Source organism: Dasypus novemcinctus, chromosome 16 (assembly GCF_030445035.2).
Source record: "Dasypus novemcinctus isolate mDasNov1 chromosome 16, mDasNov1.1.hap2, whole genome shotgun sequence".
In the NCBI taxonomy this organism is placed as follows: domain Eukaryota; kingdom Metazoa; phylum Chordata; class Mammalia; order Cingulata; family Dasypodidae; genus Dasypus; species Dasypus novemcinctus.
In genome coordinates, this window is record NC_080688.1 from 84,102,753 (window position 1) to 84,174,841 (window position 72,089).

General features: G+C 36.6%; 1 protein-coding gene and 1 pseudogene across 1 annotated transcript; both read left to right on the top strand.

Annotated features, from left to right (window-relative positions):
* The first annotated feature begins 1,552 nt into the window (after window positions 1–1,552).
* On the top strand, window positions 1,553–26,047 carry LOC101434599 (T-complex protein 1 subunit zeta-like; annotated as a pseudogene).
* A 26,912-nt stretch (window positions 26,048–52,959) lies between these two features.
* Window positions 52,960–54,539, top strand: LOC131273602 (putative COBW domain-containing protein 7). Its single transcript, XM_058277102.2, has one exon. The coding sequence runs from the start codon at window positions 53,089–53,091 to the stop codon at window positions 53,905–53,907; it is 819 nt and encodes a 272-aa protein (XP_058133085.2). The 5' UTR covers window positions 52,960–53,088; the 3' UTR covers window positions 53,908–54,539.
* Window positions 54,540–72,089: the final 17,550 nt, after the last annotated feature.

The window sequence follows — 72,089 nt, forward strand, 5'->3', positions numbered from 1 at the left end:
GAGCTGAAGGATGATTGTGTATAATTTCTTTTGTGTATGTATTATTTACATGTTAACACACAGAATCAAGGATTTTTTTTTTGTCTTAACACTCTTAAACATTGTGTGTCTTTGCCACAACTCTATTTTTCAAGCTTCTGAAACGAAACAAAACAAATATAATATATAAAAGGTACATAACAATTACCCTAGGAAATTGCTTAGTTTATTGCACTGGGAATGTTTCATTCTTGTTCACATCCTTATTTAGGGCATCTTGGGCAGAGACCCAGTTCTCAATCATGGTACTGTATAAGGTACCAAACATATAAATCCTGAAAGGGAAAGAAATCTTGGAAGTTAAGTGCATCGACATATAAGAACAAAAAGAAAAATTTGAGAAAATGACTTGCAACATACCAAACTAAAAGAAAAAAATATTTTGTTTGTGTTGAAGAAAAGTTTGAAGGACAAAGAAAGTGGCAAATTATTTCAGGAGCTAATTGACTGAAAAACAAGGGGCCATGAACTGAAGCTAATGCTAAGAAAAGATAGTTTACCAAGGGAGTTCATGAAAAATGTCTTCAGGCAGCAGGTGATTAGTGTGTGGAACAACAAGCAATTAGAGGCAAAGAACATCATTATACAATCTGAACACTGTCCCTCACATGGATGAGCAGCAGAGCCTTTAATCCTCAAATTTTTGTGTGCAAGCAAAAAGACAAAGGAAAATTTATGCGAAGTTTAAAAAAAAGGTGCACCCTTTAAGATGAGTTGTAGTGATTGAATTAATCATAAATTGAGAGGACATATGAGCATATTGGGTCAATAACTGGAGAATAATAATTGTGGAATATTAAAGTATGCTTGTGATCAATAACAATGTTGGGATAAAAGCAGTAAAACATATCAAGTGTGTCTAGCAATAGAGGTAGAATAACTATGATGTATGGGCTGAAGAGATCTTGCCATCTGGGCCAACTCAACCATTTCCCTAGGGGACTCATAATTTCACCATTAATTTTCAATTAAATTAAGACATTCTCTACCAAAGACTATAGTCAAAAATTAATTCATACTTATTTTAAAGGAACAACATGTTAGCTTTAAATAATGTAAAAATATTCAGAAAAGAGTAAAGTCATGGCTTATATTTAAAGAGAAGAGAGCTTCAAATGGTTGGAATGTAAAGCATTAACTATGTGTTGGATAAAGGACTTTTGGTGGGAATCTGGAGAAGACAGGGAGAGTAGAATAAATATTCTAAATGTGAATGAAAAATGAAATACCTACAAAAACCTGGGTATTTCAGGTGGCACCAATTTCACACTTCTACATAAGTTTGTCTCTAAAAAGAACTTTCGAGGTTATAAATTTCTAAGGTTCTTACAAAGATACTAAAACATCTCTGTGAGGTAACTCTTTTTCCTCTGAACCTTATGATCCACAGGAATACTCTGATGATCAAAAATGTTAAATCAGAAAAGGAAACTGCTTCCTCTATGTCCTCAGATGTTGTAGATGATGGAAAACAATGGAAAGCATAAGGAGATGCATTCAGAAGACTTTAGATATGACAACTGTATCAGTCAAACTCATCATTCCAGATGACAAGAGTTCAGGCATGACTAGGTGCAACTGTCAAGCGGCCTCAGGTAAGTGGAGGTTTTGGGTAAGAATCACTACAAACTTTAGTATATTTATCCAGTATGAACTGAAAGGTTGTTTTCAAAAGGTAACAAAAAAATTAAGTTAAAAGAACAATGAAAATCCTGTATGAGACAATTGGGCGGGGATCTTATATAACATACATGAGAAAGCACATTTGAGATGGAAGGAGGGAAATGCCCGAGTCAACAAAGGATATCATCAGGCCACTCAATAAAGGGTGCTACTGCAATTCTAGACAACAACCCCAGACCAGATACAACTGACAAAAAGATTCCAAAACAATGGGAAATAAAATTCTATTAGTTACAGCCCTTCTAATAAATGATTTCTTCAAAATAAATTTTGCTTACTGTTACTCATTCACAGCACACTGATTATTGCATATCTACTAAGGGCCAGTATCTCAGCTGGGCACAGGGGACACTGAGAGGAAAAGCTTTGTTGATCATCGCAACTGAGGAATGGCATAGATTTTCACAAGCAGGTTCATTCAGATTGAAAGAATGGACAGTCGCTGACCTGAAGGACAACTAGTGAATGTGATATTACTGCTGTTGTTCTTTGTTCCAAATTTAATTGCTCATCTTTTGGGAGAGCTGGTTACTTTGAGAAGAGGAATACTGGCAAGCTAGAGTTTTGAAGTTAATGACTATAGGGGGCTAGTCATATGAAAAAAGAGTGTCTAGAGAAAATGAGAAGGATGATGCATAAAAGAAACCAGAGGGGAGCATGATAGCAGAATGTACTCATGTGGGCAAGGCAGAGGGTTAGCTCAGTATTGTTTCAGAGTGTAGGACCCAGAAATGTGTGAAGTTGCAGGAAGGCATACTTTATGTGGAAGTGTTTTCCAACAGTTGCAGTGATCGAAAGAGGACATACTGAAAGTATTTGAGTAAAGTCAAAGGAACTATAAACTGGTGTTAAGGTTGGAATATATATTTAGGAAGGCTTTATTTTGAAAAATTTAAGAGCATAGGTTTTAGAGTCAACAGACCTTGGTTCAAATGCCAAACTTAGTGCATATTAGCAATCTCCACTGGCAATTTACTCCTATCTCTAAGCCTCAGTTCAATCATCTGTAGAGCAGTGATAACGTCTGCTTGAGGAGTTGTGTAGACGGGTAAATAAGACAGCGTATTCAGAGAGCTTAGGGCAGTGTCTGGCAGGCAAGGAGTTTTTCATTCTTTGTCCCCATTTATTGTTAGGATTGCAAAATAATGAATAGACCTAAATTTGGGAATTATCTGGATTTAAATAACTATAGTTCCTATTTTTTATAATTCATAGCTATCTATTTATTATTTAATAAGGATAATATTAGAGAAAAAACTTCAAATGATTTCCTGGAAAATATTAGAAAAGTTTGTTCCCAAAGAAAAAAATTATTAAGGAACCTAAAATATTAATATAAAGTTTTACATATTTCTAATAATACTTGTCCCAAGATCTGATTGTTGTATAATAATAAAATAATTAATCCATTATAGCTCACAAATATCACTTGAAAATACTATGACATGTCTGGTATAATTAAAGTATAAAACCATAAGACTTAGACAACTGGTTGATTTGATATATGAATGTAATTACGTGATGTGGAAAATATTCATATTGCCATCTGCAAGTCATAAGACTCATGCAGTTTAAGATTATAAATTCATAAAGAATGAGTGACTATTATGGATTGCTCAAACATGTCCTGTGGTATCAGCAGACCTTGAAAATACTGAAAACCATGTTAATCTGAAGTCACTTAATGAATACGAATCCTTCCCTGTTCGAAAACTATGGCTATATCAGCAAGCATTTGATCACAGAAGCAGAACCACTAAGGGTGATATATAAAAAGGGATATATGATATTATTTGAGCTTATACAAGTATAAGAGCCAGTTAAACAATCTGTTAGACTGTTGCTTCCCTATCCGGTCCTGCGGCTTGAAGACAGCAGGGCAGAAGGTGAGAGGGAGGGAGGGAGGATTAAAGTGGGAAAGTCAAGTAGAGACCTACAGTGATAGTTCCAATCCATGAGGATGGATTGGGACCCACATCTGTCCATTTGCATGCCTAGAAATTAGACTGACACAGTTTTGTGGATGCAGGTTGAACACACAAGACCTCTTGGTCGAAGATGGGCAGTTTATTACTCTTAGGAAAGTGGACACAATGTCCACGTTTTTACACTGGTTTCCCTAGCCATAATTCCCACGGGGTGAAGCAAAGATGCTAGGTGGAACTGCACATTCAGTGGGCTCTGTAACAGAACCCTGAAAAAATATTGTATAGTGTACAATGCATAACCTGCCCTTTTCTCTGTAGAGTGCTACTCTAATTTCCAAGGCTATATGCTACATGAATATCGTTGAAAAAAATATTCTGTATAGTCTGTAGAATTATCTCCAGGTCTTTCAACAAGTATATTAAGATGTCCTTTTCCTTTATTTTTTTGGAAAATGTTCATTGATCATATTTATAAATATTAATAGAACTCAATTGTTCTATTTTTCTTTGATTAGTCCAATTAATGTCATTGTATCATTTTTACCTGTCTTCTATTTGGATCACATTGTTCTCAAACTTTTTAATTCTTTATTTTCCTCATTTTCATTTCTTACTTTTTGTTTTCTCTTCCTGGCTTCATTTCCCCATGTTAAATTGCCTTGTAATTTTTCTTCATTATTGAAATTAATTTTTGTCCTTTTTGTTCTTTTTTTTCCTTAATTCATTTAATTTTCATTTTATTTTTCCCTTTTATTTTTCATTTCTTTTCTCAATTCATGGATTTCTGACTCAAAGTTTCTTTCCCATCACCAAGGGCTTCTTTAATCTTAATTAAGGATTTTGTGTTGTTTTGCAGCGCTCTTCTCCCCAGATGACTTGGGGGTGGGAGGGTGGACTGGAAGGAAAGCATATTTCACTACCTGAAATGTTTTGATTCTCATTTTCTGTTTTCTTTTCATAGTAGCTTTGTATAGAGAAAGGCTATTTTTGTTCATTTTGAAGGCAGTGTTGGGCTTACAAGAGCTTTGTTTAAGTGTGCCTTTTTATTTTTTTCTTTTTAAAGTTTAAAGTCATAGGTAGTTCTTTATGTGTATATACACTTCTTAATTTTTTAAAGATATTAGATTACATATATGTTACACAAAACATATAGGGGATTCCCGTATACCTTGTTCCCTACCCCTCCCACATTTATCCACATTAACAACATCCTTCATTAGTGTGGTACGTTACAATTGATGAACACATTTTAGCGCATTGCCACTAAATGTGGATATAGTTTATATTGTAGTTTACATGCTCTTCCTCACATTTTGTAAGTTATGACAAGATATACAACGGCCTGTATCTGTCATTGCAATATCATTCAGGACAATACTGAAGTCCCCAAAATTCCCCCAAATTACACCTATTTTCCCTCTCCCTCCCCACAAAACTCCTGTGGCCACTGCCTCCACATTGATGATAAAAGTTCTTCCATTGCTAGAGTCACAATAAGTATATAGTCAAATAACAGTAAATCTGCTCTAGTCTATCATTCATTCTCCAATCCTGAGAATTCTGGAATGGTGATGCCCGTACCACCTCAAATTGAGAGGGGGGTTAGATCCTATGGGACAGATGGATGGGACTATCTTGTTTGCAGTTACAGACTCTCTCTGTTCCTTGAGATGGTTGCTGTCCTTCATCATCTCCTTGGTAGTTGTCCTGGGTGAGTCTAATGAACTGGAGAATAGGTATTGCATCTCTGTTGAGATTCAGGGCCTGGTTGGCACATGAAGAGCCCAAAGATTTAAGTCTCTTGGACATACAGCTATCAGCTTTAGTACTAACTGTAGGTTCAAATGGAAGGGGCAGAAGAGCCATGTGTAGGAAAACCACAACTGAGTCGAACTCTGCCACACTGGGGAGTATAAATTCCAAAGTAGGACCCACTTAATTCATGGTTTTTCATGGAAGTGTTGTGTCCTCCTTATAGCTCCCATTTTATTTATTCCTATGTATCTATGTATCTACTTCCTAATAACTGATGCCTCTCCAAGACTGTCCCCTTAAGTCCCAGGTACTCCTAAATGATTTTCCTATAGTTAGTGATCTGATCTACCATGATTCTTTCCAGTATTTTCACACTTAGCATGGACTTTCTCTTTCTGGTGATTACTGTTGTTAATCTTAGGACTTCCATTTTCTTATTCTCCTATTCAGGTTTCTGGACTTGCCCTCACACTCTGTAAGAACTTACAGTGGGATCTCATGAGAGAGCTCTACTGGAAATTGATGTTTACATTTTTCTACTTACAGGTAGTTTGAGTTATTGGTTTTTCTGCCTTCTGAATTCATTGATAGTGTCGTGTTATTTTATTTATTTTTGCACAATTTATGAAGTGGTTAGGATTTAGACTGCTGCTTCAGGCTTGGATACACAGAATTACCCCTACTTTTATGTTAATGGCCTTGTCAGGTATAGTATTAGTGGAAAAGCACAATAATTGTATTTTATGCATAAAAATAGCAATAAAATATAACAGAAGAATTTGATGATTCTTTTTATTCTATTTCAAAGCCATCACTTATTTATGTACTAATAAATCTGGAAGAAAGTCATGACTCACTTTACCAAAAAAGGAAAAAGGATAACTACTTCTAGACAAGGCACAATGAAATAACTATTTTTCATTAACACTACTATGTAAGGGACCAAAATAATGCATTTTTAAGGCCTCCTGTTTTTTTCCAAGTTAGAGGCCTTAACTCTACATTCTATTCCCCTTACAGGTTTTCCATACTAATAAAGTTGACACTAAGGGATATACAATGTTTTTAACCAAGACCTATAATTTCCTGACAATGTAGTTTCTTTGCTTATAATATCCAGAGACACTTTTGTCTCTGAGGTAGCCATTAATTGTATGTGAAATCATTATTTTCCATCTAAACCAGTATCTATGTCCACTTATATTTTTAAGATATGACTTCTTGTAAAAGAATTTCTGACATTATCTTTAGATTCAGAATGTTCATAAACAAATGTTCTTATTTTATTTCTTAATTATCTTAATTTATTTTTTGAAAAGACTCAATCCTAAAAGCCTTCCTTCCAAAATGTCTTTTGAATATAATATTTTACTAGTAAGGAACAATTAATACTTTTCAAATTTCAGAAACAAATCCCAAATCCCAAATTTTCACTCCCGCTGGCAGTATTTTCTACTAAAAACATGTCAAGCGATTCTCAGTACACCCAAATACCTCAGTTGCTAAGCAACTGTTAATGAATTTTCCACCAAAAAGGTTTCAGACCAGGCCTCAGATATCAAATTCTCACACAGCCCTTGATTCCTCTGCAAAACGTCCCTGTACTGTGGCATTAAAAAGTTACTTCACATAATAAAAAGTAACTTCTGGTTATAGCATAATGTTGAAAGCCAAGCAAACAAAAGTCATTTTAGTTTGCTGATCTTAAATCACAACCTTTTTATTACTTTTTATGCTGAGAAAATGCAGATTAACATCCATCCATGAAGATTTTCATTCAGTTTTTAATTAATTTAAATCAATTAAGTAGGTGGTAGTTTAAATATAAAGCAATTATGGGTCAACTTTTTAATAAGCAGGGCTTTTTTTTTCAAGAAAAAGAAATGAAAAGTTATTTCTGTATTGTTTAATTACATAGATATGAATTTTACATAGACACCAATTTATTAAATTTTATATTACATAATTGTTATTAGCTACTCTTTCATCAGCTATATAAATTTAAGTTTAACAGTATTTTTTAATATATTAATTTCTTATCATGTTTTCAAGAATTTTGAACTCCAAGAATAAGGCAAATCAATATTCTCACTGAGTTACAAGAAGTATCTCAATACTTTCAGAAATCATCTCATACATTTAAACCAATGCAGTCTTGTGTACTGGGAAGAGAAAAAAAAAATAGTTTTAAATCTATCACAGAATAGCTGGTTGATTTTTGGACAAGTAATGTTGCCTACCCTCAATACTCTTACTTATAATATCTCAATAATAGGAGTAAGGATATTATCACCAGAGGAGATGAGGTGAGGGTCATGAGCGCACTTTACAGACTGCGTGCTAATATATACATTATATTTATTTCTAGTAAGGTGAGGTTTATTTTCTTTTAATTAATGATTGCATTATAACGGTGATGGAAATTGAGTGAAATATATTGTTTCCACATATTTTTAGAAAAAAATGTCATTTTTTCAACTATATGCGAAGAAAAACAAACTCATATTCTCTCTTTCTCTCACATACTTTCCTACCAGGACCAATGTGGATTTCCTTGGAAAACTGTAAATTCTTGTTTCTTTACAAAGTCCTGTAGAGTGTATCTACCAAACATTTCTCCAGGCACACCTGTGTCAACTTCCTATACTCAGTGCCAGTGCCTTCTCAGTCCTGCGCATCATGCCTGTAAGGAACTCAGAGTCATCACAGAAACTGATGTGGAATCAAGTAATTACGAGACAGCCTGGTAAGAAGCACAGAAAAGGTTAGCTCAAAGTGGTACGATTCCAGGGGAATCTGACTTGGATAAATGGAGCTGGAAGCTTTTGAGTTGAGCCTAGGAGATTAAGTATGCGAGCACAAGTGGTGGAAGGGGTAAATGTAATTTGCAGGAAAGAAAATAACATAAATAAATGTCAGAGGCATATGTAAGTATGGGTACATGGAAGAATGAATAATTTAGGGTAGTATATATAGAAATTCTGAAGAGATTTACAAAAATTTATAGAATTTAAAAACGACTTTAGCAAGTTAATAGAGTAAATGGTTAATAAAGGGAATCAATTGTATTTATTTTTTAAAAAATCAGATTTCAACAAGAACTTTCAGGAGAGTATGTTTTTTTCAAAAAACATTTAGGGGCATGTAAGTAAAGAATTTTAAAGATGCTAGTACCCACTATATCAATATAATGGTACACTCTGCTGCGATTAGACATAATGCCATAAAATAAGATTTTTAATATTTTTATAATATTTAGCTATTAAATATTTTTAAGTGAGTGGGAAATACCTGGAAAAATATTAAAAATGGAAAATATTGGAATACTAAATTATTTTAAAATATGTCAATTTATATACATGGATGTGAAATGGAGTATAACTATTATTCCCTCCTTTACCCTTCTAGAATGGGGTAGAAGAGTGAAAAAAAAAAAAACATGAAAGAACATCACTGTTGAAGAGCCCAAGGATTTTAAGCCAAAAATATCCATTTGAAAGTATTTTTCATTGTTCTTTCCAAGTTGATTTGAAATTGCCAATTGCCAAAACTAATTACCCTCATATATGCTGATGGATTCAACTTGTTAATATTAAGGAGCACTGTCTCTATCCTTTGGGGGATATACATCTATAACTTTCTGTTATTGTAATAGCTGTATCTTTAGTTTTTATATTAGGGTAATGTAGCCTCAAATGAGGGGAGAGGATGTTTCCTTTTCCTCTATATCTTTAATGCACTGTGTAAGCTTCCTTAAATATTTTATAACATTCATTAGTGAAACCACAAGGACTTATACTTTTCTTTGTGGGTAGGTTTTTGTTAGAAATTCAACCTAACAGATATATGGATATACATATTTTCTATCTCTTCCTATGTCAGTTTTTAAGTTTTGACTATTTCAATAGATTTAATTTCCTCGAAGTTGTCGAACTTATTGCCATAAAATTATTCATAGCTGGCCCTTATTATGCCTTTAATATTTGTAAAATGTTTAGTGACATCCTCTTTTCTTCCCTGGTATTGATATTTCCCTTCTTTTCCCTTTTAATTCCTTAGTCTAGCTAGAGATTTATAAAATGTATTGATCTTTCCATAAAAACAAACTTTAAATCCACTAATTCTACTTTTTCTCTTTTCTCTTTTATTAATTTCTGCTCCTATATTATTTTCTACTTCACTCTTTGTTTCTTCTTTGCTTAATTTCTTAAGGTTAAAATTTAGATAAAAGATTTTTCAGATTTCTTTTCTTCAAATTTAAGATTTGAATTGATCAATTTCCCTCTTTTCTCCAGTTAGCTGCATTCTATGATTTTTAATGTATTGTATTTCAAATATTTAATTCAAATTTAATTCTACTATTTCTACTTTGATTTCTTCTTACACTCATGAGTTATTTAAAGTTGTATTATTTTCTTTCTCAGTATTTGCTTATTTTTTTACCTGTTTTTTCCTAATTTAATTATGTTTGGTCAAAGACCTTACTCTGAGTGATTTTAATACTTTCATAGTTATTGAGGATTATTTTACAGCATCTATTCTATATTGGTTAATCTTCTATGTTTATTTGAAAATTCATAATCATAAAACTCATTTGGGCTCTCACACTACCTTCTGATTCTCTGATCTTTTTCTGGTTATTTCCTTCACCGAGCTTTTACACAGACCATTTCAAGCTTTCATCATTCTCCTGAAATTTCTAAATGTTCTTGTCTATCCTTCACAAAAAATGACCTCACCTCTTACTGCACAGAAATATATATGGTCTCACACAGGACTGTGCCTGCTTTTCTGAAACCAAATATAGAAACCTATTTTCCTTTCCACCTGATACAATAGTGAAATTTTTCTACGTAGCAAAGGCTAATCCCTTCGCTCTGGAGTTTGTCTCTCTCTCTCATAAATTTTACCCAAAAGTGTATCTTTTATCTCTTCTATATATATTAAACCTCTGCCTTTTAACTAGTTCTTTCACACGTTATTGAACTTGTTGCAACTAGAGAGAAACTAATGGGACAACTAAATCCCTTTTAAAACACTCATTTTTCCTGTTACTTCCAGATCTCTCTCATTCTTTTTAAAGCAAAATTTCTCAAATGTGTTTGTTGTCTATAGTCTCATATTTCTTCACCACCTGTTCAATATCTGCATAAAGCAACTTTTATTTCATTCAGAAATTTGTTAGTTACTCTGAAAAAGTAGAGCCAATCCATTCCTTCATCAATACAATACTTACTTTCTCCCATTTGGAAAGGATGGTCTTTTCACCCTAGTGTAAATGACCATATCAAGTACTTCTAATTATAATGTTTCGAGAGAATTTCTATACAGTTATTGTGGGAATACAAATTCAGACACAACAGAGACTCCTATAAAATGACCTGACCACTGTATTACTTACAGCACAAAGGATCCAAAGGAGCAGGGGAAATGACCCATGCTGGTCGTCCCCAGGGAAGGTCAACTGCTTGGCTACTTGGCAGCTTGGCATCTCCACAGGTGTCTCTTCAGAAATGAGGGATACCTGCCCTGCCTGAGTGCTGAGCTTGTATACATTCCAAGGGGAGGGAGCTCTACCAGTGAGCAACTGTTGTGCCCTAGCAAGCAGCTGGGGCTAGTTAAGATTTAACATCTACCCTGACTGCCTGCAGTGTCTTATAGAAATAGAAATATACTGAACACCTGCACACAAACAAGCATGAGGGGAAAAGGAGGGAGTAGGAAAGGGCTAGGAGATAACCACTGAGTCTGTCTGTGATTTCCCCAGCATAATGTAACGAAGAACAGACTCATGAGTAGAGACTTTTTAGAATGAAATGGCATCACCTTTTCAGTAGACAAGACTCTTTATATCACTCTTTAGATATGGTTGCATTTGGACTGGATTAGAAGGCAGAAAGCAGGTTAGTCTTGGATCTATTGCAGTAGTTCACATGTGAGGTGTGGAGTGGATAAAGCTAGACAATGAGATCTTAGATCCATTTGGGAAGTGCCCATGCAGGAAAAATGTAGTGGCAGATTAGGGATAAATTTGGAGTTAAATTACCAAACTTGCTGATGAACTGGGGTAGGGAGGGAGACATGGTGGGTTGTTTGGGAGGAATATTAGAGTTCAAGTTGAGTTCTAGGGTTTTTAATTTACTAGCTAAATTGGATGGTGGTGATATAAGTATCACAAAATCATGATGACGAGCAAAATAAAATTCAGATTTATTATTATTTGTTTGTGTGCCTGTGTGTTTCCAAGAATACAGCCATTCAAGACATTTTGTCATAGGAGATGGGGTGGGTACTCTCAGGTGAGAAGGACACTTATGCTTTGATGAATGGAGTGGACAAGAGAATATGGGAGTGGGGTTGTACTTCCCAATTCTCTTTTTTTTTTAATTTTGGTTGGGTAAAAATTATGAAGGCATATTTAAATATTTAAGCAAAATTATACCACTGTATATCTGAAGGGGGACTACTTTTTTAAACTTGCTGGTCATTGTTGATCCTGACCCTCATACATGGAAAAATATACTACATCCACTCAATAAGAAGAAAAGTAGGGACTGCAATTTTGAAGAGGCTAACTTAATAGTTCTGTATTTCTGCAGAAGTAGAGAAAAGTATTAAGTAAAACGATGGCAGAGGTGAATGGTGTTTGAAAAAGTAAATCGATGTACATAAATGGAATGCCATCCTCATTTAGGAGACTCTGAAATGGACTTACTAATAGGATATTGTTATAAATGAGTTTCATTTCTGATTAAAACAAGAAAAATTTCTTAGTTTTATAAACGGATATTTTCCCAACTTGCTGAGAATTATCTACCAGAAATTGCTATAAACAAAATAATGATGAAATATTACAAGTAATTCCATTAAAGTCAATAATAATTATACCAACTATTACTACAATTATCTAGCACAGGCAGAAGAAATAAACCACCTTTCCCATCAACAAAACTCATGCAGACAACAAAATAAGCAGACATCATCATGCAGACTCATCTTCTCAACATTCTTATGAAATTAGTACGATTGTCCTTGTTTTATAGATGCATAAACTGAGGCACGGTGATATACTTAAGTTGCCAATGATCAGCTTAAAAGAAAAGATTCAAACCCAGGTAGTCTGGCCCAAAAGCCTGTAAGCTTTAATTTCTAAGCTGTCTCATTGTTATGAAAATAGAATTTTTTCCATTATTAAAAATATGAATGCCCTTTAACATTTGTTACAATTGATGATAGCACATTCTTATAATTGTACTGTTATTCATGACTTAACTTAGGGTTCACTGTTTCTGTAGTGTACTTCCTGGACTTTTAAACAAAATTTTATGTTGTAAAATTTACAACCTAATATATCTCTTTTGAATCACATTCAGATATTTATTTCACTGCTGCTAATAACATTCACAGTGTTGTGCTACCATCACCACCATCCATTATCAAAACATTCCATCGTTCCAAATAGGACCCTGTCCATTTTAAGCCTTGACTTCCCATTCCCTATCCTCACCTTATCCCTGGTTGCCTATATCCTAGATTCTGACTCTATGAGTGTGTTTGTTCTTATTATTTCAAATCAGTGAGATCATAAATAGCTGTCCTTTACTGTTATTTCATGGGACGGGATGTCTTCAACTTTCATCCATGTTGTCACATGTATCGGGACTCAATTCCTTTTTTATGTATGCATATTTGAAAGGAAATGTTTCCCCACTTTCCTTCCTGCCACCTTCTACTTCATTCCCTAAGTAGCTGCAAAAGATTTCTTAAATCCATATCAGAACTATTACTCTCTTGTGTAAAATTTTTCAGTGACTACCAATTGCTTACATAATTAAATCCAAACTACTTAGAATGCCTACATGACCCTACATGATTTTTCCCAATCTTTCCAATCTTTTAAGAGGCATTTGCCTTTTTCAATATAGTCGAGTCACTTTGGTTTCCTTTCAGTTCTTGATTATGCTCAGTTTTGTGCCAATTCAAGGCCCTTGAAGCTGCTGTTTATTCTGCCTCAAACCCTATTACCCACGTTGTTTACAAGGCTAGGTCCTTTTCATTAGTTATAGCTCAGCCTAAATACAAGCCACAAAGAAGCCTTCTCTAAAATCCCCATTAAAGAATTCCTGTTGCCGTATTATTTATGTCAGTCCCTTGGTTTTTTATTCACGTTATTTTTTTAATAAATAAAATTTTATTGAAGTATATCATTCATACATGGGCATGCATAAACAATAAGTGTATAATAAAAGTTTTAAACTTAAAAAACAAGCATGCATATCAACATACAGGACTCCCATACATCACCCCACCACCAAGACCTCACATTGCTGTGAAACATTTGTAACAGGCTATGAAATAGTTTTTGCCCACCCCACCTGATTATTAGTACCTGGTATTAATATTATACATTCGTTATAGTTCTTGAAAGCATGTTTTACTATCTATCCTGTTGACCACACTTTTTCTTTGGAATAATGAAAACATTCTAAATTGGGGTGATGACAGCAAAACTCTGTGATGAAAATGAGAGCAACTGAGTGTACACTTTGAATGAATTGTACAAAACAAAGGGCTGTAGAACATAAGTAATCCAGAAGTAGAAGAGGGCCTGTGGTTAACAGGACAAAGACTCTTGTTGTTTTAGCTATTTGTGTTTATCTGTTTTTGTCTGAATCCCCTACTAAAATATAAACTCCCTGAAGGTAGGAACCATGGCTGGCTTGTTCAGTGTCCTTAGACCCTAACTGAGTAAGTGAATTAGCAATATGAGCTGAATGAGTAATGGGAAGGTAGCCTTTTTCATGTAATATTCAAGTAATATTAATAAGACTGATAATGTATGAAAGTGGGGTAGTATCACATTGTATAAATAACAAGCTGGGATGACAATAGCCATGAGTACAAAAGCGAAACCCCACCATCCCGCCCCCTTATTCCTTCCCCCTCAGAAAGTTCAGAATGCCTGTGGACGGCCCTGAGCTACTTTGTCACACCATGTGAGGTCACAAGCTGTGCTGAGGGGCAGGCCAAGGCCAGGCCACTTCTGAGTGAAAGAAGCATCAGGGCTGAGGCAGAGGAGAAGTCGGGCTAGGTGCTGCAGCTTCCCACAACAGAGGATTTTGTATCTGACTTTATCTCACCCTGAATGGCTCTCTCCCACTGTGTCTGCTGCCCGAAATTTCCCAAGACAGTCCCTTGCTTAAATCCTGAGAAACCCACACAATGGCAGCCTCATTAATGCAGATGGTCATGCTGAAGTGTGGACAGATTGGGAGGCTATGTCCAAGCTTCTCCAGTATGGATGGAGACGCACCACTGAGGAGAATGGCTACTCCAACCATACTTTGATAGGCAGCCAGAACCAGAAAAGATATGACTTAAGGAATATTGTGCAACCAAAACCCTTGCCTTCCCAGTTTGGACACTACTTTGAAACAACATATGATGCAAACTACCACAACAAAATGGTACTTTGAAACTATAGGTTTAAGCAAGAGCCTCACTGGTTCCCAGGACATCAACTGGAACTGGATCCTCCTCCATACAAATGCACAGAGAAGCCAACTTCTATGGAAGCCAACTTATATTCAGAGCCTCAAATTGGGCATCATTCTGGGTGTGTGTGGGATCCTAATAGTGGCCAATTTCAGGATCCAGGATTCTAAAAGAATAAGAAGCTTCATTTCCCCAGAATAGAATAGAATAGGAAGACCATTCTAAACACAGTTAGTAAGAATTCACTCTCTGAATAAATAAAACACAAAATACAAATATTTTCTACCCTTTTTTGTTTTAGCCAAGATTAAATGTCAAATTTAAGCTAATTGTATCCACCCTTAGTTCTCTATTAGGGGTATTGCAGGAGGGTCTTCAAGAGAACTCTTTCTCTCAGAACTACACCTGCTCTGTTCTTGCCTGCCTTCCATCAGGGAAAGACCTGCAAAAGCCAGGCGACTTTATGTCCTTTTGGCCTAGATGCTTTCTGAAGAGAAGCCTGATAGTCATGGTCATATAGTGCACTTTGGTGTTACCTTAATGAATATCCCTTCTTGAGTACTAGGCCAGAAAAAAATATATATATATATATTTTTATTAAATAGAGTTTAACACATGTACAATAGTAGACAAAATATTATAATGAACTCCCATGGACCATTACCCAGCTTCAATAATTTATGATTATCCTTATTTACCCTTATGTACTTTCCCTCTTTCTTAAATTTGAAGCCGATCTCAAAAATTATTTAATCTATAAAGGTTTCAGTATTTATCTCTAAAAAAGGGTTTTCAGTTTTCCCACAAAGATCACTGGGGAAACCTCTCTTAGTAATGATGCAAAAGTGGGGTGCTAGAGTAAGGCATTTACAGGATTTGGGAGTAAGTTTTCAGTTGGCCGAAGGTGGGTCTTTCAAAGTGGGGAACTGGTAGGGGTTGGAAAAGGATTGTAAATAGTTTTGGTGAACAGAGAGCCAGGTGTCTTAATTTTAATATGGTCAAACTTACCAATATCACCCTATATCTCTTCCAAATCTTCATTATTTTATGTTTTATATATAGATCTGGAGTTTGTGTTGTATGTGAAGTGAGGTAGATACCAAGTTTCACTTTTTTCTATATGGCTATCTAATTGTCCCAGCATTAGTTATTGAAAAGACCATATTTTCTCCACTGCTTTTCAATGCTATTTTTTAATCTATTTTATTTTAAAAACTTATTCATAAACTATACAATCCATCTAAAGTGTACAATCAATGACATTTGGTATAATCACAGAGTTGTGCTTCAATGATATTTTTATTATTAATCTGTGAATATGTAACAGATCTGTTTCAGGGCTTTCTATTAGATTTCATTAGTCTAGTTTTAATTCCTTGTACCAAAACCTTACTATCTTAATTACAACAATTTTTAAAATGTCTTAATATCTAATAAATCAAATCCTTTAAAAATAATAAGCTGTATAATTTTGGATCTAATATCTATTATTTAGGAATGAGGATTTGTTTGATAATACAGCAATCCTCCACTCTAATGAATTTTAGTTAGGCTAAATTCTAAAACACATTCATTTATGTTTGTAAATCTTTATTCTACACATCTTCTCTCACTTAGCTCTATGTTAGGCATGTCAACTTTATGCTTTACGTAAAACTCATGTTTCCAACCCCTCATTTAAATGTTTTTTATTTCCCCAACTTGGCCATTCTTTTAAGTATATATTTGTTGTATATTTCTCACCTCTAAGAACTAACTTCACTGTGAATGACTAAGCTGCCACTTCAGTCAAATCTCAGCAGGGCCTCCCTGCTTCTTCCATAGTTCACTTTTACTTAGTCTTCTTTCCATAAAGTTAATCAAAAAATTATTTTTCATCAAATTAAAAACCTGTCATTTATAATACTTTGATGGTTACTAAATTACAGTGTCAGCACACAGATGTGAAACTGAACTGTATTTAGAGAAAGAAACCACTCTGAAATAAATGAGTTTAGCTGAATAATTACTTTCTCTCTCTAAGACTGGGAATTTCTCATATATCATCTGCCTGTTCCAACAGTGCAGGAAAGAATTAGGGCTTTGTGGATTGTTAATTATAATATTTAATAAATGATTGCAAATTCTCACTGGAGTATATATTATCTCATTTTAAAATGAACTCTGAAATGTGGCTCTCTTAAAGAAATTTTGTAGGAGCTCTTTGAAAAAGATAGCCTACATAGATATATATCTATAATTAAATAATTCCTTATTAGCAGGGATTGTCCACAATCATTAAGCCATTAATGAGGATTTCAGGGATTTGACTTCAAAACACCTTAGATTCCCATTTAGTTTGGCAAGTATTTATGTGTAATTCCTGTGATATTCTCCATGAAGTTCATTATGAAGGGTTATACTTCCAGACATTAGTTATTGTCGATCACAGCATCAACAGTTCTTTTGACTATTCAAAGAAGCCTCCAGTAGTTCTGAGAAAATACATGGGGTAGTCGGAAATAGTGTCAAAAGCTGATAAGCGACTGGCGTGGCAATATCTTCCTCCTAGTGTTCAAGAGAAACTAAAATCTGCCTCAACTTTATCTATCGAACTTAACTCTGTCATATTTTGACACAATGGCATTTGGGAGATACAGATGGCCTTGCTTCAGTGTTTAAATAAGCAGCTTAGTTCTGATCTACATTACTCCTGGAAGGCAACTTTCACTTTAGAACTCATTCAAAGACAAGAGTCTATTTTTCCCAGGACATTTCTCAGATAATATTTATTGAGTAGTCACTGTGACGGCTGGCACTATGATAAATAATTGAAATCCACTATTTCATTTAATCTTCTCAGTTGTTGTTTGAGGAAAGTAGTGAGACCATCCTCATTTGCAAAGGGAAACCTGAGGTTCAAGGAGGTTTTATAACTTGACCTTGGACACACAGTGTGTGACGGTCACTAAATGACACCGTCCTCTAGGGGGGATCTGATTTGCTCACAGATTTGCATCCTTTGTTCACGGCTACATTTCACCTAAATTCAATTATATGTGCTTTCAAGTGTTGTAATTTCAGCATTCAATGGTAATAATTTATTGTTTTAAATCTGAAATGTTCAGCAGTAGTGAGCTAAGCCGTCTATGTTTGAGACTATCAAAGCTTTAATCAGAGTGAGGCTTCATCTTATCATTGCAGCAATTAAGTAGGTTGAAATTGAAATACAAAAAGATGTATTAGCCTTTCATTATACGTTAGAAACATTATCCTTGTTGTACTAGTTTGACTAAAATGCAGGCAAGTTGTTTAAACAAGAAGTGTTTTAGCTGATAAAATATCAGTAAAACCACAAATGAAGAATGCCATGTAAAAGCCAGGCTAATTAAGCAATGACACCCAGTGCCATCTGACAGATAGTAGGATTAGTGAATTTAACACTTGCACCTTGCCGCGAAGCCAAGGGGCCTTGAGGAGAGAGCGTTTATTCTGATAATCAGAGAATCACAATGTTCTAAGGGACTGGGAAGGCTCTGCTGGCAGGCTCTCTTTTGAGATTTGAATCCTCTCCAAAATACCACTTCCTAATCATGTGCAGTCATTATTAAAGACTTTATTTCTACAAAGTGTTAATACAACGGGGCTTTTATTAGCCTATAAACTTACAGTTCTGAGGCTAGGAAATGCGTCCAAATCAAGTTATCAGGAGAAGCTCTCTCCCTGAGGACACGGCTACCAGCGATCCTGGACTCCTGACAGGGCAGGGCACGATGGAGTCATCTATCTGTCTTACTGTCTCCTCCCGGCCCTGCTGCTTTCAGCTGCTGCTGCTCCTTCTGTGGCTTCCTCTCTCTTCTGGGTTCCACTGGTTGCAGCTTCTTGTTCTTGGGGTTGTCTCCCTCAGCTCGTGGGTTCCTCTCTGAGCTCCTGGGTCTTTTCCTCTGCGTCTAGAGCTATTCATCCCATATATAAAGGACTCCGGTAAGAAGATTAAGACCCACCCTGCATATGCCTTATGGAAGTAATCTAACCAAATGGCCCCTAACTGAGTCTAATCAAAAGGTTCACAGCACAGGAATGAATTAATTTAAGAACCTAATTTTCTGGGGCCCACAAAATCCACAAACTACCACAATGGGAGAAACACTTTATCAAGGTGAAGTTTAACTTATGAAAATCTCAGCAGACAGTTCATCCTACTGAGTCAGTCTTTGCAGCAGATAAACTGTATTTTTGTGTGAAATCTCTGAAACTTAACATGTGATATAGGTGTTATTAGTCAGCCAAAGGGGTGCTGATTCAAAGCACCAGAAATCTCTTGGCTTTTATAAAGGGTATTTATTTGGGGTAGAAGCTGACAGTCACAAGGCCCTAAAGAGGCCAACTCAAGGTTACTTAAGAGGTACTTTCCTACCCAAAGTCTGTCGCCACGTATTGACACAAGATGGTGGGCAATGTCTGTGAGGGTTCAGCCTTCCTTTTCCTCTTAAGGCTCCATGGTGTCTGCTTCCTCCAGTCTCAGCTATAGGCTGGCATAAGGCTCTCTATCCAGGGCTTGTTTCTTCTGGGCTCAGCTGCTCTGGTCTCTTTACAATGTCGATTCTAAACTATCAGAATCATCTTTCTTCCTGGTGCTGCCAGATCCTGTCTAAAGAGCTGTCTCTCTTCCTCTGTGTTCTTCTTCAATCCTAAGTTGCACTCTAATAATGTGGTTGAATCAAAGCCCCAATCTTAACATCATTTAATCAGGCATCTCAACTGAATTTAATACAAACAAAGGGTTATCATGCCCAGGGGAACAGACCAGTTTACAAACAAAACCAGGATCTCGTTTTGGAATTCACAAGTAATATCAAACTGCCACAGCAGGTAATTGATTTGGGATTATTAAGGAAAATCCCAAAATTCATAAGGTATTTGTTCATGAACAAAGAAACTTTCAAAGAAATATTTTTCAGAACACATTTATATCCATTTTCATCATAGTTCTTATTATTCTGTGCCATATGTGCAAATACTGTTGCTTAATTCAATTTAGCTGAATAGTAGTTTACTTAATTGCTCTTTTTAAATACTTTATATCTAAACTCTCTCTCTCCTTCTCCCTTCTTCTCTCCCACCCTCCCTGTCTTTCCATAGGATTGTCTTGAGCATAAGCAACTGGCAGCATATTATTTGAATAGTAAATATAGCATTAATAATAAAAATTAGCCAAGCTTGAGTTTAGGTGGTTCATAAAGTTGATTACAACATTCATCAATATTTTATTATTCAGTGCAGAAGACATTAACAGTGATAATATTCTTGAAAGTTGCTTCCTAAAGTGAAATTCCAATAATTGTGACCATCTTTCCAGTCTCCTTAGGCTTGAGATATAAAAACTTATGCCTAATAATAAAATAATAAGTATAGATAAAAATCCTCAGATTTTCCTCTAATAGTCCTATTTTCCTACCCTGGGTCCTCCTTGTTGTGTGTAGTAGTAAAGAGGGACATAGACACTAGCTCAATCCCCTTTTCCTGACATTGACATCTGTGCTCTGCATGTTTGGGCCCTCTCTCCATTGAGCATTAGGGACCAGCAGTAACAGTACTGAGGCATCTGCACTTGCTCTCATCGCCTTTATGTGGTCTATTATCTTTCATCAGTAATAACAATCTAATTCAATTGATTTATATGGTAGTTGGGATGTTTCCTGATAAATTGCTCATACTTTCTCCATTTGGGGTGCTGAGTTATATAGAACTAAATCTGTTGACCTAAATAGAGTGATGGAAACTGGGCTTGCAAGATTGCATGACTTCCAAATGCAGAAAAAAGGCCTGAGGTTTAGAAAGGAACAGTGGTTCCCAGGACAACAAGTACGTAGTTTCTTAAACCAGTCCTCAAAATGGAGGGACTCTACACTACCTTAAATGTGATTCCCAAACATTCCTTCTGAGGGGATCAGGGAAAAAGGGACACCACTTGTCTTTCTATGTCATGGAAAGAAGTCAGGCATAAGCAATCTCAACAGAAGGTGGCAACAATTTCTCCCATGAGAAAAAGGGCTATGTCTATTTTGCTCAGCATTTTATTTCCCATTTACTGTAACAGTTCTTGACACTTGGGAGATGCTCCACATATATGTAAAATTGAACATTGTGTAGCAATCTGGAGACAAATAATGTTTTTAGCAGAAAAATTGGAAAAAGTATTAATATTTAGTATATTTAAAGCTTCAAGACTTCAAATGTGTAAGGTTAAACAAAAATAATCCTTGTGAGATTGACATGATTTTCATTTTAAAAACTAAAGATGTTTGAATGGTTTTGTAATACTTAACCCCATAAATACAGTCAAAAAATATCTCTGAGTCCTTATCTCTTTTTGTCTAGAAATAAGATCTTAACCATCCAACTTAAACTCAGTGGTCTTCTATTCTGAAATACACAGAATTTAACACTTCTCAGGGGGTAATTTGGAATAAATGTTAAAGACTATGGATTATTTATATCAAAATCCTAATTAAAGGACTTAATAGAACTTATACAGAATACTCATGTGCATATATAGTGGATTATCATGTCATTATCACAAAGATCAGTTTCCTCTTTTTGCTCCAGAAGAATATTGCTAAATTAAGATTTTACAATACTTGGGGGCATAAATAAAATACATATATTATCCACAATATTGCATGTATAAGTTATGCAAAAATCATTAAAATTTTATTCCAAAATAACAGATTCTGTTTATAACTTATTTCCTTATGAGGAACATTTTGCATTCTAATATTTCCTTTATTCCAAAAAAGAAAATTAAAATTATTAAAACTAACCAATAACAAAACACATTGGAAATATCCATTCCATGTAATACATAGTATTGGAGAACAACGTGTACATTCAATATGTAGACATTAAATTATAAATAACTTTTTTCTAACTTCATAAAGAAAACTGAGACTATCAGACCTATTTCTAAGTTTCTCACCCCCATTACGCCAGTGCATTTGTTTCTACTATAACTTTTATCTCCTATCCTGCATTTCAGAGGGAGATTAGTCCCTCCTTCACGTGTTCTCAGCTGAAAAACCTCCATACCTGCATTCCTAATGCCACTCCCTCCCATTTCCTGAATGCTATTGCTCCATTATTCATCACTTCCATAAGTTAATCTTGATCCTCTCCTATTGTACAGGTTTTACCCTCTTGACCTACATAGTTCCTTCAGGTTTTCTCATCTTTTTATGAAACAAACCATCCACCTATATCTATCATATAATCCCTCTCTGTTTACAACCTACATTTCTTGGGAAAAAATTTCAGTACTCATGTCTTTTATCCCTAATTATGCCCTTTAACTCTATACCCCATTCAGTTCTTTTCCAGCATAATCTAACTCCTATCCCCACAGACTATCCAAACATCAAACTTCTTCCCCCATCGTATACACCTTAGGTATCCTTAAGAACCAATGATTTCAAATTCTGTTTTAAATACTGTGGTTGATTAGATAATATGAAGGACCCCTGGTAATATAAAGAAATGTATTCTACATATTAGATATTGTATCAGTTTGATATAATTGATGAATTCCAAAAAGAAATATTGGATTATGCTTGTAATCTGATCTGTACCTGGGTAAGATTGAGTTATGACTAGGGTGTTGGCATGGCAAAGAACAGAGTTGAGGGCTTTTAAAGTTGGAGTTTTGATGCTGGAGTTTGATGCTGAAGATTTAAGCTGGAGCCCTGGGAAGTCAATATGCAGAGGAAAGAGAAGCCAGCCCCAAGAAGGAAGGAAACTTGATTCCAGAGAGAAGCAAGCCCCAGGAACATAGGAACCCAGGAAGCCTGAACCCTTGCAGACGTCGGCAGCCATCTTACTCCAAATAGACTTTGATGAGGGAAGTAACTTATGTTTTATGGCCTGGTATCTGTAAACTCCTACCCCAAATAAATACCCTTTATAAAACCCAAACAATTTCTAGTATTTCGCATCAGCACCCCTTTGGTTGACTAATACAGATATATTGCATTAAACTTAAATCTAATGGCATTTTTGGGATCCCTAGAAAATATGGGAAATCTCAAAAAAAAAAAATAAAGGTGAGTAGGTGGGGAACAGGAATGCAGGATGAGTGCTGGAGTAGAGAGCTGGAAGCATTTAGGAAGCAGTAAAGCAAGATTTCTTGAGGGCAAATGTTTATATCAGCACTGAGATCGGAGAGCACACACGTCACAGCCTTAGCAAGATGTAAGAATGACCAGAAGAAAATAAGAACTACCTCAATATGAAAATATGCAGTACCCTAGATAGGTCTTTAACATTCTCTCTGATTATGTTCTACAAAGTATAAACTCTTAAGTTTAAAAGGAAAAAATCAGAAAGGAAACACTCTACTGTGGAAACTAGTAAAAATAAACTAACCAAAACTAAATGATTTACTTTAAATAAATTTTTAATGGATCAAAATGTTCAGGAAGACTGAATTTAAAAAACACAGATCCCAGAAATAAAGTTTTAATTATTGACATGAATGGACTAATTGTAAAATAACACAAAGCTAATTGAAAAAGAAGCCAGTTCTAAGTAAAGTACAAGGAAAACACGGATGAAAAAGGAATTTAAAAATATTGAAAATAAAAGTCAGGATGCATGGAGGACATAATGGAAAGTTTAATAAAATTGAATTGCAGTTTCTGATTAAGAATTTAGAGTGCATGAGAGAGAAAATTATGAGAAATGCCTGATAATTTTCCCCCTTAAAGGGAGATGTAAATCTCAAATGCAGAAAGGTCAATGTATATCAAGCTAGATAAGAAAAAAAAAGAACACATAGAGAAATTGCAATAAAGATACAGAATACCACTGAAGAGAAAGATTTTAAAAGGATCAAGAAAGGAAAATAATCACACCATCAGCAGAGAATCAAAACTAAAAATGGAAGCTTAAAAAGAGTAGAATATTTCCGAAATGCTAATCTAGGATTATATACTCAGAAAAACTACATTTAAAAAACTTTTTAGAAGAAAATGAAATGAAAATTTCTGACCTTGGGGAGGGAAATAATTTATGTTCCTCAAATATAGCACAAGATACCCTCAGGAACCATAAATGAAGAGATTGATAAATTTGACTTCATTAAGATAATAACATCCGCTCAACCAAAGACTCCATAAAATATTTTAAAAAGACAAGTCAAAAATATTTGCAACAAAGTCTTTTTCTGATTATGAAAAAATCTAATAAATATATTGAAATGAGATTAACAATAAAAATCTGCCAAGAATATTAACAGGAGTGTCACACAAGAGGAAAAAGAAATGAATGGCAAATAAGTATATAAGATGATGAAAATGAGGAAATTGCAAATTAAAACTGCATTGAAATATCATTTTACTCTCAATAGATTAAAACAAAATTAAAAAGTCAGATAATACCTGTTCTTGCAAGGATTTAGAGCAAAAAGATTTCCTATATCCTGCAACTGGGAATGCAAATTCATAAAATCTCCTTGCATAAAAAAGGACATTAGCTTGTAAATTTAGCATGTTCACACATTATAATGTAGCAATTGCACTCTTAGAAATTAGCTATGTATCCCTCCAGAAACTTTTATAACATATGTGCTGGAAGACACACAGGAGAATGATCCTAATAAGAAAAAAAAAGTAACAACTGAAAATTAAATTTAGGAAAAGTTTTTTGTTACTTAGATGCTATTTAAAATAGCAGAAAACCTAAAACATGTTCAACAATAGGGAACTGTTGTGTTGGATAAACTAAATACATCAATAAAATTTATTAAATCATTAAAATTTGTTTAGGAAGGATATTTAATAACAAGTTAGAAAACATAAGCTTATTTAACATGTAACTTTATGCCAAGTAGCTAAAGTAAATATCATCTTGTTCACTGGGTAAAAAGAACCTGCTTTATGAGTATACAATTCAGTGCAATTAAATAAAAAATCTCTCCATACTGAAGTTAATGCTGAATTTGCTGATGTCTTAACAAAGGCTATAGTAGACACCATTTTGGCCATTAAAAAATAAGGTGAACCTATCCACCTCTTCATGGTTGAGATCATGGAGATGAGCCATAAATCTGAAACTGAAACAAGGTTAATCAGAGGGCTTGTTTTGATCCACAGGGCATGGCAACCTGGTAAGAACAAATGAGTAGATGTATCCATCCTCACATGCAATGTGTTTTTAGAATATGAAAAAACAGAAGTGAACTCTGGCTTTTTTTATGACAGTGCAGAAGAGAGAGAGAAACTAGTAAAAGCCAAAAGAAAATTTACTGAAGATAGAGTTAAAGAAAATAATAAGGGAGTGGATGAGACTAGAGTAGTCGAGCACCTGCTTCCCACATGGGAAGGTCCTGGGTTTGGTTCCCAACGCCTCCTAAAACAAAACAAACAAACAAACAAACATAAAGCAAACAAATAAAACTAACTCAGGGGAGCTGATTTAGCTCAGTAGTTAAGCACTGGTTTCCCACATAAGAGGTCTTGGGTTCAATCTCAGCCCGGGTATCTAAAAATAATAATAATAATAATAACAATAATAATAATAAAACTGAGAAAGAAAGTCTATGGTGATGATTCAGATAAAAGATTGCTGCCATAAATCAAAAGGGAATTGACCCCTTTTCCTTAGGTGCTTTTGCTAAACAAGGCATAGTAGCTCTGCGTAGAGATAAGAGGAGAACTATAGAGAGGCTGACTCTTGCTTGAGGTAGGGTAGCTCTAAATTCTTTGGATGGCATAAATGCTGACTGTTTGGATCATGCTGGCCTTGCCTATGAGTATGCATTAGAAGAGAAGTTCACCTTTATTGAGAAATGCAACAATCCTTGTTTTATTCATGTAATTGATAAAAGCACCAAACGAGCACACACTCATATCAAAGATGCAATAAGAGATGACCTGAGGGCTTTCAAAATGGCCCTGATGATGACTGTGTGGCTCCAGGTCCTGGGGCAGTGCAAGTGGCAATGTCAGGAGCTCTAGTGAAATATAATCCCAGGGTCAAGGGCAGGGCCCTGCTTAGGTCCAAGCATTTGCTGATGCAGTGCTCTTTATTCCCAAAGTTCTTACTCACAACTCTAGTTTGACCTTCAGGAAACACTAGTAAAATTTAGTAAATTCAGCATGTTAAAACTGCAGTAACTTCTTATACCAACTACAACTGACCCTATGGACCAAGAGTGAGGTCAGGTTCCACAGGTTAAAATCCAAAAAAATATAAGAACCTTGGGATCACTTTATCCTCTCAGGAAAAAGGAGAAACATTTTACTTGTGATTATGCTCATATTTAAAAGTAGGATTTTTTCTTTATGTGGTTTAAACACATACTAGGTTTGTTAAGTACTTCAGGAATACACAGCAAGAACTTAAGAAGGTATATTTCTGCAATTGTGGAGCACATTTCCTCTGGATTTCTTGCAGGCAAAATTCCCATCTTGCTTTGCATTTCAGTTTCTGGAAAGAAAAATTCATTGTTTATTTCTGATATTCTTGTGAGATTAAATGAATCTGGTTTATATAATTGGATATGATATTCTCTATGCACTACTTATTCAGAGAAAGATAAAATAAGAGGTATGAAATTTTTTTTCTAGTTTTTTTGGTTTTGGTTATCAAATGTTTTAATGTCATTCTTTGTGTTCGTGCATGCCTCTTTTGTACAATAAAGGGCTTTGGATACCTGTTTTTTAGCTTGGGAGTTCAAAAGTGTACTCTTTGTCAGTAGAATACCATCAAGAATCAAGAATCCAAGGCTTAATGGAGGTAGGAACATATGCCCAAAGGGACACCCCATAAAAATCTGGAAACAGCAGTAGATATTTCTTTTGCTACATACTGATATGTGTACCATATGAGTGTTGTAAAATACTGTCAGTTTATTGAATGTCTACTGTTCTGTGGTTTAAGTGTAGTTTTTCCATCAAGTAGTAGAGTTAGAATGAAAATAGTGGCTCTGATTCCTAGTATACAGTTTGCTTGTTCAAGTTCATATTCCCACAATCGAACACACTGATGCAAAAGAGCCTACTGGTGCTCTCGGAAGCTAGAAAGCAAAATATTTCATGTGAACTGAGTGATATTTCTTAAAACAGTTGTTTTAGAAAAATGACACAGGAACTGATGAAAGTACGTCAGGGTTTTTTTAATGTCAGAAAAATCCCTTTGAGACACCTCCATGAACACCCGACTGCAAATCTTCCACTCCTGACCTCACCGCTCTCCCAGGCAGGCTCCTCCTATCATCACACCCTTTCTTGTCAATATTAAGTTAATGAACTATCCTCAAATTGTCTACCCTACTGCCCATAGCTGTCATCCTTGGATGAATCCATCTATTCAACATTTCCAAATCTGATGAAAACATAAAAAACCAGGCAGGTCAGTGCTTCTACAACTACGTGGACAGCAAATTCAACTGAGTCCTCAGTGGTGCTCAGTTGCGAATCAGTTTTCAAGTCGGTCTTTCTTTAGAGTCTGTCTTTAAAGGCTATTTTTTAATGCATTAATTTTTTCCTTCTTTCAGAATAGCCTTGAAGTTTAGAAAGGTTAGGTATTATAACCACTAACTTATAGAGGAAAGAACAGACACTCAAGTAGGTTATGTCATGTTTTAGGTGATATCAACTTCTATATTTGACAGAATCAAATTGGAACTCAGCTCTTGGACTTTGAATACAGCTTTCCTTTGACCTCATCAAACACTGATGATGATATTTTAGATGTAATTTGTGAGAAAAGGAGTAGAAATTTTAATAAATAAATATATGGGAAACATTGTTCAAACAAGAAGATACTATAAAGTAAAAAAATGGCAATGGAAAAAATAGTATCTAACAATTTGTAGATCTTACTGAACATAACTTTTAATCAGATTTCAACTAAGTTATTTGTTACAAAATTATTATATTAGCGCAAATGAGTAAATTACTAACTTTCCATAATCTCCATGACCTTCTGGTTATTTTAACTGATGAAAATTTCAAAAATTCTACATATTAAGTGTGTTCTTTCAAATTTGATGTTCTTTTAGAGACTTTCTTCATATCTGAACTGGAAACAAGTGTCTCTTCCATCCTAAGTTATATAAATTTAAAACCTCATCCCCAAAATCAAATCTCATCCTCAATATGAAATAGACATATGATACACAAGGGCAGAAAACAGATTTTATATGCATTTCTAGTTTTCTATTTATACCAGAAGCATGTGTTTTCAATGGCCTGATTTCCATATTTCCTGACTCTGATCTATGCTGTACAAAGACTACTGAAAATATGTTTAAAAAGAAGCAATAGTTATAAGTTACAGTCCTTATCATTATAGACCTGCAAAGATAGCCCACATCATTTAGTGTGGCAGTCAAGTACAGATTTTACTTCAGAAAGCATACCTGCTGCCATTAAATGAAACATCAGTTAATTGATCCAGTTACCCTTAACAATCTCATTCTTTTACATTTGAAAGAAAAATGGCAATCTTAAACTTAACTCTATTTAAGTAGTATATCCAAGAAGAAAAACGGTAAGCAAAGATAGAAAGCTTTTGTTATTTAAACAGCAACATCCCATTGCTGTATGGTGCGCTATACAACATATCTTACTTTATTTGGTACGTTTAATATACAAGGATCTAGCATCCTTCCTCACTTTACATACACAGGGAACAAGTCCTTCACTACCCAGAAGCATTAATTACACAACAACGTTAATACTCAACCTTCCCGTCTACTGCTTTGCCATCAAGTGACATGGTCTTAAAGATTCAAAACCTAAGACATAATCTATGCAGAAATAAAGAAATAAATTAAACAATTTTTTATTTGTTTGGGTTTTATAAAAAGGGCTATGAATGTATTCTAATATATACAGATGTAAGAGATTAGTATATCAAATTTGTATGTTCTTATCACATTGTTTCAATAATTACTACCCCATGACCATTTCTTCTATCCTTGTTATCACAAAATTGGTTTAAGAAATTTCAGATATCATATCATTTAATTTACACATACACTAAAGATAAAGATTTTTAAAAAATAATCATAATGCCTTTATTACCCAAACATACAAACACAAAAACTAACAAGAATTTCTAACATCAGCATTTAACTTTCCTTGATTGTATATATACATAAATTTCCATATATAGACTTTCACATATGCATAATATTGCTTTGTCTGTGGACATATACATAAACTTTATATATAATATTTACATAAAATATGTCTAAATGGGTACTTTTATAAGTTGGAATGTAAATAAATTATACATATTGTGCTTGTTTGATTTGTCTAAAATGACTTTTAAGTCTCTTTTAATCTATAAATTTCTCCTCTATTTTTAATTTCCTTGACCATGTCGAAGAAGTAACTGAGTCATTTCTCCCAGATAATTTTTCAAATTTGTGGTGTTTATAAGTGCATCCTGTGATACCATTTAACATATTTTGCTAATCTTGTTATTACCTAAAAAGCAGTAGTTAGATCTCTTTTGGAAATCTGATTAAATTTTGTGTCTATATTTAGCAAGTGCACTTCACAAGTAGTGTACATCCTATTGCATCACAATGGGAGGTACACTTCATCAGCTTTTTTATTTCTATGATATTAACATCAATCATCAGGTTTGGATCTTGTTAATCTTATACATCCAATGTAGAATTCTCCATAAAACTTATACCTCATGGTTTTAGCTAGATCCATTATTTCATTAGGGACTTCAAAATGGTAATAATTCTATTTCTCTCATTCCTTCTGTATTTATTACCTGCAATTCTTCTATAAAGGAGAACTTTCCTATACCGGCTCCTTGGTTATAATAATGTTCATACATGAAAGGCAGAATAAATAATTGACTCATTTTATTTCCAGTTTTTAGAGTAACACATCCTTTAAGTTACAAATTGACTATATGCTAGACAGAACGTTTAAAGAATGGAATGTGTTCACACAGTACACATTGATTTTAGGATCACATGATAAAGCATAATAAAGAAAATACACTCTAATATCGTACTATAATATGCATGTTTATAGGTTCACCTATATTTATACTGACACAGTAGATATTGCTCAGTAAAATTAGTTTGAACATTTAAGAATTGAATCTGAAACATGAAAGAAATTTTGGTAAAGTGTGAATAAATCTCATCTTTAAAGGAAAATCAGGCTTTTCCTGGCAACATACTACTAAAACAATTTAAAATTTATTCAAAATTTTTTCTTCCCTCGTGTAAGTTCCCTAATAATTACTAAGCATTTTGGTCCCAATCACCATGTGACATATATTATCAGGAGGGTCCATTACTTTTTAGCCAACTTTGAGCATATATAAACTAAGATTTCCCCATAAGACAATCTCACTCCAATACCATGATGTATGATTACTACTATGCACTAAGAAAAACTGTGCTTATTTTTTCTCACATTCACTCAGACTGGACACAATTCCAAGAGAATAAACTACCTACTTTTGTTCAATTACCTGAACTAAAACTATCCTGAGAATATCTCTCATTTAGCACTCAGAATCATAGACCTCCATTAAAGTAAGCACTATTTTTCTAAATTATCAACTTTAAATAAAGTTACACGATCTCCTCCAAGAAGAGTACTGAATCATTGTTCTGCTATGTATCATTAACATAGTATAATCAATAATAGTGTCTGACAGAGTAGGAATCAATATGGCTGGTTAAAAAAATGAAATCAGAGATCTTGACAAATTTTGAGAAAATAATGCTGTGGAACAAAACAAGGCAAATTGGAGTACTCTTAAATACTTTTTAAAAAACCCTATACTTAAAAATCACTTTCAATTAAAATGCAATTTCTTTAAAGAAACATTTATGGAAGACTGTTTTGGTTGAAAACAAGTTTCTAAATTTTTTATTCAGCAGTACAGGCCATAATGACTCATTTGGAACTCTTATATCCTATTGCTTCAATGATTCATAAATTAAAATTCTATATGTAGGTGTTCTCATAATAGCATTAACAAATTGGATGAGTATTTACCAGTTTTTAAGGAGCAATGCCATCCTAACAACAGACCTTTGTTTTGGACATTCTTAATAAAGACTATTTAACACACCTATTGTAGTTGCATTTTTGCACCAAATCTAAATATAAACAAGTGGTATAACGAATTATTATCCTATAGTATACAATTTTGTAAGTCTTTCTTACCATTTTTAAATAAGAGAATCATAATGGTCTTTATCTGTTTTTTCTTAGGGATGGATTCATCTTAGGGTCCTTGGAATAACAGGACAGATCATCAGTGGTTCTATTTGCATGAAAGTGATTAGGTGCTCTCAGAAAATCTGTGGAAATTAATTGTTATCATACCCATGACTGAACTATTTTAAAAGAGGAAATGATTATTTTTATTTTGCTAAATCTTTTATTAGAGAAGTTGTGAACTTCTCTAATAAAACTCTCAATCGTCTAGTTTACCAGAGAGAACCTGGGTAAGAGACAGCTAAAAATACCTTTCCTGGGTCAGAGCACACCTCTATGACTAGCCTTAAATCTACTCCCTTGAAAAGACCAAAATTAAATTGGGTCAGACTATGGATCAATTTATAACCAGGTCATTGTCAAAAAACGAAAGCTCAATGAACTCCTATTAGTGTAGGGCAAGGACTGGTATGATTCTAAAAGAAGCAAACAGCTCACCAGAGATAACAGGGGAAAAGTCATCAAAATAAGCCCTCCTAATTTTTGTGTGTGTGTGTGAACCATTCCATATATTTTTATTAGTAATATTTTTTAAATATACTTTTTATTTATTTTTAAAAGATACACACATTACATAAAAATATATAGGGGATCCCCATATGCCGTACTCCCCACACCTCCCACTTTTCCCCCCATTTGCAACTTCTTTCATTAGTGTGGTACATTCATTGCAATTGATGAACACATTTTGAAACATTGTCACACAGCATGGATTATAGTTTACATTCTCTCCCACTCCAATTTGTAGGTTATGGCAGGATATATAATATCCTGTACCTGTCTTTGCAAAGTCATTCAGGACAATTCCAAGTAAGCCCTGCTAAATTTACTCTTATTGCAGGGAGTTGCAGTTTGAAATTATTTTAGGAATCCCCAAAATAGAAATATTATGTTTTTAAACTAATCTATTCCTTTGGGTGTGATACCTTAATTGCATTAAATTCAACTGTGAGCCTTTAACTAAATTACTTGATAAGATTGCTTTAATGTTTTGCTTGGACTATGAGAACAAGGAGTAACTCAGGATGAGTCTCCACTGCCTTTATGTGTCTGATACAAGCAGAAACACAGAGAGAAGCTCACTTAAACAGAAACAGGAAAAGGAAACCTCCGTGTTAGATCCTGCTATGTAAGAGAGAGGATGTCTTAAGCACAGAGTCCCAAGAGGCTGGGCCCACAGAGCAGCTTGGGGGAAAGGGTGAGCCCAGAGGGGAAGACTGAAACCTCAGCAGAGCCTGGTGGCTATCTTGCTTTACCACATGACAGTATGCCAGGATCAACAGTAGCTGATTTCCGTGAGAAAGCTTCTCTGATGGTGCCTTGGTTTAGACTTTTCACAGCCTTGAAACTGTAAGCTTTTACCCCAAATAAATACCCTGCATAAAAGCCAGCGTACCTCTGGTACTTTGCATCAGCATCCCTTTGGCAAACTAAAACACAGGTGATTGTGCACATGCAAATGGCTATGCCTTCTGAGGTCCAACACTGGAAGTTTTACACTTCAATGGAAATACATTTCACCAAAATAGTCTATCCAAGTCACTAAACAAATAGACAGTCAAACAACAACAGAAGCAAGACCCAGATAGGAGAAGAGGAGAGGGGAAACAGTATCCAGAGAAATTACAATATGCTTTCCTATAATGTCTAATTTTCAACAAAAAATTATAAGACATGCAAATAAACATTAAAACATAAGTTATAAGTAGGGAAAACTTCAAAAGAAATTGCTTATGAGAGGTCCCAGATATCAGCCTTCACAAAGACTTGAAAGTAGCCATTGTAATTATGTTAAAAGGACTCAAGGACACCATGCTTAAAGTAGTAAATGAATATCAATGTCTCATCAAGTACAGAATACCAATAAAGTGATAAAAACTATCTTAAGAAGTAACTGGAATTTATTTAATAAATAGAAGAACTCAAATGATGAAACATTCACTAGAGGGAGATCAACTGTAGATTTTAACTAGCAGAATAAAGAATCAGTGAACTTGAAGGTAGATTGTTAGAAAGTATGCAATCTGAAAAACAGAAAAATGAAGAAAAATAAGCATAACTTCACAGAAATGTGGGACACCACTAAACTCATAATGGAGTATGAGAAGAAAAGATAGAAAAATATTGTCTGAAAACTTCCCAAAGTTAATTTAAAAAATTAATCCACACATTCTAGAAGCTCAGAAAATCAACTAGAATAAATGCAAGGAGAACTACACCAAAGATAAGGAGAAAATCTGGAAAGCAGTGAGAGAAAAAAATGACTCTTCATATACAAGAGGATCCCAGTAACAGCTGACTTCCCATCAGAAACACTGGAGGCCAAAATGCAGTGGAATGACATTTTCAAACTGTTTAAAGGGGGAAAAATGCCAACCAAGAATCATATTCAGCAAAACTATCTTTCAAAAATGAAGGTGTTTGTCCCAAACATAAACTGGGATCATTTTCAGTATAAACACCTTGTAAGAAATACAAAGGAAAGATCTACAGTCTGAAAATTTCTTAAACAAGAACACTGATAAGGGCAATTATGCAAATACAAGAGGTAGTATGAATACATATTCCTTCTCCTTTTTTTCTTAATGGGTTTTAAAAAGCAATTTCATAAAATATTTATATATAATTGTATTGCTTGGCCTATGACATATATAAATGTAATGTTTGACAATAACAGCAGAAATCAAATGGGCCGGAGCAAAGTTGCACTGAAATAAATAAATAGCACTTGTTCTTAACTCAAATTACAGAAACAATTTAAGAGAACAGTAAATGGGAAATAAGAATGTAAATATTATCAAACTGTAAAATACATACCTGCTCTTCTTTCTTCTCTAACCTTCTTTAAATGACATGGAATAAAATTAAGTCACAGTCATAACAAAGTATTGTTAGGTTTGTAACATATAAAGAAGTACTTTGTAAAACAATAATTGTGCAAAAAAGAACAGAGCTTTATAGGAATACTGTCTCTCTATTTCACTGGTTTAAGTTAGTATAAATCTGAAGTATATTATGATAAATTAAGATATATATGGCAGGCCCTAGAGCAGGAGTTCTTAAGAAGGGGTCCATGAGCTTAACTTGTAATTCAAAAAAACATTATTGGGGAGCGAATGTGGCTCAAGCAGTTGGGCGCCCACCTTCTACATGGAAGGTCCCGGGTTCTGTTCCAGGTGCCTCCTAAAGAGGATGAGCAAGAAAATGAGCTGACACGATGAGCTGATGCAACTAGATGATGCAAAAAAAAATGATGCAATGAGGAGAGGTAACAAAAAGACACAACGAGAACAAAACAAGCAGGGAGCAGATGTGGTTCAAGTGATTGGGTGCCTCCCTCCCACATGTAAGGTCCTGAGTTTTGGTTCCCGGTGCCTCCTAAAAAGAAGACAAGAAGACACAGAGAGCACACAGCAAAGAGATATAGAGAGCAAACAGTGAGCACAAACAATGGAGGGTGGGAGGTGGATAAATAAATAAGTAAAACTTAAAAAATTGTTCTTGTGGGGATGTGTTGTGGGGTATGATATATTTATTAAATAATACACAGTACAGTGTGGACTTAGTAAGAGGTCCATGGTTTTCACCTGACTGGCAAAAGGTTCATGGAACAAAAAAAAGTTAAGAACATCTGCCCTAGAGCAATCATGAAGTAAATAACTCATAAAATTTATGTGAGGTGACATAGAATTTTGTTCCAAAAAAATAGCTCTATAAGAAAAAAAAAGAAACAAATTAATATATATAGGCATAAAAGAAAAACATCCTTTTATCTACTTCATACATAGCAAACTTAGCTGACAGGTTTAATGAATCACGTGCATGTTTCACCTCTCCACAGTTCACACTTGTCGCTCAAATACACATTTCCACACATACAGATAAGATAAGGATTACCCCAAAACCCGAAAGTCCTGCACCTAAAATTGCATGAAGCAATTTTAAGTATACATATTTCCGTGCTTTTCCATTGCTGTGCAAAAGTGTGAAGCTGAGTTTTCCACAGACCCTGGAGTTGCCCAAACTGGGGAATTCTGGAGTGTTAAACCCACACTGATTTCTCAGGAAATGAAAAGAAATGCTTCAAGTGACGTTACCACTGGATAATGGGAAGAATCATAAGCAAGAGACAGAACCTACATAGAAATTTAAAAATCAGGAACAGATTGGAATACAATCAGTCAAGGTCCAGATCTATTACCTCGATAAGAGCACATGATTTAAAGTTACAGATCAAGATGAGTATTACCCGGCAGTTTCCTGCAGGTTGAGCTGAACCACTTAACACTTTTGTTTAAAACAAATTATATTACATGGTTATTCATCCTGTTTCATTTACGGCAGATTTTTCTTGTCAAAAGACTTGGAACATTTTGGAGTGTCTACAATAAGGGACCTATCATGTAATACTTTGAAAAGATAAATTAAATATTATACTTACTTGTCCATTAAATCATCTAACATATCGGTAGATGCTAATTAAGTTGAATGAAGTATTGTTGTCAGATTAGGGAGGGAATTCTTGTTAAGTGAGATTCTAGAGACAACCTGTCCATTTTTTTAGAGGGAAGAATGAAATTCAATTTATCTAAAAGATGTTTTTAAAAATTATAAATATACGTGTTATTTGAAGTAAAGGAAGCACCCATGAAATAGAAAACTGTTTTTTGTGGATTATGTTTGCTTTATGTACAGATAATGTTAAGGGATCTCTTCTGTTCTTCAGAGTAATTTGTGATTCTTTAATGTCTCAGTGATTCAAATGTGTTATGTTCAAAGTTTTAACTTTCTTCCAGATAATTTCCACATGAAAAGAAAATAAAAAGTTAATTATTGCTACTTTAAAATAACAGAGCATCAAAACAATTTAAGAAATATTCTAGTGTTAAGCCATGATGGATCATTGATTTCATCATTTTGATGCATAAATTAAAAACTGATCCATGTCTACATTTATTTTATAGTTTAAACTTAGATTACTGGTCATTTTAATAACACAGCTAAAAATACAGCTCTTTCTTCTAAGCTTTCTCAGTGACTTACTATACGGGGTTGGTTGTGCTGTTTGACCTTTGCTGTACTCCTAATTCACTTATTATAAACACTTACTTCATGTGATAGATTTTGAATTTTGGTGAGATCATTGTTATATTGTCTGAGCTGCTGTAGCTTAAATTAATGTTAAGGATTGTATCTGCTGCCAAGGGTTCTACATGGGAATTTCACTTTGTCAATCCTGTTTTGGTCACCAGAATTTAAGCAGATTTCATTAAAGAACTGGTTGGAATCAGGGTACTGTCCCCCCTCAGCCTCTTGAAGCTCTAGCTCTAGCTCATGCACCATTCTATCAAGTGTTCGCTGTTTCAGTAACAAACTATAGCAACTAAAGTTTTCCTTCTTGCCTATCCAGAACCAGTGATTTATGGATCTGACCTAAGGTAGCATATGTAGTGAGTTCCAGTTCAAGGATTTTGGAGTTGCCAAAAAAAAAAAAAAAAAAGATCTGAGCCATAGGTGGCAGTAACACACCAGCTCTTTGTTGAGGGTGAGGCTTTGACAGGTTTGCCTGAGAGAGGAAATCCCTCACAGCAGGAAACCTTCCAGAGGCTGGCAGCTTGAGAGGGGTACCAGAGGGAAAGAAGGGCAAGGTAAGAAACTGTGTCATTTATGTGGAGACAGTGGCCACGGGAGTTGCCAAGGGCAGGGAGAGGGAAGAAGAGATGTGATGTGGGGGCATTTTCAGGACTTGGAGTTGTCCTCAATGATATTGCAGAGCCTAACTTGCTCAACTGCCCCAATGCCCTGGGAGCCACCCTTTCTTTCGAGGGATACAGTTCCCTCTATTGGATGGCATTAGTCCTCCCCAGGATGTGGGTCCACCCCCACTCTCACTACTTGGGTTTCTACACTATTCCATCTATCTCTGGAAGTGGCTCCTCAGGAAACGGAGGTTGGCTATCACTGAGGGCACCAAGGTGGAAGGGAAAATGGACGTTAAATGTGTGGAACCAAAGTAAATGGGGGGTAAGAGAGGAGTTTCTTGAGAGTACACAAGGATGGATATAAAACATGTAATATTACACCATAACATATAGGAGATGACAGACTGATAATGTAAACCATAATGTAAAACATAGGATAACTAAAAATGTAAAGAACTGTGTATCCTAAAGTATGCACCATAATGTAAACACAGATGTCACCTTGTTAGAAAGCTAATGTCTCAGACTCTGTACATCACTTTAAGTAAATATGATATGAATAGTGCGTAAGAGTATCACTGTGGAAGGGAAAAGGTTTTCTGGTGGATGTGTGGGAGTGCTGTATATTATATATATACATTGCTGTGGTCTAGGACTCCTGTGAAGAAAAGCTGAATAATTAGGGGGGGGGGGCGAAAAAAAAAAAAAAAAAGAAAAAAATAGGATGTGGAATTTTTTCAAGTCAACATTCTTTATCTAAGTTCTTTATCTAACTTTATCCAAGTTCTTTATCTATCCTTTAAACTCATCGCTATATGCCATTCCCTAGTAAGGGACCATGACATTATATTGGGCTTCAAATTTCGGGGAGTTCTGGATCACAGAGTGTTTCAACAATGGCAATGGAGGGATACTGGTATGGGATACCAATGACAGATGATATATGACTGACAGGGAGCTGTACAGAACATATGTCCAGGGTGCATGGTAATGTTTGGATATACTCATAGTGGCAACAATTAAAAACCACAGTAGGGGGGGTACTGGGTTCCTGGCCAGTGGTGCTCTGTCGTGGTCCCTAGGGGAGCAGCGACAGTCTCCCAGGTACAGTGGTGGGGACCGGGAGGGAGTGAGGGTTCAACAGTGAGCCCCTGATACTAATGACTATGCTTGTGAGCTGATAAACCCAAAATAATAACAAGGCCTAGAGCAACTTTGTGCCTGGGAATTTCCTTCTGTCAGCCTTCATGTTACTCAAATGTGGCCAGTCTCGAAGCCAAACTCAGCATGTAAAAGCAATGCCTTCCCCCCAGCGTGGGACATGACACCCGGGGATGAGCCTCCCTGGCAACGAGGGACCACTATCAACTACCAACTGATGATGCAACTGGAAAATGACCTTATACGGAAGGTTCAATGCGGATCAGCAGAATATCCATGTCTACATAAAATACCATGACTTTAAAATGCTGTTTGACCTAAAGTAAGGGGGAAATGGAAAGGAGAAATGAGTTTATATGGCTACGAGTTTCTAAAAAAGAGTCTGGAGGCTGGCAGAAGGTTTGCCCTCATGCACAACTGAGCAGAGTCAGAGAGACAGATAAAGCAGATACAACCCCCAGATATTGGTTCCTTTGAGGGCTAAAGAGACCCATGGGAGTTATGGTCATGGCCGATGGGGTTAACTACCAGGGCAGATGGCCCCTCTTTGGAAATGGTGTTTATGTGTGATGAATCTGGACTCAGATGGGATCTCCCTTCATAAGACTTTCATGCTAATGTGCTGGAGGTGCAGTTAATGTTGGGGTTTAAGATATATTTAGGGGATTTGAATCTCTGGACTGACAATGTGATAGCCAGATCCTGAGCCTCAACAGACTCCAGCACCTACAATCTGATTTATTGGACTTACCACACTCAGCTAAGATGGAGGTGAAGAAGGACAACCACCACACCATGGAGCCTAGAGTGATTACAACTGAAAATGGGAGGATTGCATCCAGCATCCAGGTGGAATCTGAGCCTCCTCTTGACATAAAGGTGCAATGGACACAACCAATCCAGTGTCCACATAGAAGAGGTGGCATTGGATTGGGAAAAGTGGACATAATGGACAAAGGGTATGGGGAAAGGCAGGAAGAGATGAGAGGTGGAGGTGTCTTCGGGACATGGAGCTGCCCTGGATGGTGCTTCAGAGGTAATCACCGGACATTGTAAATCCTCACAGGGCCTACATGATGGAATAGAGGAGAGTATAGGCCATGATGTGAACCAATGTATATGAGGTGCAGAGGTGCCCAAAGATGTACTTACCAAATCCAATGGATGTGTCATGATGATGGGAACGAGTGTTGTTGGGGGGGGGGAGAGGGGGGGTGGGGGGGTGGGGTTGAATGGGACCTCACATATATATTTTTAATGTAATATTATTACAAAGTCAATAAAAAATAAAAAAATTAAAAAAAAAAATAAAAAAAAAAAAAAAAAAAAAAAAAAAAATGATATTGCAGAGACAGATGCTGGACATCGTATGTCCTACCAAAACCCACTGAATGTTCTGAGGGAGAGTGTGAACTACAATATAAACTATAATCCATGCAGAGCAGTGGTGCTCCAAAGTGTACTCACCAAGTGCAATGAATGTGCCACAATGATGAAAGAGGATGTTGATGTGGGAGGAGCGAGGGGAGTGGGGGGTGGAGTATGTGGGAACCTCTTGTATTTTTTAATGTAACATTTTGTGTGATCTATGTATCTTCAAAAAAATACAATAAAAAATGCTAAAAAAAAGAGAAAGAAAGAATACAACCTAACTCCTGAGGGAGAGGAGAAAAGAAGGGAATTGCTGACCTGTCTTGGTGAAGGTGCAGAGTCATGGGTGGGGAGCCTCTGGGCTGGAGGGCCCCAAAGGGCCTTCTGAGCGCAGGGTCTGATCTTATCAATTGGGAGCAGACACTGGGCCTTGAACTTTAATGGAACAGGAAAATCAATTTAACTCTAAATGGCAAAAAAAGCTTCTTTGGACTATGGTAACAAAACAGTTTGGTGGGTGAGAATTTGAGTTTGGTGCCAGAAGGCTATTCCAATGAACCCAGACTGCCATGAAGAAATAAACGCAACCACTACGGAAAAACCATCCTTGCCCCATGAAGGTAACTATATCCCACTTATTAAAATAAAAAAATAGTTCCTGACTTTTCTCAGAACAACACAAAAATTAAATTCTCCAAACTAGCATAGAATTCTGTGGCAGAGATCTTTGAAAAGTCCCTACTGAGACACTTGACCCTGAAAAGCCAATTAAGCCCTAGTGAAGCACATCTCATCCAAGAGACAATAAAGCCCTGCTTACCTTTCACCCACCCCTGTAATACTCACAGGTCCAAGTGCTGACCAACAGAAATGAGCCAATTTCCTTCTTTCTGGTTATTAAACTGCCCACAAACACCCTGGTCTAGAATCTGCCTCCACTTTCACAAGGAACAGTTTTCCTGCCGCAACAAATGTGGTATCCTGAAGAAAATGTTGTAAACTGCATCTCAAAACTGATTTGTCTTTCTTCCCCCCTGCCCTGGTTGTCTGTTCTCTGTGTCTATTTGCTGTATCTTCTTCTTTGTCCGCTTCTGTTGTCAGCGGCATGGGAATATGTGTTTCTTTTTTTTTTTTTTTTTTAAAGATTTTTTATTTATTTATTTAATTTCCCCCCCCCCCCTCCCCTGGTTGTCTGTTCTTGGTGTCTATTTGCTGCGTCTTATGCTGCGTCTTGTTTCTTTGTCCGCTTCTGTTGTCGTCAGCGGCACGGGAAGTGTGGGCGGCGCCATTCCTGGGCAGGCTGCTCTTTTCACGCTGGGCGGCTTTCCTCACGGGCGCACTCCTTGCGCGTGGGGCTCCCCCACGCGGGGGACACCCTTGCGTGGCACGGCACTCCCTGCGCACATCAGCACTGCGCATGGCCAGCTCCACACGGGTCAAGGAGGCCCGGGGTTTGAATCGCGGACCTCCCATATGGTAGACGGACGCCCTAACCACTGGGCCAAAGTCCGTTTCCCTGTGTTTCTTTTTGTTGCATCATATTGTGTGTCAGCTTTCTGTGTATGCAGCGCCATTCCTGGGCAGGCTGCACTTTCTTTCACGCTGGGCAGCTCTCCTTACGGGGCGCACTCCTTGCGCGTGGGGCTCCCCTACACGGGGGACACCCCTGCATGGCAGGGCACTCTTTGCGCGCATCAGCACTGTGCATGGGCCAGCTGCACACGGGTCAAGGAGGCCCGGGGTTTAAACTGCAGACCTCCCATGTGGTAAGCAGACGCCCTAACCACTGGGCCAAGTCTGCTTCCCTGATTTGTCTTTCTAAATAGGTTGTATTCAAGTCCTGAAATAGTTCACAACCTATATGCAAATGAGGTATATGTGTTTAATGATTAATATGTGGATAGACCACATATTTATCAGAATGGTCAAAAATAGTGGAACTCTATGCCCATTTATTTTCCTCCTTTTACCTTGGAAACAAGTTTCTATTGCCACTTGGTGAATTGATTTTGAAAGCACGGACCAGTCACATTGTTATTACCATTTTTGACTGATCTTATAATACACCTTCATTTTCTTAGGATTCTTTTTTCAGTTATTATTTTGGTGAACCAAATAACATCTTGGGCATGTCTTCCAAGGATTTGCATTTTATTTCTAAAACCTTAGTAAAGTCAAGTCACTCTAGGACTTTTTCTGAAATTAAATGTTTTTAAAAATTTAATTACAGAAGACTTCCAATAGTTTACGTGAAACAGTCCAGCCAATTTGCCAAGTTTACCTATTAATCTCCTATCATTTTAATTAGAAAGAACAAATTTTCTTTACAATAAATTATGATCAACTGAGAGCTTATTTTAAACTTCTATATTTTGTTCCCAATGGATTCCATATTTTGTTCGTCATGGATTTTATTCTTTAAAATACTGTATTAAAATAATGTTTACCTTGATTACTGAGTTTCTGGTACCCCCTCTAATTTTGTACTCACTTGTTTTACCCTAGTCCTGGCCTTGAGTAGGATGCAGCTATTTCCAGGAGAGAAACAATTGGTTTCAATTTAAAAAGATAGAAACTTGATTACTGCAGAAAATTGCTTTGATTTATGTTTCCTCAGTATTGATGAAACCTGGGTTTAAATAGGAATAAGCATAGGAATTGGCAGTTAGTTAACACTGGTGATAAGATGAAGTAGCAAGTCTATCTTTAAGGGCGTAGAATCCCACGTTTTTATGTATCCCTTGGTTTGTTTGTCTTTTTTATTTTAATCCAAGCACCGTGAATAAGCTTTATGATGATTTAATTTCCATCGACATATTGGTTTATTAGTCATATTCTAATAACTAAATCTATTATATTGTTTAGATTCTAACTGATTAATTATAGCCATCTTAAATTATCTTGTTTACAGTAAATATTTTCATTATGTCCATTTTATTACTTATAATGCTATAATAGCTTCTATATCTCAAATTTCACTGATGGAAGATATTTATTAGGATTCAAAGTAATGATGGAGTTTTCCTTTTGATAGTCTTGCTTTTGCCGGACTCTCATGATTCTGCATTTTTTCCCCGAAACATCTACCAAACAGCATCCTGAAGTCATGAATATTGCTTCTTAGTTAATGTCAGCTCTTCCTTGAGTACCTCAAACTTTTCTTCCCTCAACCTCTTAGCTTTTCAATTTATAAGCCACATGTAATTTACTTTTTAATAAAAATTTCATATTTGCTTAATACAAAGGCAACACATACTTAATTTAAAGAAATAAAAGAAGGTACAGAAAAGGAAGAGGAAGGGGAAGAACCACTATGCATAATCTCCAAGGCTGAAGAGAACCTTTACTATTTTAAGATATCTTGTTTTTTGAAAGAGATAGTAATTTACATATTGCCAGGAAACTAATTATTTTTCTGAACCCTCATAAGAATAAAACATAATAAAATCATATCTAATTAATGAATAGCATTCCATTTATCAAAGCACTAATGTATAAATGCTTATTTCACCTATAAATGGTAACTGTATTTCACTGGCATTTATACTGTTAGGAACAAAACTGGAAAAATAAGCCTTTGTAAGTTTCTTTAATAACTCACCTAGGATAAGATCTTAGAAGCTTGAGAGTTGAGTCAAAGCATACTATAAGAAATTTCAAAGTATAAGTAATACTTTAAGAGTTTACATGAACTTACACTCCACGAGAGAGTACCAGTTTTCTCAAACTTTATTATAAACTAAAAATTATATTTTAGCTCTATTTTTGCCAATTTGTTAACGGAGCTACTGTAGTTACTGATTGCTCTGTGTGCACTTGATTCCTTAGTGTACTCCCTAGTGTTGCTTCATAAATGACCACAACAAGTGGCATAAAGCAACAGAAATGTATTGTCTCACAGGTCTAGGTGCTTGCGGTGTGAAATCCAGCTGTCGGCAGCAGAGCCGTGCTCCCGCTGAAGCCTGCAGGGAGACTTTTCCCTTCCCCTTCTAGCTCAGGGCGGTGGTCCAAAGAGCCATCCTGGGCCCCTTGGCTTGCAGCTGCATCATTCTACTCAATGTCTCCATCTTCCAAGGCTTTCTCCCTTTGTCTGTCTATCCCTTTTCTTCTTAAAAGGACGCAGTTATTTGGGTTAAGGGTTCACCCCTACTCCACTGTGACCTCATCATAATTAATTTCATGCCACATTCTGAGGCCTTGAGAGTTAGGACTTGAATCTATCTTTAGGGGGTGCACAATTCAACCCCTGAATTGATCATCCTTTCATTTACTGTAAACATTTCTCTGACATCATTGGTAAATGCCTTTTTGTCTAGTTTCTTGTTAGCACTAACATATTTTCTTATCAGCGCAGAAAGTATTATGTACTATCAATCATTTTCTATCTTGCAGCTGCAATAATTTCTCAACTTTTCATACATTAGTACTTCCGTTAATTTAGTTTCTGCTTTCAGGTCTTAGGATTTTTTTAAAAGCCTTACAAATTCCAGTAGTGTGTGAATATATGTTTAAACCACATTCACTTCTTGTTTTATATTGAATTTATTTGCTGTTTTGTTTTGTTTTTTATGTTTTGAGCTATATTTTTAACCTTTGTAAAATCACAAATGGTACTTCAGTTATTCCAAAATATTTATTTATCACTTAAACTTTGTCAACATATTCTAAATCCTTGTTCAAATCTTGAAGGCAATATTGCATAGTAGATAAGAGCACAGGCGTCGGAGTGTGCCTACTTACACATTTTGTACCTTTGTAACTTTGGACACTTAGCTTCCCTAAGCCTCAATTTCCACAATGTATATTTATGGAGTTGAAAATATCTGTTGAAATAATATACCTAAAATGCTCACCACAGTTTTGGCTGTCTTGTAAATCATTGAGTTAGAATAATTAACAGGGTCATAAATATTAATAGTAATTCCATGTATTTCATTAATAGCATGTACGTTAATAATGCAGGGACCTGGGGTCCAGGCTTCCCCTAATCTCTCAGGACATAGCCACCCGAGTGACCTGGACATAAGTTAAAGGTTAACAACCCTCTCCAGAGGGGAGAGGATGTATAGACGGTATCGTAAACCATAATCTCCTCAGAGCAGTAAAACTTCTTTCCTGGGATTACATCACCAGACCCCATATGTGCCGTAACAGCGCCGTAGCAGGGACTCCATCCTCATACTATATGGCCTGTTTGTTTCTGAAACTCCCTATATCACCCCCCATTTCCCACCTCTTTGCAGAGAGCTAACTTCCTTCTTCCAACCACTGCCACCACTGAAGACTCTCTCCTGTCTTTAAGTCCAAATAAAGTTTGTGTCTGGCTCAGTGTCAGGTACATTCTTTGGTCTTACAAAAGCCCCACCTCATGCCCTTTGGGAGTTGGGTTGGAACAAATAATGAACATAAATTTACTTTCTTGGATGAAACACAATTTTTTTTTATTTGAAAGTTCTTTTCATATTTTGCTCGGAATTGCACTAGTTTTACATTGCATTTTGAAGAATCTACATATTTACTACATTAAATTTCATTATCTAATATAATTTTTCTCTTTATTCAAGCCTGTCAGGTTTATTTTAGGTATTCTTATTTTTGTTTCTAATATGAAAGAATTTTTTAAAAATTTTCCTACTGAATTTTAAATAACTTAGGAAAAGATTTGTGAATTTATTCAGTGATCACTGACTATTAACTCACTCTAGTTCTAATAGTTTTGCTTTATTTCTCACTAATCTTCAAATAAACAATTACAACATATGGTAATAATGATAATTTATCTCCTTTCCTTCAATATTAATTACTGCTATTCTTATCCTGATTTAATTTCATTCTCTAAACCTTCAGAACAATGCTGACATAGTGGGGATAATGCTTTTATTATTTTACTGTGAGGTAAAGTATGGTAGTTTTCTTAGTAATTGTACTTAATTGCTTCTATTAATTCTTTGAACTAATCTTCTAAATAAATGCTATAGCAAAGGGACACCCCGGTTTATTTTTTTCTTATTTATTTCAGTCCCTATGGAGACTTCATCTTTCCCACTATTTTAACATTCAATATATTTTCCCAATATCTTAGTATCAGTAAATCCATTGCTTTGCTGTTATGCTGTTTCATATATGTATATTGTCCCTTCTCCTTTCCTGCCATCAAAAGTAATGCCCTCTAGCAAACTTTTCCTGTGCCCCTCATGTCACTCCCATCCCAGGTCTCGCCACAACCATTTGAGTTTCTTGTGGGGTAGAAATGCCCATGCTTCTTGAATAATATATTTTGATATTTCAGGAATTCAATGCATATTGTTGAATTTAGCAAATACTACATAATATTTTTAGCATTTAGTTGCATTGAAAAATAAATTGTATTTCATAAGGTATTGGTCCTCAGAGTTATCTTCTACAATTGGAGTCAGGAACCCTGATTCTAATACTGTTTGTCAATAGCTAATATATGACTTTGGGCCCATTACTTAAATTTAAACTGTCTCAGTTTCCTCACCTTTGAAATAGATGACTGAACCAAATGATAGTTAAGATACTTTTTGTCAATAGCTAATATATGATTTTGGGCCCATTTAAATTTAAACTGTCTCCATTTCCTCACCTTTAAAATAGATGATTGAACCAAATGATAGTTAAGTTTTGTTGAAAGAAACAAAGTCACCAATAATTATCAATAATCAATACAATGGGTTTAGTGAAAGAGAAACTACTTAAGCAGGGAGATCTCAAATCAAATAAGAGTCTCAAATGATTAGTAAGTTACATTGGCTTATAAAAAAAATTAAAAGGATTTTTGCTGGTCCGGAGGTGTCTGGACATCGATTTGGAGGGAAGGTAACAGAGAGGATTCGTCTGTGAAATATACACGGAGATCCCAGCTACCTGTAGAGGATTCCCTCCTTGGGTAGGCGGAGACGAGGCATCTAGCCCCGCTCGGTGGGGCTGAGCCAGGCCGGGCCGCAGCGGCGGACGCCGGAGCCGGGCCGGGCTGCGCCGGCGGCGAGCGGGGCCGGGCGGGGCCGAGCCAGGCCGAGCCGGGCCGCGGTAGCGTTTGGAGCCGGGCGGGGCCGGTTCAGGCCCCGGCTGCGGGCCGCGGTAGCGTTTGGAGCCGGGCGGGGCCGGTTCAGACCCCGGCTGCGGGCCGCGGTAGCGTTTGGAGCCGGGCGGGGCCGGTTCAGGCCCCGGCTGCGGGCCGCGGTAGCGTTTGGAGCCGGGTGGGGCCGGTTCAGGCCCCGGCTGCGGGCCGCGGTAGCGTTTGGAGCCGGGCGGGGCCGGGTCAGGCCGCGGCTGGTACGGAGCCGGGCAGGGCCGGTCCAGGCCGCGGTGGCGGGAGGTGGACGCCGGAGCCGGCTGGGCCCCTGTAGCGAGCGGAGCTGGGCGGCGCCAGGCCAGGCCAAGGCGGCGTGAGGAGCCGGGCAGAGCCGGTCCAAGCCTCCGCGGCGGGCAGAGCCGGGCCTGCGGAGGGGTTTCTGTTTTTTTTTTTGTTTTGTTTTTGTTTTTGTTTTTGTTTTTGTTTTTTTTTTTGCATCTGCAGTACTGGGGAGTTCGTGGGCCCTGGGCGGCCTATTGGGGGTTTGTGGGAAGGGAGGTGCTTGCAGACCCATTTGGGCAGACAGACGGGGTTTTTAGGGCAAAGCGGGGGGAAGTTGTTGTTTTAGATAGTGTTGCAATTGTGACACGTGTGTACCTGTATCTCTCTTCTCCCTATCCGTTCCCCACCGTTTGCCCATCCTCTTTTTCTTTCTTCCTTTCTTCTTGCCTTTCTTTTTTCTTTATTATAATTAGTTTTTTTTTTTTTTTCGGTTTTCTCTTTCCCTCTTGTCCCTCATCTTCCACTTATTTTTACTTTAATTCAAGTATACAATAGGTGCTACAGGGAACACCTCACATTTGCTGGGTTTTCCCATCCTCCACTGCCTCATTTCTGTGTGAACTGATTTAGGCTACCTACACTATCCCCTTTCCCCTGCATCTTGATATCCACTATCATCTACTGTCTCTCCTTTATTCCACCCCCCACCTCCCGTTCTTTGATCCACAAAGTGTCTAACTCTTAATTTCTAATACCTTTGTTCTGTTTTCTGTCTATTATCCACTCTTGAAACTATTACCTTTCTTTTCTTTTTCCCTCTCTCATGAAAACAATAGCTGTGTAGTTCATACCATATTCCTCCCAAATTCAGTCATCTACTTCATAAAAGGTACTCTACCTACAGCTATAACTCTATACAATCTACATGAATCTAACCTCCATCCTTCCAGATCTCATATTCTTGCTTTATTAACATACATCACCAATACAACTTTACACTTTTCCCTTGCTTACACAATTGCCTTTCCCCAACACTAATACTTTCCTCTAAAGTGAACTTAACCAACAACAAGTAACTAGAATAAGAAGAAAAAAGTGACAAAGAGAAGATATAACACCTGTGCAAAAATAACAACTAATTAACCTCCAAGAGCAGACAAAGAAGCTAAGGAACTGATTAAATTCGTCAAAATAAAGAGATGACCAGAAAGCAACAAAAATCTACGAACCAAACCAATAATCAGGAAAACATGGCTGAATCCAATCAACAAACCAATAATCACGAAGGGGAGCAAAACTTGGCACAAGCAATGAAAGATCTCAGAACATTTATCACTGACAAATTTGATGCAGTAATGAAAGAGGTTAACAACATGAAGACATCACTTGGAGGGGAAATTGCAGACATACGCAAAAACATAACAGATATGATGGGAATGAACACCACAGTTCAAGAAATCAAAAATACACTTGCAGCAAATATCAGCAGACTAGAAGAGACAGAGCAGAGAATTAGTGATGTGGAAGACAGTACATCAGAAATCAAACAGATAGTAGAAGGGGTCAATAAGAAGATAGAAAAAATCCAATTAGGATTTAGGGACCTGAATGACAATGCAAAACGCTCAAACATACGTATTATAGGCATTCCAGAAGGTGAAGAGAAGGGAAAGGGGTCAGAAAGAGTGTTGCAGGAAATAATGGCTGAAAACTTCCCAAATCTACTGAAAGAGACAGATGTACATATCCAAGAAGCACAGCGCACTCCACAAGTCATAAACCCCAACAGGCCCACCCCAAGACATATACTTGTCAAATTATCCAATGCTCAAGACAAAGAGAAAATCCTAAAAGCAGCAAGGGAAAAGAAAACCATCACATACAAGGGAAGCTCAATTAGATTAAGTGCTGATTTCTCTTCTGAAACCATGGAGGCAAGAAAACAGTGGTATGATATAGTCAAGGTACTAAGGGAAAGAAATTTCCAACCAAGAATACTTTATCCAGCTAAACTAGCATTCAAATATGATGGAGAGTTCAAAATATTTGCAGATAAACAGAAACTGAAAGAGTATACCAACAAGAAACCTCCCCTTCAAGAAATTCTAAAGGGAGTGCTGCAGGAAGAAAGGAAAAAACAGGAAAGGCAAAGTTGGAGGAGAGTATAAGACCAACAACAACAACAAAAAAGACAAAAAAAAATATACAAACAAAATATGACAAACACAAATCCAATCAAAGTATGGCTAACACAAATAATTCCTTGATAGTAATAACACTGAATGTCAATGGATTAAACTCACCTATCAAAAGATTCAGACTGGGACATTGGATAAGGAAATATGACCCATCCATATGCTGTCTACAAGAGACACATCTTAGACCCAGAGACGCATGGAGATTGAAAGTGAAAGGCTGGAAAACAATCATACAAGCTAACAATAACCAAAAAAAGGCAGGAGTAGCTATATTAATATCAGACAAAATAGACTTTAAATGTGAAACAATTGTGAGAGACAAAGAAGGATACTACATTTTAGTCCAAGGGAAAATCTGTCAAGAAGATCGAACAATCATAAATATCTATGCCCCTAACAAGGGTGCCTCTAAATACGTCAGGCAAACGCTGGAAAAACTAAGTGAAAGAATAGATACATCTACAATTATAGTGGGGGATTTTAATACACCACTATCAACTCTGGACAGAACATCTCAAAAGAGAATCACCAAAGAAACAAAACATCTGAATAGTATATTAGAGGAGCTCGATCTAATAGACATATATAGATCGCTACACCCAAACACAGCAGGATATACATTTTTCTCAAGCGCACATGGATCATTCTCCAAGATAGATCATATGCTAGGCCACAAAGAAAGGCTGAACGAATTCAGAAAGATTGAAATCATACAAAACATTATCTCTGACCACAGTGGAGTCAAGCTGGAGATTTGCAAGGGAAAGAAGCCCAGATTTCACACCACGATTTGGAAATTAAACAACACACTCTTAGAAAAACAGTGGGTCAAAGAGGAAATCTCAAAAGAAATCAATGACTACCTTGAAACAAATGATAATGATAACACAACATACCAAAATTTATGGGATGCAGCAAAAGCAGTACTGAGAGGGAAGTTTATAGCCATAAATTCATATATCAAAAAAGAAGAAAGAGCAAAAATTGAAGAACTAACTGCACATTTGAAGGAATTAGAAAAACAACAACAAAGTAACCCAACAGGAAGAAGAAGGAAGGAAATAACAAAGATAAGAGCAGAATTAAACGAAATAGAAAATAAGAAAGCACTTGAACAGATAAACAAGACCAAGAGCTGGTTTTTTGAGATTAACAAAATTGACAAACCTTTAGCAACACTAACAAAGAAAAAAAGAGAGAAGATGCAAATACACAAAATAAGAAATGAGAAAGGAGATATCACCACTGACCCCACAGAAATAAAGACTATCATAAGAGGATATTTTGAAAAACTATATTCCAAAAAAAATGACAATCTAGAGGAAATGGACAAATTCCTAGAAACACATAAACAGCCCATATTGACAAAAGAAGAAATTGATGATCTTAACAAACCAATCACAAGCAGAGAGATAGAATCAGTTATTAAAAATCTCCCAACTAAGAAGAGCCCAGGGCCAGATGGCTTCACAGGTGAATTCTACAAAACATTCCGGAAAGAACTGACACCAATCCTGCTGAAACTATTCCAAACCATCGAAACAGAAAGAACATTACCCAACTCCTTCTATGATGCCAACATTACCCTAGTACCAAAGCCAAACAAAGACATCACAAGAAAGGAAAATTACAGACCAATTTCTCTAATGAACCTAGACGCAAAAATACTTAACAAAATACTTGCTAATCGTATTCAACAACACATCAAACGAATTATACACCACGACCAAGTGGGATTCATCCCAGGTATGCAAGGATGGTTCAACATAAGAAAATCAATCAACGTAATACACCATATAAACAGATTGAAGGAAAAAAATCACATGATTATATCTATTGATGCAGAAAAAGCATTTGACAAAATACAGCACCCTTTCTTGATTAAAACACTCCAAATGATTGGAATACAAGGGAATTTTTTGAACATGATAAAGAGTATATATGAAAAACCTAAAGCCAATATTGTTTACAATGGAGAAATCCTAGACTCCTTCCCTCTAAACTCAGGAACAAGACAAGGATGCCCACTGTCGCCGCTCCTATTTAACATTGTCTTAGAAGTACTTGCTCGAGCACTGAGGCAAGAACCAGAAATAAAAGGCATTCAAATTGGAAAGGAAGAAGTCAAAATTTCATTATTTGCAGATGACATGATCCTATACATAGAAAACCCTGAGAGATCTACAACGAAGATTCTAGAACTCATAAATGAGTTTAGTAAAGTCGCAGGTTATAAGATCAATGCGCAAAAATCAGTAGCATTTCTGTACACCAATAATGAGCAAGATCAGGAGGAAATCAAGAAACAAATACCATTCACAATAGTAAATAAAAAAATCAAATACTTAGGAATAAATTTAACTAAAGAGGTAAAGAACTTATACACTGAGAACTATACAAGATTGTTCAAGGAAATCAAAGAAGACCTAAATAAATGGAAGACTATTCCTTGTTCATGGATAGGAAGACTGAACATTATTAAGATGTCTATCCTACCAAAATTGATCTACACATTCAATGCAATCCCAATAAAAATCAATGCAGCCTTCTTTAAGGAACTAGAAAAACTAACTATGAAATTTATTTGGAAAGGAAAGAGACCCCGAATAGCCAAAGACATACTGAAAAAGAAAAACGAAATTGGAGGAATCACACTACCTGACTTCAAAACATACTATAAAGCTACGGTGGTGAAAACAGCATGGTATTGGCATAAGGAGAGACATATAGACCAATGGAATCGAATTGAAAGCTCTGATATAGAACCTCACATATACAACCACATAATATTCGATAAAGCCACCAAACCCTCTCAACTGGGAGAGAGTGGCCTATTCAACAAATGGTGTCTGGAGAACTGGATAGCCATATGTAGAAGAATGAAAGAGGATTACCATCTCACACCTTATACAAAGATTAACTCAAGATGGATCAAAGACCTAAATATAAGAGCCAAGACCATAAAAACCTTAGAAAGCAGTGTAGGGAAACATCTACAGGACCTTGTAATAGGTAATGGATTTATGAATATCTCACCAAAAGCACGAGCAGCAAAAGAACTAATAGATAAATGGGACTTCCTCAAAATTAAAGCCTTCTGCACCTCAAAGGAGTTTGTCAAGAAAGTAAAAAGGGAGCCCACACAGTGGGAGAAAATATTTGGCAATCATATATCTGATAAGAAACTTATAACTTGCATATATAAAGAACTCCTATATCTTGAAAATAAAAAGATAAACAACCCATTTAAAAAATGGGAAAAAGACTTAAACAGACACTTCTCCGAAGAAGAAATACAAATGGCAAGAAAGCACATGAAAAAATGTTCCAAATCTCTAGCTATCAGGGAAATGCAAATCAAAACTACAATGAGATACCATCTTACACCCATAAGATTGGCAGCTATGAAAAAAACAGAAGAATACAAGTGCTGGAGAGGATGTGAAGGAAGGGGAACACTCATCCACTGCTGGTGGGAATGCAGAAGGATCCAACCATTCTGGAGAACAGTATGGCGGTTTCTCAAAAAACTAGCCATAGATTTGCCATATGACCCAGCAATACCACTGCTGGGAATATACCCAGCAGAACTGAAAACAAGAACACAAACCAATATATGTACACCAATGTTCATAGCAGCATTGTTCACTATTGCCAAAAGTTGGAATCAACCCAAATGCCCATCAACAGACGAGTGGATCAATAAAATGTGGTATATACACACAATGGAATACTACTCGGCTGTAAGAACAAACACACTACAAACACATGTGATAACATGGATGAATCTTGAGAACCTTATGTTGAGTGAAGCAACCCAGACATTGAAGGACAAATACTACATGACCTCAATGATATGAAATAAACAAGCTGCCCTAGATAGCAAGAGACTGAACGATAGGCTTGCAGGAAATCGGAGGGTGGAGGAAGGATATGAGCCGATGTCTGCAGGGGTGGAATTTAAGACGAGATGGTGGTGCTGGGAAGACAACACTTCTGAACTACATTTTGACAGAGCAACATAGTAAAAGAATAGCTGTTATTCTGAATGAATTTGGGGAAGGAAGTGCAGTAGAGAAATCCTTGGCTATCAGCCAGGATGGAGAACTCTACGAAGAGTGGCTAGAACTTGGAAATGGTTGCCTCTGCTGTTCAGTAAAGGATGATGGCCTTAGAGCTATTGAGAATTTGATGCAGAAGAAGGGGAAATTTGATTACATACTGTTAGAAACCACTGGTTTAGCAGATCCTGGTGCTGTGGCTTCTATGTTTTGGGTTGATGCTGAATTAGGGAGTGATATTTATCTTGATGGTATCATAACTGTTGTGGACTCAAAATATGGCTTAAAACATCTATCAGAAGAAAAAGCTGATGGCTTTATCAATGAAGCTACTAGGCAGGTTGCTTTGGCAGATATCATCATCGTCAATAAAACAGACTTGGTTCCAGAAGAAGATTTAAACAAATTAAGAAAAACCATTAGATCAATAAATGGATTAGGAAAAATTTTGGAAACACAAAGGTCAAGAGTTGATCTCTCTAGTGTATTAGATCTACATGCCTTTGACAGTCTCTCTGGAATAAGTTTGCAGAAAAAACTTCAGTATGTGCCAGCAACACAGCCTCATCTTGATCAGGATATTGTTACAATCACATTTGAAGTACCAGGAAATGCAAAGGAAGAAAGTTTAAATGTATTTATTCAGAATCTCCTGTGGGAAAAGAATGTGAGAAACAAGGACAATCACTGCATGGAGGTCATACGACTAAAGGGGCTGGTGTCAATCAAAGACAAACCACAACAAATAATTGTCCAAGGTATCCATGAGCTATATGATCTGGAGGAGACTCCAGTGAGCTGGAAAGATGATGCTGAGAGGACAAATAGATTGGTCCTTATTGGCAGGAATTTAGATAAGGATATCCTTGTGCAACTATTTATAACTACTGTGACAGAAACAGAAAAGCAGTGGACAACACAGTTCAAAGAAGATCGAGTTTGTCTGTAATACTAGAAGCATTTGTTGTCAAAAGGACTGAATGATCAAAAATGGGAATAAGATTTGTGCTGGGTGTAATTTAGGCATCTGTTCCTTTGCATTATTTCTATTGTAAATGCCAATGCAGTATTTTAGGTATTTATTTTTTAGAATACATAAAATATAGAAAGTTACTACTGTAAAGCATTCATATATTGAAATATCCTCTGAAGAAAAATTTTTTTTGAGGCAGGTGGCACAAAATTATTTTCCAAAATTGGCTTTAGAGTACATATATTCTGAATTTCTTTCCTATGGAAGTTATTTATAATAATGATGATAAAACTTACTTCAACATTATCTTTTTTCCTTAGTACTTCAGCTGATTGCATAAATACAATGATTATAATGTTATTAAAATAATTTTTAAAACAAATATTGACCTACTTTTTGTTAAAGGAAATGAAAGTTTGTGTGGCTGGAGATTTGTAAGTGGAGGAAATCTAAGTCAAAAAAAATCGTTTAAAGCATCATTTTTAGTCAGTGCTAGGCCTTACTGGGAATTAGTGTAATGAAGCTGCAGTCATTCATTTTGCAATGTATTTTGGAGATTCCAACTTTAGAGCTTTTAATTTTAAGTAAATTTTACTGCTAGTACTAAATTCATCTTTTTCTTTTGTGATTATAAATCTAAAACATGAAATTTGCCATTTTAACCATTTTTCAGTGCATAATTCAGTGGCATTCATTACATCTACAATGTTGTGTTACCATCAGCACTATCTATTATTAAAGCTTTTTAATCACCGAAAAAAAAAAAAAAAAAAAAAAACAATTAAAGGATTTCCAAAGGGGAAATTGCAATAATTGGTTGATATTTAAATTCTTATTACAAAGAAGGGTCTTATAAAGCGGAGAATGATCATATAGCATACTTGTCTATCTGATAGTTTATCTCTGCTAGACAGAAATCAGGTTTTTCTAATTGTTTCTTAAACTGCAACTTTTGTGGGGTACGCTCCTTTTATCTTTTCCTTGAAAGTCCTGCTTTTATTTATTTATTTATTTTTTGTTTAAAAAGATGATTTTTTAGAGAAGTTGTGAGCTTACAAAACAATCATGCAATCCTGCTTTTATTTTTTTAATAACAAATCAATTTTATTAATACATATTAATAAACAATACAATTCATCCTGAGTGTAAAATCAATGATATGTGCTATAATCACATAGTTGTGCATTCACCACTTAAGTCATTATCAGAGTATTTTCATTATTTCAATAATAATAAGCATAAAACAGACAAACAAACAAGAAAATTCCTCATCTCTCAATCCCTCTATGCTTCCTCCATTGTACATAGCTGCTGTTTATGGTTATTATATCAAAAGTAGATAATCAATGGATTTTAGTATAATCACAATGTTGTACATTCATTATCTCAAAAATTTTAGAACAATTACATTACTCCAAAAGAAAGATTCCACATCCCTTAGCATTCCTTTCTCAGGTCTACATAACCACTAATCGTTCATCTTTATAAATTGACTTATTTGCAATTTATATAAATGGAATCATATAATACATATACTCTGTACCTGGTCTCCTTCAATAGTATGTTTCGCTTTGTTTTGTTTTCTTTAATATTAACTTTCTGTACTGTTGAATTACATTTGTTCACCTTTCAAGACAAATGGTCTTATATATGTAATTCTACCCAATTCATATTTCATGTAATGTATTTATATTTCACACAACATATTTAGTTCATAATAGGGAAATCATACAATATTTGTCCTTTTGTGTCTGGCTTAGTTTACTCAACATAATGTCCTCCATATTGTCATATGATTTCACGACTTCATTTCTTCTTACTGCTACATAATATTCCATCGTGTGTATACTCCACAATTTGTTCACCCATTCATCAGTTGTTGGACATCTGGGTTGTTTCTAACTTTTGGCTATCGTGAATAATGCTGCTATGAATGTCAGTGTGCAGATATCTGTTCATGTCACTGCTCTCATTTCTTCTGGAAATGCCTAGAAATGGCATTGTAGGTCCCATAGCAAGTCTCTTTTCAACTTCCTTAGGAACTGCCAAAGTCTGCCCCAGTGGCTGTTCCATTCTACATTCCCACCAACAGTAAACACTGCTACCTCTCCACATCCTTTCCAACATTTACAGTTTTCTGACTTTTAAATAGCGGCCAGGCTAAAAGGTATGAAATGGTATCTTGTAGCTTTGATTTGCATTTCCCTAATACTAGTGATGTTGAACATTTTTTCATGCATTTCTTTGCCGTTTGTATTTCTTCTTTGTAGAGTTGTCTTTTCAAGTCTTTTGCCCATTTTTTAATCAGATACTTTGTTTTTTTAATGTTGAGTTGTATGATCTTCTTATATATCATGGCTATTAAACCCTTATCAGATATATGATTGCCAAACATTTTCTCCCATTGAATCAGCTGCCTGTTCACCCTTTGACAAAGTCCTTAGAGATGAAAAAGTGTTGAATTTTGAGGAGATCCCATTTATTTATTTTTTCTTTTGTTGCTCATGCTTTGGGCATAAGCTTTAAGAAACTACAACCTATCACAAGATTTTGAAGGTGTTTTCCTACATTTTCTTCTAGTTTTATGGTTGTTGTTTTTATGTTTGAGTCCTTGATCCATTTTGAGTTAATTTTTTGTATAAGGTGTGAGATAGGGGTCTTTTTTCTTTCTTTAGGATATGCCTGTCCAGTTTTCCCAGCACTATTTTTTTAATAGACTGTTCTGGTCCATTTGGGTGAGCTTAAAAGCCTTGTCAAAAACTGCTTGACTTTAGGGAAGCGGACTTGGCCCTGTGGTTAGGGCATCCGTCTACCACATGGGAGGTCTGTGGTTCAAACTCCAGGCCTCCTTGACCCGTGTGGAGTTGGCCCATGCACAGTGCTGATGCGCGCAAGGAGTGCCCTGCCATGCAGGGGTGTCCCCCGTGTAGGGGAGCCCCAAGCGCAAGGAGTGTGTCCCCTAAGGAGAGCCGCCCAGTGTGAAAGAAAGTGCAGCCGGCTGCCCAGGAATGGCACTGCCCACACGGAGAGCTGACACACAAGATGATGCAACAAAAAGAAACACAGATTCCCGTGCCACTGACAACAACAGAAGCGGACAAAGAAGAACACGCATGCAGCAAATGGACACAGAGAGTAGACACCGGGGGTATGGGGCGGGGAGGAAGGGAAGAAAAATTTTTTTAAAAATTTTAAAAAATAAATAAATCTTTTTAAAAAATTGCTTGACGTTAGATATGAGTCAATTTCTGAGTTCTCAATTCTATCCCATTCGTCAGTATGTCTGTCGTTATGCCAGTACCATGATCTTTTTACCACTGTAGCTAAATAATATGCTTTAAAGTCAGGAAGTAAGAATCCTCCAAATTCTTTCTTCTTTTTTAAGATATTTTTTGCTTTTCAGGGCCCCTTACCCTTCCAAAAAATTTTATTATTGGCTTTTCGATTTCTGCAAAAAAGGCTGTTGGGATTTATATTGGGATTGCACTGAATGTGTAAGTCAGTTTGCGTAGAATTGACATCTTGACAATATTTAGTCTTCCAATTCATGAACATGGACTGTCCTTCCATTTATTTAAGTCTTCTTCAGTTTCTTTTAGCAATGTTTTGTAGTTTTCTGACTACAGGTCTTAGTTAAGTTTATTCCTAAATATTTGATTGTTTTAGTCACTGTTATAAAAGTAATTTTTTTTCTGATTTCTTCCTCAGATTGCACATTAGTATTATATAAAATTGCTATTGATTTTTGTATATTAACTTTGTATCCCACCACTTTGCTGAACTTGTCTATTAATTCTAGTAGCTTGTTGTGGATTTTTCAGGATTTTCTAGATATAGGATCATGTCATCAGTGAATAGTGAAAGTTTTACCTCTCTTCCTTTTTATTCCTTTGTCTAGTGTAACTGCTCTAGGAAGAACTTCTAGCACAATACTGAATAATAGTGGTGACAGTGGGAATCCTTGTCTAGTTCTTGATCTTAGTGGGAAAGCTTTCAATCTTTCAACACTGAGTACAGTGCTGGCTGTAGGTTTTTCATATATGTACTTCACCATATTGAGAAAGCTTCCTTCTATTCCTATCTTTTGAAGTGTCTTTAGCAAGAAAGGGTGCTGTATTTTGTCAAATGATTTTTCTGCATCAATTGAGAGGATCATGCGTTTTTTCTTCTTCAATTTATCAATGCAGTTTATTACACTAATTGATTTTCTTGTGTTGAACCACCCTTGTATACCTGATAAATTCCACTTGGTCATGGTGTATAATTATTTAATGTGCTTTTAGATTGTGCTTGCAAGTATTTTGTTGAGGATTTTTGCATCTATATTCATTAGAGATATTGGCTGGTATTTTCTTTTTTCATACTATCTTTATCTGGTTTTGGTATTAGGTTGATGTTTACTTCAAAGAATGAGTTTGGTAGCATTCTTTCCTGTTCAATTTTTTTTTAAAGAGCTTGAGCAAGATAGTTATTATTTCATCTTTGAATGATTGGTAGAATTCATCTGTGAAGCCATGTGGTTCCAGGCTTTACATCTTTTGGGAGATTTTTGATGACCGTTCCAATCTCTTCACTTGTGATTGCTTTGTTGAGGTGTTCTATTTCTTCTAATGTCAGTGTAGGTGGTTCTTGTGTTTTGAGGAATTTGTCCATCTCATCTACATTTTCTAGTTTTTTGGCATATATTTGTTCATAACATCCTTTTAAGATCTCTCTTATTTCTATAGGGTCAGTGGTAATGACCCCCTCTTTTCTGATTTTATTTATTTGTGTCTTCTCTGTTTTTTTTGTCAGTCTAGCTAAGGATTTGTCAATTTTATTGATCTCAAAGAACCAACTTTTGGTTTTGTTGATTCTCTCTGTTGTTTTTTTTTTTTTTTGTTCTGGATTTCATTTATTTCTGCTCTGCTCTTTACTATTTCTTTCCTTTGGCTTGATTTGGGATTAGTCTGCTGGGTTCTTTTCTATTTCTTCCAGGTGTGCAGTTAGATCATCAATTTTAGCTCTTTCTTCTTTTCTAATGTAAGTATTGAGTGCTATAACTTTCCTTCTCGATGCTGCCTTTGCTATGTCCCATAAGTTTTGATATGTTGTGTTCTAATTTTCATTTGTCTCAAGATATTTGCTGAATTCCCTTGCAATTCCTTCTGTAACTTACTGATTGTTTAAGAGTATGTTGTTTAATCTCTATATATTGATGACCTTTCTCTTTTTCTGTCCTTTATTGATTTCCATCTTCATTCCATTATGACCAGAGAAAGTGTTCTGTATAATTTCAATCATTTTTAATTTATTGAGACTTGTCTTGTGGCCCATCATTAGGTATATCTTGCAGAAGGATCCATGAGCCTAGAAAAGAATATATATCCTACTGTTTGAGGATGCAGTGCTCTAAGATGTCTGTTAGGTCTAGTTCGTTTATCATATTAATCAAGTTCTCTGCTTTTTTATTTATCCTCTGTCCAGATGATCTATCCAGTACTGAGAGTGCTGTAATGACTTCTCCAACCATTATTCTAGAGACATTTATTTCTCCCTTCAGTTTTACCAGCATGTGCCTCATGTATCTTGGGGCACTGAGGTTAAGTGCGTAAATATTAAGTATAGTTATTTCTTCTTGGTGAATTACCCATTTTATTAATATATAATGACCTTCTTCATCCCTTTAACAGTTTTGCATTAAAAATCTATTTTATCTGATATTAGTATCACAACTCTAGCTCTTTTTTGGTTACTATTTGCATGAAATATCTTTTTCCAACCCTTAACTTTTAACCTGGCTTGTCCTTACATCTGAGGTGAGTCTCTTGTAGACAACATATAGATGGCTCATATTTTTTAATCCATTCTATCAGCCTGTGTCTTTTGACTGGAGAATTCAAGCCATTAACATTCAATGTTATGATTATAAAGGCATTACTTAGTTCATCTAGTTTGACCTTTGGTTTTCTGTTGTCATATCATACTATAATGTATCTTTTTGCCCTTTCTAATATTCTTCATTTCTACACTCTTCTCTAAGTATCTTGCCCTTGTTTTATCCTTTCAGACTGTAGCATTCCCTCCAGTATATCTTGTAAATCTGGCCTTTAGGTAACATATTCTATCAGTTTGTGCTTGTCTATGGAGACTTTCAACTCTCCTTCATTTTTGAAGGAAAATTTGCTGGATACAGAATTCATGTCTGGCAGTTTTTCACTTTCAATACCTTAAATATATCATACCACTTCCTTTTTCCTCCATAGTTCTGATGAGAGGTTAACATTTAATCTTATCAAATTTCCCTTGTATATGATGCTTTTCTTTTGCTGCTTTCAAAACCTTCTCTGTATCTCTGACATTTTTCATTTTGAATAGTAGGTGTCTCAGGGTAGGTCTGTTTGAGTTTATTCCCTTTGGAGAACATTGTCCTTGGATATTGATATTCATGTCTTTCATAAGGGTAGGAAAGTTTTCAGTAATTATTTCCTCAAATATTCTTTCTGCCCCATTTTTTTAAAAGATTCATTTTTTATTTATATCTCTCCCCTCCCCCCTCCCCCAGTTGTCTGCTCTCTGTGTCCATTCACTTTGTGTTCTTCTGTGACTGGTTCTATCCTTATCAGCAACACCAGGAATCAGTGTTTCTTTTTGTTGTGTCATCTTGTTGTGTCAACTCTCCATGTGTGTGGCACCACTCTTGGGCAGGCTGCACTTTCTCTCATGCTGGGCGGCTCTTCTTACAGGGTACACTCCTTGCACATGGGCCTCCCCTACAAGGGGGACACCCCTGTGTGGCAGGGCACTCCTTGTGCACATCAGCACTGTGCATGGGCCAGCTCCACACAAGTCAAGGAGGCCTGGGGTTTGAACCATGAACTTCCCATGTGGTAGGCAGATGCCCTATCCTTTGGGCTAAGTCCACTTCCTCTGCCCCGTTTTTATTCTCTTTTCCTTCTGAGATGCCAATAACACATATATTTTTGTGTTTCATGTTGTCATTTAATTCCCTGAGGTCCTATTCCATTTCTTCCATTCTTTGCCTTTTCTGTTCTCCAGTCTTTTACAGTTCAGATGTTCTGTCTTCAAAATCACCTATTCTGTCTTCAAGCATTTCAAATCTGCTCTTATGTACCTCTAGTGTTTTTTTTAAATTAAATTGTCTTTTTAAAAAAATTACATAGATCACAAAAAATGTCACTTTAAAAAATATAAGAGGCTCCCACACATCCCACACCCTACACCCCCACTCTCCTACATTGACAACCTCCTGCATCACTATGGCACATTCATTGCATTTGGGAATACATTTTGGAGTACTGCTGCAGTGCATGGACCATAGTTTACAATGCAGTTCACACTGTCCACCAGTACATTCAGTAGGCCATGGCAGGATATACAATATACAAGTCCAGCATCTGTCCCTGCAGTATCATTTAGAACAACCCCAAGTCCTAGAAATGCCCCCATGTGTCATCTCTTCTTCCCTCTCCCTGCCCTCAGCAACTACTGCCACTTTCTCCAGATCAATGCTACAGTTTCTTCCATTACTAGTCACAATAGCTCTATAGTAGAATACTAATAAGTTCACTCTAATCCATATTTTATTCCTCCATCCTGTGGACCCTGGGTTGATGATATCCACTCCACATTTCTATCAAGAGGGGGATTTAGATCCCACACGGTTAAACTATGTGATTCTTCTGCTTGGAGTTGTAGGCACTCCCAGTTCCCTGGTGTGGTGGTTGACCATCTTCACTTCCCTTTTAGCTGACCTGTGGAAGTCTAACAAATGAGAGAGTAGGACTTGCAACTCTGCTGAGGCTCAGGACCTGGCTGGAACATGGCCAGTCCTGAAATTGAAGTCTCCTGGATATACACAAACCCCAGTGCCAACCACAGGCTCTCATACATTGTTTCTTTCATTCCCATCAGGTCAGTTACTTTTCTTTGCATGTTTTCAAATTGTTCTTTATGCTCACCTGATGTCTTCTTAATATCCTTTATCTCTTTAGTTCTATTTACTTTCCGTTCTTTAAAATGATGTAGCAGAGTTGTGCATTATTTTTGATTAATTGTCTCAAATCCTGATTCACTTCAGGATATTTGGTTTGTTCTTTTGGCTGGGCCATCTCTTCCTGTTCCCTAGTAAATTTGTTTGTAAATTTTTGCTGATGTCTGAACATCTGATATGTTGCTGAATTTACTCTGATGGCCAATTTTTCTCTCCTGCCCATTGTTATTTTTCACAGTTCTTTGATATTTGGTTCAACTTATCCTAAGTCTTTAAAATTGCCCACCTTAAATTACCAAAACCAGGCCAGGGACTTATGAAAGAGTCACAGACTTTCTCCCAAGGGTGGGGTAAAGAAAGTTCTAAAAGCAGTTTCTGGCCATGTATTTTCCAGACAGGTCAGAAGATGGAACTCATTGGTGCACCTTTCCGCAGAGGTGTATCTCTCTTGGTTTCCCTTTGTTTTCATGGCCAGAGTCCAAATTCAAGGCAGGCTCTGCTGACCAAATTAACTAAAGAAAAGTCCCTTGACTCCCTTTCTATTTTCCCTCTTAAGAGCTGGCAGGGAGGAAGACCTCTGCTCCCCTTTCAGTCAGCTGAAATGAGTTGGGGTTTTACCCTGGCCAAGTGTCTCAGGGGTGAAGGAGGGGAGCCCTACCTGGCAGCTGGGAGGTTTTGTAACTCAAGGTTTGTTGTTTCAACTCCATCTATTTGTCTCTCAACCTCCTGAGAGTTATGAAGCACAAAACAGGCTCCCTGGGGCAGTCTTTGGCTGTTTCTCTGCTGTTTTTGTAAGAGCTGCACCTTTTCCGCCTAATGCATTGCCAAGATCCCACAATTCCTTCTCTGCTTTTATTTATTTATTTATTTATTTATTTATTTATTTATTTATTTATTTATTTAATTTCCATCACCCCATTGTTGTTTGCATTTCCTTTGTCTGCTTGTTGTGCGCTGTCTTCTTTTCAGGAGATACCAGGAACCAAACCTGGAGCCACTGATGTGAGAGGGAGGCACCTAATCAACTGAGCCACCCCCACTCCCTGCTTTGTTCTGTCCTCATTGTGTTTTCCTCATGTCTCTTGTTGTGTCATCTTGTTGCATCAACTCACCATGCTTGCCTGTTGCATCAGCTTGCTGTCTTGCTTGTCTTCTTTAGGTGCACCATGCACTGAACCTGGAATCTCCCACATGGTAGATGGGAGCTCAATCACTTGAGTCACATCTGCTTCCCTATTTTTATTTTTAACTCTTTGGAAAGCCCTTGTAACATCTTAGAAAAGGAAGTCACTCCCAGCAGCACCAATATAAATAGCAAGTTATTTTGCATCACAGGTGGCTTCTTGTCTTAAAATGATCATACTAATTCTCATTCAAATATAGTGGGCACATCCTGAGCATGGCTCTTTCCTCACCAGATCATGCCTCTTTTATTACATGAAATTCAACAGTCTGGGAAGTGGATGTGGCTCAATTGATTAGGCTCCCATCGATTCTTATATGGGAGGCCCTGGTTTTGATTCCCAGGGCCTTCTGGTGAAGGCAAGCTGGCCTGTGCTGCAGAGAGCTGAGCTGGTGTAGCAAGATGATGCAATGAGGGGAGATGCAAAGGAAAGACAGTGAGGGGCATGGCAGACCAGGGAGCTGGGGTGGCTTAGGCGACTGAATGTCTCTCTCCCATGTTGGAGGTCCTAGGATCAGTTTCCAAGGCCTCCTAAAGAGAAACAAGAAGGGAGGACAAGCAGACATGGAGGAGAGTGCTGTGGATGGACACAGAGAGCAGTCAGCGAGCCCAGGTGGCAAGGTGGGGAGGGAAAAATAAAATAAAATTTTAAAAAATGGAAGGGAGGGAGGGAGGGAGGGAGGGAGGGAGGGAGGGAGGGAGGGAGGGAGGAAGGAAGGAAGGAAGGAAGGAAGGAAGGAAGGAAGGAAGGAAGGAAGGAAGGAAGGAAGGAAGGAAGGAAGGAAGGAAGGAAGGAAGGAAGGAAGGAAGGAAGGAAGGAAGGAAGGAAGGAAGGAAGGAAGGAAGGAAGGAAGGAAGGAAGGAAGGAAGGAAGGAAGGAAGGAAGGAAGGAAGGAAGGAAGGAAGGAAGGAAGGAAGGAAGGAAGGAAGGAAGGAAGGAAGGAAGACAGTCTCCATTACAAGCCGTCTCTCCAGTGCCCCAGATAATTTGGGATACTTAAAGACTGTCTAGTAAATAAGAAATCATATGGTAAAATATGCAATTTTATTATAGTAAGTAGTTAATTTACCAAAACTTTCTGTTTTATTTGCTAATTAGAGAATGCTCTGTAAGGTGGATATTTGTAAATTTCACTCCGTAGAGTCAGATGCCTAGGAATAAATCTGCATCTCTAGGAGATAAAAAATCTTCAAGCTATGGCCTCTCTAGTACTCACCTTGTGGCTGGTGGGGAAATATATGTAGAAAAAGATTGCTTCAGAGCAGCATGAAGACAATCAAATATCTGCTAAGTGGTCAAACACTGTAGTAGTCACCAGTTATTTATTACCATAAATAAAAAATAATAGGATGCCAAGGATTTACTTGTAAAAATCATTCTTAGCAAGTTTTTAAAAATAATTTCCCATGTTAAAATGGTGAATCTGTAGTAAATAATGAAAGCATTGATGTACATTAACTATAAAAGCAAGTTTATATTTCTTAGACCTCAATTTTGAGTGAACAGCCCTTTGTATTTAACTTGCCTTTCAGCTAATAATTTTGGTCACATAAGGCACATAAGAATCTTTGGATCCAGAAACCTGTACACAACCTCAGGAGCCAGTTGCCACCATCTGTGCTGTACAGCAGAGGGAGGTGCCATTTCGACCAGGACACACAGAGAATATTCCCACTGTGTATCACTAACTTGGGTTGTCTTGACCTCCAGGAGTCTTGGTTTCCTAGGGCAGTCATAAAAGTACCACAAACTGGGTGGCTTAAGCGAACAGAAATGGGTTGTCTTACAGGTCTGGTGTCAGCAGGGCCAGGCTTCCACTGACACCTGCAGGGGAGAGACCCTCCTTGCCTCTGCCAGCTTCTGGCAATCCCTGGCATTCCTTGACTCGTAGCAGCATAACTTCAATCTCTACTCCAACTTCACATGGCCTTCTCATGACCAGTGCTGTCTGCCATCTCCTCTCCCCTTCTTATACGAACACCCATCACACTGAACTGGGGTCCACCCTAGTCCACTTTGACTTCGTTTTAACTAATCATATCCTCAGAGATCCTATTTCCAAATAAGGTCACATTCAAGGGCCTGGGAGTTGGGACCTGACCAAGTCTTTTGGAGCACACAACTCAACTCAATACCATGCTGAGAGCATAACAGTTTTTAGTCTTTAAACAAGAACAGCTGAAAAGGAGGAACATCTTTTTAATGACTGTCTTTCATAATTCACTCGGTACCAGAAGTTATGGGTTTCTAAATCTCCTCCTGTCAAGAGGAGATTTCCTCTATCCAAGAACAACTGAAACATGAATATGCTGTATGTGCAGCACCTCAACATCAGGATGGTTGCCAAGCAACCAAGAACCATCAATGATCCTTAGGCTTTAAAAATCTCCAATGGCTGCAGGATCCATGGCTCTCCTCCACAACACAGGGACAGGACTGCTAAATTGTATTGTTATTGTTTTTGTTGTATTGTTTGTTTCCAGTAGCAACAGCAAGTATTTCATATTAAGGAGTAGAAAATATTCTAATTGGAATAAAATAATGGTCTCAGAGTTGGAAATAATTTAATCAGTAAAATAATTATTTCAAAGGCAGTCTGAGACAAAAAGTGTGCTTATCTTTGCTTTCGTGTGCAAGTTACCCCCTGAAACTCACTAACTCTGAATAAATTTTTGAATTAGTCATACTATTAAATTTTACAAAGTGAAAAATATTAATATGATTAAAATTCTTAAGTCGCAAGTGTCTGGGTGAGAACAATGGTATATTATATTGACAGTTGGTGACAGAAATCTACTTAGGGAACAATGTGTGTTTGCTGGGAAGCACAATTTAATCAGGACTTAGAATTGAATGCAAGGATTACTCTAAGTCCTTTTGTGCTTTGTGCCAATGAGAGGAGAAGGTTTATCTCAATGATTGCTATAGAAGAATGTGAACCCAACCTTAAGGGAGAGGATTAGAAGTGGGCAGTTAGGAGAGGGTTATGGGAGCCAGTGGGATGGCCCCACAGGCAGCACATGAAATATGAGCCATCTTCCAGTGCATTAACATGCTTGGTGCAAACGTGCGTGGTGAGACTGCTTAGTATATTTGTTATTGAAATTGATTAAAGCACTGAGATTCATGTTGGGCAATCCTACTTAGAGACAAGGAAAGGATATCCACAGAAATCAACAGGTGGTGAAAACCAGAACATACCATCATGGAAGCTCAGTTCTAAGATGAGTAACAGGTGGTGTTATAGAAAGTTCTAGAAGGAAGTTGTGGTGACCATAGAGATGCTCCCCTCAAATATCTTTCAAAAGAGCCTGCTTTTAGAGTGGACGTACTGATATTCTACTTCAAAACTATTTTGACTAGTAATAGAAGAAATTGTGACATTGAGGTGGAGAAAGTGGCCACAGTAGTTGCTGAGGGAAAGAGATGTGATGTGGGGGCATTTTGGGGACTTAGAATTGTCCTAAATGATATTGCAGGGTCAGATGCTGGACATTATATATCCTCCCATAACCCACTGAATGTACTGAGGAAGAGTGTGAACTACAGGGTAAACTATTATCCAAGTGATACAGCAGTGCTCCAAAATGTGTTTGCTGAATGCTATGAGTGTGCCACAATGATAGGGGAGGTTGTTGGTGTGGGAGGAGTGGGGGAGGGGGGTATATGGGAACCTGTTATGTTTTTTTTTAATGTAACATTCTGTGTATTCTATTAACTTTAATTTTAAAAATGTATTATAAAATAAAAATACTAAAAGAAAAGAAAAAATAAAGCCTGCTTCTGGGAGCATAACTCACTGAAGCAGTCCTACCCAAAATGGTACTCTTCCAACAGGCAACCTTTGCTCAGGTACTGCCCAAAGGCCCATCTAAAACTTTCTAAGGACAAGGCTGTGGTCTGAGGCTCTTCCTAACAATTCCTCCTTCCCTCTCTTTCTTTCAAGGAGAGGTGGGTTGACATTTTCCTTCACTTTCAGAGCACCCCTTTACCCTTCACAGACATTTCCTCAATAAATATCTTGCATAACTATTCCCACCTTAGCATATACTTCTTGTAAGACCCAAACAGGGTCACAGAACCTGACCCTGAGTCAAAAAGTAAGCAGCTGTTTTGTTTTGTTTTTTAATGCTGCCTGTATTCTTTAATAGAATAAAACAGGCAATCAAAAATGATAGCTCCAGATAGCCAGGTCCTGTCAACAGGATACACCTGCATACATGGTAAAATTCTTCTACACTGTGTGGTAGAGAGAAATTAAAGGCAAATTAATAATGCTATTTTTCTCTTTTTGTTCACACACCTAAACAAAAGTACATTTTTTCTTTCCTTTTGATACCTGCTTTCAAATTGTTCAGTGGAAACACATCGGTAGCACAGAAGATATTTAAATATGTCATTTTCGTATTATTCAATTTTCCCAGAAACTATTTTGTAAAAGTGATAATGCCCATTTCTCTCAGGAAAGGAAGCCCTTTAGATTATAATTTCCTCCCCTAGTTCAAATATATCTTTGTAAAATAGTCCCAGCATCAACATATTTCCCAAGGTCTCCTAATCGATCTTACACATTTTTACCTTTTTAAAAATGTATGGGACAGATGAGGGAATATTTTTCCCATTCTATTCAGTACATTGAGTTTGCTTCTTTTGAAATGCTCTCTGTGGATGTTCTGATTTTACTTTTTTATTAGAATGTAAACTCTAAGAAATGATCCCACTAAAATTTCAAAAATAAGTGTATACTTGTGAATAATGGAAGGGAGAATTTTTATACTCTAGGCCATAATTCCTAGTTGAGTGTGAGAAGTGCATGGTTTTGGAAGATACTGTGACTAAATGCTTTGGTTTGGCATAATACCAGAAGGCCGAAATAGCACTAATGGCCCTCCACTCCCTTAGGAGGAAGATGGACTCTGTTAATTGGAAACTCCTTTGCCTAGTTGCATCCCAGAATGAATTTCATGATTCAAGTGTGGGGTTTAGAAACTGAGGAAGACTGACCAGCTCTACCTAATACCAAGAAGAAGAACTAAAAGTAGTTTAAGTGAAAGATCTAGGACATCACTAAGAATATACAACAAAGGTTAGGCATTGGGAAGAAAACAGTATGAGGATAAAATTCTTGATAGTAATGTAATCACAAAGTCTTTGGAGAAAATAATGTTTTTTACATCTACGCTGTAAAAAGTGTGTGGTATAAACAAACTTACCCATCTCCCCTTCAAAACCCCAAATAAAACTTGATTTACTCAATAAAAGTTGGTGACGGTGTAATGCAAAACATGGTTATTCCAAGATATCTATCGTTGTTAGGCATTTTCTTTCTCCGTAAGAAATATAAACTTAAGCAATTTGCTTCATATAATGCAAGGTCATTCAAAGTATAATGAGGCAGACCGAAATTTTCGAGAATCTGAGGTAACTCCAAACACCTGGCCTAACATATGATAACATATACAAACTCAGAAAATAAAATATTTCAACCAGCACAGCTCTAAGTATTATTTTCCAATTGCCCTCATTCTAGCAGATTCTCTCTACCTTCCCCCCAAAACAAACAATAATACTCTGAAATTTGTTTAGTCTATGCATTTTCTTTTGTTTATTCTTGCTTCTTTTTCTGCTACTAATTGATTCAAACAATCTCCATACTTTTCCTTTTACATTGTTTTGAGAGAAAGAGGATGATCTAGTTCCTTTTGCTAATTGTTACCACCATGTTCAGGAGATATTCTCACAATGTATTGTCCCAAGGGATGAGAGTCAATAGTAAAGAATATGGCTACCTAAAACTCCCACCTTAATGCGGAATTCTAGGTATGAAAGTCTACCTTAAATAAGGAACGATGGATTAGGGTATACCATTACTGAGGAGGAAAGACATCATGTCGTAGTCTACTGAGTTGACAGTAATGAACTAACCTTGGAAGATACAAAGAATGTCTCCTTCTGAAGCAAAGGACAGGTTTGCTTACAGTCTTGGAAGACAGAGACAGGGTCTCCCTTTGAACCACGGGGTAGGCATGCTTTATTGATCAATAAAACAATGGTTATACCTCCCTCTGGAAAAAAAAAAAAAACAGGCAACATACCCCCCAATTATAAAAGACTCAGGGATCCTTTTTTGCAACACAACCCACTGTGTGTGCAGGTGTCATCTTGCTCTCTTCACATCACCCTGTGGAAATCAGAGTTTTGAGAAATGACAATTAAAAATGCTAATACATGGGATACTACTATTGTTGTGAATAGTAAAGCCCTCTGTCTCTGTCTCAGGGGTCTGGGTATCTTCTGCTAGAATCCATGATAGAATGGCAGGCTAAATTGTTAGCTTGAAAGTAGAATAAAATCACACACTTTTCAAAGTTCTCGACTGTTGTGGTGATGAGGCTGGGATGCTGACGGAAACATGGACTTTTAGACAAGGAAAGATAGAGTTTTACAAACTGATTTACAGGATTTGAGGGAGGTCAACAGGAATTGATGTTAAACGCATTGACCAAACTGTAGGGTCAAGCAGATAATTAATTGTCTTTTTGCTAATGGAGAAATGGTTGTGAGTTGAGTACCATGATGTAGGTCCAAAGACAATTGCCTGAGTCCTGTCCTGCTTGTTGCTAACTCTCCTTCAGGTATGAGGATTTCCTTGCCAAGTTTTAAATCAGCCTAAGGTCTACCCATTTTAGCAACCAGGACAAAGATTCATCCTGGGAAGCAGAAAGGTTCTAACTCCTTTCAGTAAAAAACTAAGTAGATGAGCATGTATGCTGAGTGAGAAGGGACAGAAATTTGTTGTCACAATATGGGTATAAAACAGGTGAGTTGTTGGAACTTTAGCTGGTTCAATTGGGAATAAACGGGTGTTGGAAATTGAATCATGTCCCCTACAAATGGAATAATCAGGTCTCAACCATTTGTAAACAGAACCTTTGAAGATGTCACGTTAAGATGTACCCAAACTGAATAAGGGTTTACTATAATCCAATATGGCTGAAGTCCTTTTAGGAGAAGGGATTTTGACACAGAAGATAAAAGCCACACAGAAGAGAAACTGCCAGTTACCAGAACCTGGAAGGGAAAGGAAAAGTCACCACCATGTGAACTGCCATGTGACAGAAAAGCCAAGCAATCCCAAAGATTGCCAGGCAGCTGGAATATACTGACCCTGGAAGGAAGCAAGCCTTCTGGGCTCTAAAACTGTGGGCCAATTAATTCCTGTTGTTAAGCCAACCCATTTTATAGTATTTGTTTCAGCATCTAGGAAACTAGAACAGGGGTGTGGTGCTCAATGCCTGTTATGGAAGAACAGCAACAACTGGGCCATCTTACAGCTTACAGCTATCCCACAGTTAATCATGCCAACCTTGGATCTATTCAATACCAACAGTAAATGTTTCAGATTTTTTAAAGGGGTTCTGGACACTCTAAGGCACTTTTGTTCCTCTCTACAAATTCCCATGTGAAAGTATAGGGGAGACAGTGAATCATATCCAAGCTCTTAGTGCCCTAGATTGTGTCTACAATGCTCATGAAGGTGACCACTGGCAAATGAGTAACCAAACCCCATGAAACCTAGAAAAATTCTTTAAGTCAACCTCACCACCCTAGAAAACACCCCTAGTTCTTAGGTTGAAATGGGAAATAACTTCAGAGATGTTACCTTGCTAGTGGGGTTACAAATGCCATGGATTATGATAGGATCCTCAAAGTCCCCCTTGTTGTTCAGCAAACTCAAGATAGCCAGACCCATTGCCCTAAAAAGGAGGCAGTGTGGCAGAAGTGTGGCTGCTAAGTAGAGGGGCTCACGAAGTTGAAGCACATGATGTTGGATGTGATAACCCTGCCACCCATTCACTATATGGTTTTGGGTAGAACAAAGCATTGGAATTTTGTTTGTTTGAGGCACAAACAGCCACTATGCCACTCACAAAGTAAATACCTGTTTTGCTTACTTGCACAGAGTGCTTATTCTCCTGTGACTCCTTCTATCTCATGATCCCTTTTTACTCCTGTACCCCATCTCATTCACTTTAAGTAGAAGATGAATAAAGGTGAGCCAAAAGATTTTCTGTGCCCAGGAGAAGTGAAGACGATAAACATCTGTCCCCTAAGCTGGGGTACTTAAAGGAAGGGGAAAACTGAAACCTTTATGGCTTTATTGGATACAGATCTTACCTGGCTTTTTGGGGAGAACAGGCCACTCAAATTCAGCTACTAAGATTTGGCAGCATGGTGGACTGAAGTTTTATGAAAATATGTTCTTAATCTATATGATAAATATATTATGAAAATATATTAATATAAATATGAAAATATATTCAGAAAAATATGTTCTTAAATCTAATCCATTCCTGTGGGTATAAATCCATTGTAAGTAGAACCTTTTGATGAGGTTACTTCATTTAAGGTATGTCCCACCTTGATCAGAATAGTTCTTAATCCTATTACTGGCCTACAAAAGAGAATGAAATTCAGACAGACAGACAGAAAGCCACAGGATGCAAGAAGTTGAACATTGACAGAATGTGGACGCGAAGGGAGAGACCAGGAGATGCCACCATGGGCCTTTCCAAGAGGAGCCAAGGATTGCCAACAGCCAGCCTCAGAACATTGATCTTTGGGAAGAAAGCATCACCTCAACGCCTTAAATTAGACCTTTTCCCAGCATCAAGCCATAAGTAAATAAATTCCCATTGCTTAACCTGACTTATTTCATGGTATTTATTTGAGCAGTAGAGGAAACCAAAACAGGCAGGTTTCACAGTGGGAAAGGGAATCCAATGTCACCTGGTAGGTGCAACACTTTGAAGCAATTCAATGTACAGATTTTGCTTCTACATTAAATGCACAGTACAATTTATGTGTTATATGCTTATATTTCTCCATCCCATAAGTTAGATGTAAAAATAGATTTTGTATTCTATATATCATTCTATTATAGTAATAAAAGCCATTCTTTAGGATAGGTCTAGTTTATT

Bases quoted from the DNA above. Each gene is read 5' to 3' on its own strand.
- LOC131273602 (XM_058277102.2), top strand. From the start codon at position 53,089: ATGCAGAAGAAGGGGAAATTTGATTACATACTGTTAGAAACCACTGGT.